The 72,089-nt window shown below is 33.9% G+C and overlaps 5 protein-coding genes across 8 annotated transcripts in view; 1 reads left to right on the top strand and 4 right to left on the bottom strand.

Moving 5' to 3' along the window:
• The window catches only part of LOC113783818 (trihelix transcription factor ASR3), a 2,774-nt gene extending 484 nt beyond the window's left edge, over positions 1 to 2,290 (bottom strand). Inside the window, exons 1-3 of one of the 3 annotated variants that reach the window (XM_027330046.1) lie at positions 2,237 to 2,290; positions 782 to 1,510; positions 1 to 80 (exon numbers count right to left, since the gene is read on the bottom strand). The exon at positions 1 to 80 is cut by the window's left edge and continues 484 nt beyond it. In XM_027330046.1, coding sequence (XP_027185847.1) covers positions 1 to 80; positions 782 to 1,508 — 807 coding nt within the window. In that variant the 5' untranslated portion in view covers positions 1,509 to 1,510; positions 2,237 to 2,290. Of the gene's footprint in view, positions 81 to 781; positions 1,751 to 2,236 lie in introns of those variants that run through there. The other 2 variants (XM_027330045.1, XM_027330047.1) reach the window with 2 other exon arrangements.
• A 17,283-nt stretch (positions 2,291 to 19,573) lies between these two features.
• On the bottom strand, positions 19,574 to 21,109 carry LOC113782113 (ATP-dependent DNA helicase PIF1-like). The gene has a single exon (XM_027328024.1). It carries the CDS (start codon positions 21,107 to 21,109, stop codon positions 19,574 to 19,576), a length of 1,536 nt encoding a protein of 511 aa, XP_027183825.1.
• Positions 21,110 to 21,217: 108 nt separating this feature from the next.
• Positions 21,218 to 23,461, bottom strand: LOC113782112. The gene is made up of 4 exons (XM_027328023.1): positions 22,984 to 23,461; positions 22,335 to 22,832; positions 21,804 to 22,247; positions 21,218 to 21,705 (listed from the first exon to the last, which is right to left on the bottom strand). The coding sequence occupies exons 1-4, from the start codon at positions 23,459 to 23,461 to the stop codon at positions 21,218 to 21,220; spliced, it is 1,908 nt and encodes a 635-aa protein (XP_027183824.1).
• Positions 23,462 to 29,977: 6,516 nt separating this feature from the next.
• Positions 29,978 to 40,404, top strand: LOC113783534 (protein ROOT HAIR DEFECTIVE 3 homolog 2-like). Of its 2 annotated transcripts, none has more exons than XM_027329693.1 (22): positions 29,978 to 30,362; positions 30,520 to 30,586; positions 30,735 to 30,837; positions 31,498 to 31,568; positions 32,063 to 32,126; positions 32,199 to 32,264; positions 32,356 to 32,403; positions 32,501 to 32,563; positions 32,683 to 32,739; positions 32,850 to 33,008; positions 33,103 to 33,171; positions 33,250 to 33,341; positions 34,166 to 34,244; positions 35,097 to 35,262; positions 36,550 to 36,674; positions 36,819 to 37,081; positions 37,156 to 37,252; positions 37,342 to 37,509; positions 37,583 to 37,687; positions 38,038 to 38,132; positions 38,273 to 38,369; positions 39,865 to 40,404. In XM_027329693.1, the coding sequence occupies exons 1-22, from the start codon at positions 30,200 to 30,202 to the stop codon at positions 40,153 to 40,155; spliced, it is 2,508 nt and encodes an 835-aa protein (XP_027185494.1). In that variant the 5' UTR covers positions 29,978 to 30,199; the 3' UTR covers positions 40,156 to 40,404. The 2 variants fall into 2 exon arrangements, with proteins under 2 accessions (XP_027185494.1, XP_027185493.1); XM_027329692.1 differs by having other exon boundaries at positions 30,735 to 30,840.
• A 7,879-nt stretch (positions 40,405 to 48,283) lies between these two features.
• Positions 48,284 to 57,753, bottom strand: LOC113783834. Its single transcript, XM_027330067.1, has 11 exons — positions 57,364 to 57,753; positions 56,167 to 56,216; positions 55,986 to 56,049; positions 54,977 to 55,025; positions 54,763 to 54,831; positions 53,758 to 53,819; positions 52,111 to 52,191; positions 51,095 to 51,249; positions 50,826 to 50,910; positions 50,465 to 50,608; positions 48,284 to 48,841 (listed from the first exon to the last, which is right to left on the bottom strand). The coding sequence occupies exons 1-11, from the start codon at positions 57,642 to 57,644 to the stop codon at positions 48,739 to 48,741; spliced, it is 1,143 nt and encodes a 380-aa protein (XP_027185868.1). The 5' UTR covers positions 57,645 to 57,753; the 3' UTR covers positions 48,284 to 48,738.
• Between the last annotated feature and the right edge of the window lie 14,336 nt (positions 57,754 to 72,089).

Raw genomic sequence — 72,089 nt, 5'->3', positions numbered from 1 at the left:
ACCACTTGCTCCCCCACTGGTCCCTTCCCCTCTTCTTCTCCTCTTTGCTGGTGAGTCTGAATGCTCACTCGTATCAGAATCTGACTATCACATGTCAAAAACATAAGCATTTCCAAACCACTGGATTGATACTAGTATTTCTAACTTCAGGTAGTTAATTGCATTCACTACATTAACCTCCAAGAATTACTAAGTTTAGGATGGTGAAAACAACATTTGATAATATAATGTTAATTTATCACTTCCCCTTGTTACACATAGAAAACCAAGGAAAGAAGCATAAATGAAAATCGAATAATGCTATTCAACAAGGGCTGTTTCATTCAATATTTGTTCATTAATTAGATCATAGGAAAAAAGTGAACTTCTAATTAATCAACCTCTCTACATAGCAGCACATGATAACTATCCTAAAGTGATCAGGAAAAATGGTAAAAATCTGTAAGATGGAATTCCATTAAACGGGGATTGAGCTATTCATAGGCAACGGTATAATTCTAATAACCCCCCCCCCCCTTCCCTCCATTGCAACACTACAAAATAAACAGGATAATGCACACATGTGATCAGAAAGAAATGGTAAAGTTACTAACATGGAATGCCATTAAAACATGCTAATTACCAATGGCAAGAGAGAAAAAAACTGATTTAACTATCATTATTGGCAAATGCAGTTCGGAACTTAAAAGTGGTCCCTTGACAAAAGGACTATGAAAAATGTGTGTACTTTGGTGTGTGTGAAAGAAAGGGGCAAAGAGTGGGAGGAAGGAAGGAAGAATACCTACTGTGGGCAACTGCTGAGAAAATGGATGAGTGTGGGGATGTTGTTGTTGTTGTTGTTGTTGAACTGGTGTTTGAGCCACTACAGGAGGGGGAAGTGGCAATGCTGAAACTGGAGGTGAAATGGGAAGATGTTGCATTGAAGGAGGCAATGAAGAAGGCTGACCTACAAGAGCAGCAGCTGAAGAAGGCGGCACATTGGGAATAGAAGCAGTAGTCCCACCGGCACCAACAAGACCAACCACTGATCCCCTTTGAACTTTTTTCTCCACTACCTCAACCAATGCATCATATATCTGAGGCAACAAATTTGAAGGCAAGTTGTTAGCTTTCCTCTCATTTTTCTCCAGCTTCCAATACGATTTTTCATCTGATCTTTCTCTTTCCGAAGACGATTCTCCAATAGTAATAAGCTGCTGCTGATGATCAGCCAATCTCCTCTCATATTCTCTTACTTTCTTGAAATCCCTCATGAGATTATCCCACTTGTCATTGCACTGGTTTTGGCTTCTCAAGCAACCATTCCTCCAGCAATAGTCCTCTACCCATTTCCATCTCAGCTCAGCTGGTTTTCCTCCTGGTTTTTCACCACCAACACTGTCACCTTGCCTCTTCATTCTTCTCTCATCATCCATCCTCTTTGCCTCTATAAGAACCATTGTCTCTTGGACTGTCCAGTTCCCTTTCCTGTAGTCTCTCAGCACATTATTACCACCTTGATTAGCCATCACTATATGCATGAAAAAGACCAACAACAAAGCATTGAGAGAAAGAGAGAGAGAGATAAAAGAAAAAGATAGACAGTAATATGAAATATCTCAGTACTACTCTATGGAGAGGTGAAACTGAAAAGATAGAGGCCCTTTATATCTCACTTTTTTCTTTCTCCCCTCTTTCTTTGTGGTACTGTACAGGATGTTTGATCTTGATGGAATGGAAACTTTAAAGTTCCGACAATAAAAGAGTTGATCAGAATGCTAATATGGGCAAAAGGGTCAAATGGGGTGAACCAAAACCAGCCAAACATGGACATAGGATTTTGGTTAAGTTTTCTTGGTTGCAAAAAATTTGCATGTTTGAACAAACCTTCATGCTATAGTTATGATATGGCTTATTGGCTCTTGCATAACTGCATAAGCTAATGATGATGAGTATACCATAAACTATAAAGCTAAGCTAAGATAGTAAGATGTTGCCTGTAATCCCACTATCTTGTTCCAACTTTCTTTAAATTTGGCCGGACATCTTTTATTGAGCTGAGGCTGGACTCTAGGAAACTTTGGTATCTGTTGCAAGGCTCTGCAAGAGTCCACTCCACCCCCTTAAAATCTTCAAATATCTTGAAAGCTTAAAGTTGAAATCTAAAACTACTGATTCAATCCACTACTCCCCTACTTGGAGAGCTGGGACAGAAAGGGAGAGAGAAAGAGAAGTTTTGTAGGGGTAGAATGCATACCATTATAAGAAAAGGCCAAAAGAATCCATTCAACCTGACATATCCACAACCCCCAAAAACTTTCAGAGAGAGAGAGAGAGAGAGAAGGTGAGAGATGGAGAGAGAGGGGGAAGAAGGGCAACTGCTGCCTGCATGGGAGAGACTCAGAATTCTTTTGAGAACCATCATCAAACACGTGGCCAAGCCAGCAGCAATCATAGCCACCAGTCCAGTATGATGACTATCTTTCAGAAAAGATGGGTGAATAATAAAGCCTCTTGGAAAATATTGTAGTACATTTTGGTATATTATATAGTACAAATTAAGGTTCATTCAGGTCTTCCACAAACCATGCAGCAATTATCATTGATATCACATTATAGTAGCAATGGTGTAGTATTAATGAAAGAATTTTGGGAATTGGAATAATCATCACTGTGTGACCTTTTTTGGAGTCTCTACCCCATGAACACAAATTTTCTTCAACCTTTTGATTCAAGTTGTGCTAAATTATCCGTTTTGATTGTTATTTTTTTTGCAGTTTTTATTAAAAAAAATGTACTATAATGATCTAATATATATGAAATAAAACGGTGATTAAAAAATATAGTCACAAAAAATATACAAATTTTTCTGATAGAAAATTGCAATCTATAATTATCTACATTTGGATTGTTATTTTTAAGAGTTTTTATATAAAAAAAATGTACTGTAATGATTTGATGTATGTGAGGTAAAAAGGTAATTTAAAAATATATTAAAAAACGTAAAAAATTTTCTGCAAAAATCACAATAAAAACAAATATTTCTATGTACAATATTCTTTCTCCAATCAGAGAAAACTTGAAGTTTGTCTAGCAAAAGCAAAAAATAGGCAATTTGGCTAAATTAGTAAGACTTGGGTTCCAGTTTCATGACAATCAGTAGTTACCAATATAAACAGTTGAAAAATGCTTAGTTATGACTTGTCTGGCCAAAACATTTTTTCTTGCCAATTATTTTTTTCAAAATAAAAATAATGTTCTCAAAGGTACGATGGAAACTAGGACAACTTGCCCATTGTTATTTCATATGGAGCAGTACATTTCCGGTTGAGATATTAATTTCGATTAAGACTCTCTCTTTCTAACTTGTATTTATTGCTCGCATCTCGGCTTTATGAAGGCTGCCGCAACTCGCAAGATGCTATAATGCCCTTCTCGTTGGTACGGAGCTAAACACAACTGCAAAATTGTTTACCAAAAAGTTTTTTGGTTATAATTTCTAATTGTTTTCTGTATCCCAACCCTGCAATGAAGTGAGCAAGGACAATGTGGTGAATGTAGAATAAGCACTTCATAAAAGCCCCTTTTTTTGGGTCAAAAGAAAAGAACCACTGAATGAAAAGTTAAAGGACAATTGTTTGAATTGCTATTTTTTTGGAGTTTTTGTTAAAAAAAAAAAGTATTATAGCAATTTGAGATATATAAGGTGAAAAAATGATTAAAAATATATTCATGAAAAATGTAAAAATTTATCGTTAGACAATGTTGAGTTTTCTTCATTTCCAAGTTCAATCAACTATGCCAAACCAAAACAAGCAAAAGAAGGGGTACTTTTCTCCATTAGTAGAGCAAATTTTGTCCATGGAACCCTTGTGCTAAGAGACACATATTACATAAAGAGCATATTTGAAATCTAAAAAGCAACTACTTTTGCGAATGATTTTGCAAACACATGCATGTTTGGATTGCTGTTTTTAGGAGTTTTTGTAAAAAAAAAAAAATGTATTGTGGTGATTTGAGATATGTGAAATAAAAAAAGTAATTAAAAAATGTGTTCACGGAAAGTGTAAAATTTTTTTGTGCGGAAAATCACTATCCAAACAAGAAAGAGAAGAAAAGATAACCTAGTGAAGCCAAGGTAAATAATTCAAAGATGAAACTCTAGAAATCTAAGGAAAAGGAAAACAAAAAAAGCTTAGGAAATCTTTATTGGTTTAAATACTGTTAGGATTATTTTTTTCTACATATACACTCTCAACGTTGAATAAATGGCAACTATGCAAAAATTAAATTTGTAATTTTTGCACATATACCATGGATCCGACGATAATATTGTATATATTGTCAGTGTATATAAGATTTACTTATATTGTTATCCTTCCTTTTGAAGGAAAATTGATTTTATCCTTCTTATTCACGGGAAAAAATTTATTTTTTTAATCTTACATACATCATAAATGTGCTACATTAAATAATAAAAAATTCAAATTATTTCCAATCCAAACGAAGTCAAAATAATTATAAGAAAAATAATCCTAATGTGTTTGGATTGGAGATTATTTAGAAAAAGTATTTGAAATATCACTATAACACTTTTTGTGATATGGTGTACTTGAGATAAAAAAATAATTAAAAAAACATATTTATGACGCAAGTCAAACAATATTTCGAATAAAAATCCATATCCAAATATTAATGTTTCCTCGTACTATATGTATGGATGCATTTCGACTTGATCTTGTTAGTCAATACTCCCCCAAAATTTGTCCTCCACAAGCTACTTTTTCCCAAATCTCATTTTCATTGTAGAGCCATTTCATAAAGACAATGCATGATTGAAAGAAGAAACAAACTATCATCGACCCATGTGGTATCGTACTGACCATTCAATTTAAAGCTGCTTAATAACTTCGTACGTGGTAAAGTAAAAGTATCATTAAAAAGACCTAGCTAGGGGAAATCTTCATTAAAAGAATGTGTGAGAGTACTAAATATCATCCTAATCATTAGATTAGCATCAAGAACGCTCATATCTCCCGTGCAAAAAGTTATTACCCTTTTAAAGCTGTATAAGAAAAGTTTTTACGTTTTTCATGAACATATTTTCTAATTATTTTCTTATTCCTCATATATCAAATAATTATATATTTTTATATAAAAAATTAAAAAATGGCAATTCAAACTAGATCAAGGTCTCGACAAAGACTAAAATCACCCCGGATTTGCATTGAAATTATAATAATGCCATCCTTTCTTTTTTTGGGATCTCAAAATATATACACACCAACCCGAAACTAGGGAGTTGCAGGAGAAGGGGACAGTTTTGTCCTTTTGGGAAAAATACAGATGCTAGTTTTGTCCCTCAAGGCACTAAAAGACTGGTGTGCCACGTCAGCGACCTTTTCCTACTTTTTATCTGCCAGCTAGGACATCACTAGGGCCCACAGATGCAGAGCTTCTTTGACTGGCTTCTCTTGGTTTGACCAAGGGAGGACGGTTCACTGGGCCCCATCACTACCGCCTCTGACACGTCATTGTCGTTCTTAGTATTTGGACGCTAGCCTGCTGCATTTTGGGGTACAAGACCAGGGCTGTTTTAGTAATTTCACAACCTGTCTTTGTATGTGGCCTTCAATGTACTTGCTGGGCGCACCAGGCTCATTAATATGCAGAGTTAGTTGGAATTGATAAGATCCGAGAAGATTATCGTACGAAATGGTCTGAAATTCTAAAGGCATCGGCCTTGGCCCAACCCCTTATGAGGGAGCAAGCAACAGACTTTAAAATTGTAACAACAACAATAATAATAAGAATTAATCTTGAATATAATATATATATATATATATATATATATATACTATCATCATTGTATAGCAATTAATTTAAATTTAAATTTGAAATCTAAATTATATATATACAATGACGGAGCCAAGGGGGGCTGAGGGGCCATGACCCCCCTAAGTTTTGAAAATTTTAATTCATAATATGTAAATATATGTATAAGATAAAGTTGCCCCCCTAATTTTTTACAATTTTAGTTTATATTATGAGAGTTCATATATATATATGTGTATGTGTGTGTGTATGAATTAGCCACCTTTGATTTAATTTTTTTCTTCAAAAAAAGTTATTTATTTTTTATTGTACTAATTATTTAACATTCAAAAAATTAAACATATAATTTGATGATCCATAGTAAATTGACCCAATTTGATGTATTATAATAAAAGACTCAATTCATAATTATCAATGGACTAAAAGAAAAATAATTACTTTATTGGTCATATACAAATATACAACTTAGCCTAATTGATAAAAAAATTTAAAATTAGTGATCCATCCTCTTGTTGACCCATATACAAATATATAAATAATTACTTGAAGGCTACGTGAAGACAAGAAATTGAGTGATATATCCTGTTGTTGACAGATTTATTATATCTGTTCTCACTTTTCATATATCAACTGCAACTATAGAATTTGCATTTTCAATTATGAATATAATCAAAACAAAGCTCCAAAACAAAATAAAAGATAATTTCTTGAATGATTGTTTAACAATTTACATAAAAAAAAGAAAGTTGTTCAAAAATTTAGCACTAATTCAATTATAGATGAATTTAGTTCTATGAAAGAACGTAAAACTCAATTTACTTTTAAGAAAAGAAGTTGAAATTTCAAGGTAGGCTAACATAACTTTTATCTTTTATTAATTGAAAATATTATATTATATTGTATAGTTATATTTTTGTTTTTTGCACAAGTGACACATTGGAGCATCTTCTCATAATATAAAATTTGGGTAGTTTGTGATGCTATAAGATATATAACCAAAGGTTATTTCTTGTTCTAATTTTTGTTATGACTATGCTACATATTTATGAAATAGACATACCTTTATAATTAAAGTTAATATTTGATATGTTAAGATGTCATATATTTAAATAAATGAAAATTATTTTGAACATAACATATTAAGATAATTTTATTGGAAAAAATTTTGCCCCCCCCAAAGGAAAAAATCCTGGCTCCGTCACTGTATATATATGTCATACATGCAATCATAATAATGTATATAAAATTAACTTTGATAATAATAGTAACAAAATTAATTTTCTTCTTGGCTTATATGCAAAAGGACAAATTGATAATAATGGTCAATTGAGACATTTAGAATCTAGAGGCGAAACCATTCAAAATTTTTCAAATAAAAAAAAAACACATCTAGAATCAACTAAACTTCTACAACATCGAAGGAAAAACAACTCTAGAATTTCTTACACATCCATTCCAAATATGTATCGTTATCTATAATTAGTCTTAGATATGATACTTTTTTGGTATATTTTACATTTTTGGCCACTAAACATTTTATTATATTTGTAATTTGTGAATATACTCATATGTGTGAGAACTTTTTTTTTTTTGGGTAAAGTTGTGTCAAAAAACTTTGCCTTTTGTTTTAAAAAAATATGTGAGAAAACTTAGGTGTCCTTTTCTTTCAAAAAAATTTAACTTTTAAAAAAATAAATAATTTAGCCATAATTTCTCAAAAATTCATTGTACGTAAGACAAAATTAAATTTAAGGAACCACTTTTTTTTTTAAGTGGGTAGGGTTGAATTCAATATCTCATACTTACAATTCCTCTTCTCTTGCTATCCAACCCAACCCTCCCCTTAAAGAACCAGATAGTGCTTTATATATCTACATCTACTTCACTATAAAAAAAAAATGCAATTTAAAAGTGAAAAACAAATAAACTTGGACAAAGATTTCTTAGATGAAAATACTAAGATTTCGTATGGATTAGATATATACACTCCCATGAAAATGCCATTACATCATGCGACCAGAGCAGGGGAGAGGGAGGGGAAGGGAGGGGAGGAGAAGAGGAACGAGGAAGAGGAAGGAGAGATGAGGGGGAAATGTGGCGGTGATGGTGGCGGTAGAGGTGGAGGAGAAAAAGAAGGGGAGAAGTGGTGGTGTTGGTGGATAGTGGTAATGGGTGAAAATATGGTAAGATTTAATTAAAATATTTTTTGAATAAGTTGTATTAGAAATTGTGTGCTTTTATTGAGTGTTACTGTGGCTTAAAAAATAAAACTAGTTTTTGAAAAAAAAAAAAGTATGAATCCATACGGGCCTAAGTTTTTTACCTCTAGAGAGTAGGAGTTTTTGGCACTCAAAAGATTAATTTCAGCTTGTTTGATGTCAGTTATCAATAATTTAAATGTTAAATTTAGCAGTATTTCTCCAAAAATAAATCAGAAAATCAGAAAATTATACAAGGGATAGTTAAGATGATCAATATTAAAAACTTATTAAAAGGAAGATAATCAGTATTAAGTGGGATGGGGGCCCAAGTGGCAAGGGCCTCAATAACCGGAGACCCATCATCAGGACCCACCCCTAAGCCCAAAAATGCCCAAATTAATCATTTTGGCCTTCCTCAACTGACAGAAGTCCATCTCTTCTGCACTTCCTTAGTGCTTTCACAAGGATGATCTCCTTAGGCCATTGGAGATTGGAAGCCATGAACTACCATAATTAATAGTAAAATTTCTAGTGTCATTCATGCAGTTAGTTTCGGAGGTGATATCAAATTCATGGTTCATTCATGAAGAAACGAAAAAGAAAGCTTTCTCCTATTTGCATGCGGTACATGATTAAATAGAGAATAAAGTTTCGTTCACAACACGGTGAAATTTACTTTAGATGATTTGTTATCTGTTACATCATGCATTAAAAGTTGTGATTTTATAAAATTACAGGTTTTAATCTATTAGATTGTAACACTTTAGTTACTCGATAGGAACTATTGAGTAGTTGAAAACGCATCTTCAAGTAGCTTCAAATTCATTAGGAAGTATTTCACCATGAGTTATCAAAGCACGCTCAGTCAATCATCAATTTCTAATTCAAATATAATCATGTCTCATCTTGTGAGTTTCCTTGCCACCTTACCTGCCTATGTTGTAATAATTCAGGGTGAATTCTCAGTTTATGATGGAAAAAAAAAAGAATTCTACAACGAGGGCGGTTCTTGGGTTTGTTTCCACAAAAGAGGGTCTTCGCATTCTGAAAATGCGAGCTCACTGAGCTCGCATTCCCGAATGCGAGCTCACATTGAGCTCGCATTCTCGCACTACATACCGCCAAGACCCATTTCGAAAAAAAAAGAAGACAAAAGTGAGTGGGAGAAGCAGAACGCAATATCGAAACATAGCTGCCGAACATCAAAACAAAGATTTCGGAATTGTCGAACAGCAAAACAAAGAAAACAAATAACATGCACTTCATAAAAATAACTTATATAATTTTTTTAAATAACATTGCGTTATGAAATTTCTAAAATTACAGTTGAAATTGTAACAGATATTAATGACTATTAACTATTAGATTCTTATAACTAAAATTCGTCGGTGTCAACAAATAAATACGATTCATTAATAACAAAGGAAAATTAGAATTTGATAAAAAAAATTTATTTGATAAAAAAGGAAAAAAAGTTAGTATTTTATTCATAAAATATAGTCAATACCTTACATGTTAACAATTTCATTCTATTTTTTCATTGATATATGAAATAGAAAGAACTATGCATGTGTACTTTTTCCACCATTTAAATGTATTATAATAAAATAACGTATTTTCAACCGTACAATTACCAATTTTTTTTAATATAAAAGAAATATGATTTTTTTTAGAACACATATTTGATGACTTTAGGCACGTGCAAGTTTTAAAATAAAAAAATTTATTCCTCTGCTAATTACAGATTTTAAATAACATTTCTTTAACATTTCTCCGAAATATAAGATTTTGGTAGAGCTTTTAAAATAAGATTTTACTACCGACAGCATTTTAGTAAAGGCAAATTCTACAAAACAAACAACATTTTCTGAAAAAGATACATTTTGGTGGGAGCTCGTAAATTTCATTTTAAATTTTTTTTCTAGCAAGTTTGAATTTAATTTTCTGAAAGTCATACTTATAAATCCGAAATCTAACAAAAAAATTAAATACAATTTTTGGAGGTCAAATTTATCAAATGCGAGCTATTTGAAAAATTTTATTTAGCTCTTACTATTTTCTGGAAAAAATTTAATGAGAGCCCAAAAAAAAAAAATATCAGGGTGAGCTCTATTGAGCTCGCATTCGTGGAATGCGAGCTCAATAAGCAGAGCTCGCATTTTGCGAATGCGAGCTCAGCAGAGCTCGCATTCGCAAAATGCGAAGACCCCCCCTACGGAATACCCAATCAAAATCACCCCTTTTGTAGAATTTTTTTAAAATTCATCACAAAATTAGAAATTTCTCTAATAATTCACCGCATACAATATATATTTAGTTGATGTATATGCAGGGGCGGATTTACACAGGGTGCACTAGGGGCACGGGCCTCACTACCTCTCTTGAATTTCTATAATACTCATAAAAATTTGATATAATTTTAAGTGCGCCCCTTGGAGTTTTGTGTATCCATTGATTTATATACTCTTAGAGTTGTCTTTGATTTTTCCGGTTGTTACAGCTACCGTAAAAAGGGTTTTTTCAGTTATGAATATAGTGAAGAATCGGTTACGAAATAGAATGGAAAACACTTGGATGAATAATTGTTTAGTTACTTATATTGAGAAAAATATACTTCATGAAATTCAAAATGAAAAAGTTGTAAACCGTTATCAAAATATGAAAACTCGTCATAAGCAATTGTAAATGGTTTAGTTTGCTTTTTGAAATAAAATTATTATTACATTAATAATTTTGAGTTTGTCTTTTTATATTTTTCATTGAATATACGTATCATTTGTACTTGTTAGTGAATATTTTTTTCTTAAAAGACTAGAAAAAGAGTAGGTAAAAAATTTTAGAATTGCTTCTGCCTCCAATGAAAATTTTTTCTGGCTCCGCCACTGTGTATATGTAGCTTTTTATGTACTGAATATGTTAAACAAAAGAATTCCAAATTCAATAGCTAGTAAGCAAATTTACCAGGGATTTGACTTGTCCCTCACCCTAGCTAAACATATATTTACCAGCGATTTCACTTGTCATCGTTACAAAGTGCACACATGATGAACCATACAAGAAAAATATTGGGCGTTCCTAGTAAGATATCTTAGGCTTAATGCAGCTTGTATCTGATTTGTGTTAGCACTATACCTACCCACAACCCTTGTGGGTTAATAGAGACATTACATTTGATCTATATACTACTACTTCCGAGTGACATGGTTTGCATGCGTCCGTCCCAACAGGGCACTAGTCACGCAGTATCCTGTTGAATTACTTTGGCCGGAAAACTTAGAATCGGTGATGGTAGTGCAATCTGATGCAACGAATAAAAGTAAAAGGTCATAGAGGTTATAACCAATGTATAGACGTTTTGGTAGAGGAATAAAGGTAATGCTAGGGTTGTATAGAGGTCTAGCTTATTCCGGATTCTTCTGGACTTCTCTTGAACATTGTAGAAGAACCTAGAACTTGTAAACAAGAGAGTCAAGGGACTAGAATCGTGTAAAAGAGTCTAGAGGTTAGGCATTGTGTAGTTTAGCTTGTAGAATTTTCTAGAACAATTTAGGGTTTTAAGAGCTTGCCTATAAATAGGCTAAGACCCTTGTCATTTGAAGCATCTTGGACATTCTGAACTTTGAGGAGTTCATTTGCAATACAAAGCTTCCGCAAGTTCTCTTGAGCTGTCCTTTTCATAGTTTCCACTCCTTTGCTTTCCTCCACTCAGTTGCATTCTTTTTATCGCTTTCATTGCTTTGATAAACTAGGGGTAAGGCTCATCTTAAAAAGGTTGAGGTTACGAATTTGCGGTATCTTAGATATGTATTACCTTAATACCATAGTTCATGAATTGTGTATTATTGCTTCAAGCAGTCAATTACATGTCTAACATGCAATCATCCCCTTGACCACAGTAAAATTCTCCAGACTTTATGTCCTTTAGAATTCGATCAGCATCCATTTAGATATTACATTGCAAGAACTTGACCATAGTAAAATTTTTCAGACTTTATTTTCTTTAGAATTCGATCAGCATTCATTCAAATATTATATACAACGGAGAACATATTTCTTTTCTTGCACCATCAATGTGAAACCCAAAAAAAATGTATACTTATTGATTCAATAGAAAATAACAAAAGATTTTTATTTATCCAAGCATTATCGGTGTTGAAAAAAAATTGAAATTCGTTGTTTTTTTTTTTTTTGGTTCTTGGGGAGGTTAAACTAGCCTAGCATCTATTTACACAAACAAAATGTGAAGTAGTTATCCCCACTACATCATTATCCCCAATACATCATTTCCTATTAACTGTTTGAGTTCATCTAGTAAAAGCAGAATTTTCATCTGGTGGTGAGTAATAAGCAGACTTTTCATATGGTGGTTCTGAGTAACAAGCATAATTTGTATCCATGTTAATGCTTCTCTTTGCTAGCCAGTCTGCACAGTACTTCCCTTCTCTCCAATTGTGCTGGATATTACAGTTTCAATCTTGATTGAGTAGCACTCTGACCTGAGTAAGAAGATTGAAATGTATGCTTCTGTTGTTTTCTTCTTTAACTAGATTCATGCTTGTTTCAAACTCCAAAACTACTTTCCTGTATCCCTTTGCCTAATCAAGTCTCAAACCATGTATCATAGCCCAAAGTTTAGCTACTACGTTCGAAACTGTACCCTTTAAAAGAAGCCTCATTTCCAGATTCCACATCATCCCTAAGCAATTCTCTAGCCCCAGTCGGTCCTGGGTTACTGACTGCAGCTCTATCCACGTTTCCTCGTGACTTTTTCAACTGTAAAACCGAGTGAGAGCAATTGGGAATGGAAATGGAAATGCAAATGGGAAACAGAAGCGAAAACGGAAACAGAAATTGCAATCGCAATTAGTCTTGGGAAGAAAGGTATATATTCACATGCTGCTTCTTCTTCTTCTTTTCTTTCCTTTTTTTCCATCCAGGTTTGCTCGGTGTTTTGTTTTTGAGTTGAGTGGATTCTACCTTTTTAGACCCAACTGTTCTCAGCTTAGTTCTTGACTTGTTAGTTAGCTATTCTATTTTGTTCAGTTAGTTAGATGTACAGCTAAGTCAATTATACCGAGGAACTAGTAAGCAAAAATGAAATAGTACAATTGCAATCTTATGAGAAATTTGTCAACTCTTAAGATCCATCATAAGATTTCCAACCAAATAAATAACCAACTATACAAAATGGATAGTTATTTAGGTTGTTTTGAAACCAATTAGCACATTTACAAAGGTTAAATTTGTAAAAATTTTATCAAGTTGGAATTGACTAACAAAATTGGGCTTTTTTGTTCCTTCATATCGTTGAAAAAGACTTCTATGTACTCATGTGTTTTAAATAACTTCTGTGCAATAAATCCTAAAAGGAATAAAAAGGAGAGTTGGCTTATGAACAGTAGTCATGGTCCCCTATGGACACCTTGACTAGGTGGCTAAATATGGAATATCAGGTGAACATTTGATTTGTTGGAGTTAGGACTGAGTTGGGATGTGCGGCTGGTAAGTGATGTGGCAATGTGATTTTACTAGCTAACCCTTATCTCCCAATTTTACCCTTTAATTAGTTATTGATGTGAGCTTGTAGGCTTGGTTATTGGGTCTTTTCATAATGATATAGTTGGATGTAGATTGAGATCCATCAGTGCGATTAGTTTCTCCATCTTCTGTTCCAACCCCATCGTAAATTAGTCCAAGAACTTCTCCATCTTCTATGAAATCTAAAACCAACCGAATTATGCAGAAAATTTTAGAGGCAATTCAGTTAATAAAGTAATTGAGATTATAAATGTTTCAAATTGTGGGTATTTGATTCGTTTATGTTTATCCTTTTGTTATGGCATTTAAATTATACCAAGTTTCAAGCTTTGCCAATTGTTCTTCTGCTCTTAAATGTGCATTGGATTCATTCTTTGCATCCATATTTCTGATTTATAGCTGGGTCCAATTACTGCTCTAATATTGATAGAAGGGAAGATAGGGCCATTGGGGTGATTTTGGGGCAATTCCCCAATGCGTATTGTTTTCACAGCGCACACTATTTTCAAGTACCTATTGTTTTGGATTTTTTTGATTAGTTTTATTACAAATTTGCTGATCGTTTATATGCTCTAAATTTGATCCTGGAAGATAATTCTTATGTCAAGTTCTTAATTATTTTCGGTCAAATTTTTATCCACCCTTGGAAGCCGCTTGCTTCTTTACTTTGCCTGCCATATTTGGTTGGTTGGGTTCAAGTATTTTGCGTCCTTAGAGCCAAATATGTTTTTAATCTTTTGTTGGATTTCTACTTTTGAGGCCTTCAAACATGATGATGCGTCCAAGAAGTTCTTCCATTGCATTCTGGTAAACTTCAAATTTTGTCTTTGTTTTTAGCATTTCATTTGCATTCTGCAGTTTATTTCATTTGCTGTTTCTCTTTCTCCCACATTTAGTGCTTTCTTATTAGTCAAAATTTAGGATGGAACTTGGCAAACTATCAAAAGAAGCTGGATAGTAGTTTGAAATTTTGCAGGTATATACTATCATTCTTAACCAGTTTTCCTTAAGAAGGATTGCATCATTCCCCATCTTCCAAGGGACTGAACCTCTTAGGTGATAGTCATTTTGTATGACTTAGTTCAAGTCAAGGACGAATTTTCTTTATACTCTTATGTTCCTGTTGTTTGATGATATAGAGGAAGCTCTTTGATTTGTATCCACTTATTACATGCTAATTGTTTTAAAAGGCTTGATTGGAAAGCTATTAGTTGGGTGGTCTCACCCCTTACCCCAGGGTCTCTTGTCACCGTTGAAGCTCAAACGAATATAGTTTCAAGAATGCTTAATACGATATGTGAAGATAATGATCATGATCAATATGATATTTATGGATTAAATAATGAAGTGACTGGAAATACATTTGCTCCACATATGTGAAGTATGTTCAAAATGTCATTTATCAATTACTCCAAGTTTGTAATTATAATTCTCTGAAGTGACTTTTTGTGAATAAAATTTGTTGAAGTCCCCAATTTGCTTCCATCTATGCTACAAGCACGTACATGTGCCAGCATGTATTGATACTGATTTTACCTGTGCACCATCTGCAATTGTTTTTAGCATGTTATCTTCAAGATCAGTCGGTATGGCAATACATGAAGTGATAATGGTGCATTTATGCTTTTAATGCACTAAATGCAATTCTGGAGTTTGAAATCTGACGTTTATATGTTGACGGCATGAACAAATGCTGGAGTTTTTGGTAGTTTCTTGAGACAAGATACCATATCTGTATGGTCAAAGAATTTGATGAGAATGCCTGGAGAATTATTACAGTTTTTGACCATGTATACTTGCATCGATTATACTCTTTCCGGGCACCGTCACACAATGTTACTTTTGTTGCCTTATTACGTGGAGGCAATTGGAGGCTCACCCATTTATTTTAACTTTTTGTAAACTCATTTAAATTTATTTTTGTAAACTAAGTTATTAATTTATAACACCTTTGCACTCATTATTAGTTTTAAATATTTATTTATAATGTTCAATAAGCCTAACTACCAATTTTTTTTCTCATCCATACTCTATGTCGCAAAATTACATACTATTTAACAATTGAACAATAAGAATACAAAAATTTGAACTAAGTACTATAAAAGTTAATATAAAAACTTAATTCAAAAATTTTGAACTTCTAGCATTTTTTTCGTGTGTAAATTTAAAATTTCATTTTGAAGAGGTAGAAAAATAGGTTAAAACTTGTCATAAATTGGTAATGCTAAAAAATGAACAAGTTAATAAACTAAGATAAAATAAAATGATAAGATAAAACCAACAAATAATAATAATAATAATGAACCAAAAGTAGTTAACATCCTGACAAAATGAAGAATCTGAAGAAAAAAAAATGGGTGGGGGAAGAGAGGAGGCTTGAGAGAAGACAATTTTAAATGATTTAATTGGATTTGATGGGTTACCCAATAAAATTAAATGGATATTATTGGATAATCCATTTATACCCATATACAAAAACTTAAGATACTCATATCCATCTATTCGTGGGTAGGTGTGGATAAATTTAGCTAAATAGGTTTGTTTTCTATAGTTTTGCACTAGCTATTGACATTAGTTTTCTACCATGCAACCATCTACTTTTGTTAATGTAAATAGTGCTTTTGTCTACGGCTCTTTATATGAGTTTTCTATCCTTTAATGACCAGTTTTTGATAATGTACAGACTGCTACAAAACAATATACTACGTATCTTGAATTACCACTCTTCCATCATTAAATTCACACATACCCACTCTTAACTCCACACACACAACTAACAACTTTACCAAAACTGGGCACCCTCATGCATCGCATGAAGCACAAATAAACTAGTCTATATTAAAAACAAAAGTCTATTGCTCATGACATCATCAACCTAACCTCTGGGTGACTCAATCTAGAACTTAGAACCTCTCCTCGATGAATTAATTGATCCGATAAAACAACAGGTTACATGTAGACTAGGCATTCGACCCCGCGGCTGTCGCGGGGTGCCCATATTATGGTGTTATTGAGTGATGAAGAATGTAAAATAAAGTGGAAGAAATTATAAATAGAGGGTTATTGTTTTGTTGAATATTATAGTAGTGATTGTAGAACAAGCAAATATGAGATAGTATACATAAATGTAGAGCGATGTGAATTTGGTATTTATTGTATCTAGTGTAACAGTGTTAATTGATGATTTATTGATGAAGAAGATGTTTGTGTACGAAATAGATCATGGATATAAAAGCAAAAAGCATACGCTTTTTTTTATATACATCCTAACTGGAGAGTGGAGCTTGCTACAAAAGTTAGTTGCAATTTTTACAGTACAAAATTCTAACGAGCTGCCTTGATTGTTGAACAAAAAGTGCAGTTTTTAGTCTTATATCTAACTGTAATGTAAAGTGGTTAGTCTAGTTTTTGATGCTTTGTGACCTGAGAGAAATCTGGCTCAAGATTGTGCTTGACGGATGATGACATTTTTGCTAACAGTGAGGTTGAAGAGGCAGGTATTTCAGTGACATTCGTGTCTGAAACAGTTTCTTGAGCTGTATTGCTGAGCGCAAATGTTGGTCCTGTTAGCAGCGTTGGTGGCGTGGTCTGAGCGAGTTGATCAGAGAGAGTTTCACCTGTTGATTCTTCTGGGATGAATGCTGTTAAAAAGTAGAGTGGCATGTATTGTCTCTGAGGTGGCCAGTCTGATCTGATTTCGCAAAGGAATGTCTGCCTCTGTAATTCTTCATTGATGCGCTCAATGGGAATTGGATCTTGCTGTAATATATATTTATAGTGAATGTTAAAAGGCTACGAATATGCATGTATTATATATTACCTTTTTATGAAGGTAAGTTCAATTCAGTACCTTGAGGTATCTTTCATAGATTTCTGAATCAGTGAATCCAAGCAATGTTTCTGCATGCTTGTCCTCTGCTATGATTGATAGGAAACCGGTGTCATCGGTGATGTTGAACTGGACTTTTGTTCTGTTAAAGTATGAGGAAAAGAGAGTTTAAAATTTTTACTTGGCAAAAGAATTGTAATTACTGTGCAGATATATCAAATTGAATACTTACTTTGGTCTTGAAATTTTGTTTTTGGAATCACAAAAGTTACAATCAAATTCAACATCCATCAAAGCGCCAGTAGACTTGTTGCATGCAGGACAAGTAGGAGAGAAAAACGTTGGTTGAGATTCACTATTAATGGCGTTCCTTTGATCCAAAAATGTTTCATCTGTTGTCGTAGGAGTTCAAAATAATAATGCATAAGTTTCCAAAAGACAAAGGAAATATTTGAGAATGTAAAAAAGGAATACAAATATGTGTTATATGAAATCTTGATACACTGGAGGTGTAATGAGCATGAGAGAAATAAATATAATGATGGATGAGGGATATTGTGAAGTTATAGGAACAATGTGGATCAGGTATTAAAGTGGAACTTGACTAGGGAATGAGATGTACTAGCGGTGTGGAAGAAATGATCTGTGAGATTGTTTGTATCTGGGTTTGAAGTGGTGCAACTGGCTGCTGCTTGTCCTTTTCATATAATTTTTCGTTGATGACTTGTGAATGTATGATCTGTTCTCATCGATCCTGTAATATAGGCTAAGAGTTAGAATATTGACTCATATAGATATTTTTTTATGGGTAGATCAATCTTAGTCATAGAGGGTGATGTAATTATTCATACCAGATTTTCATTGTAGCTGCCTATTGAAGTGGGGGATCAAGAACTATGGTAGTATTCGGCCTTGTAGAGATATCGATTGCTTCAATAATCCAGGTAAATGAGCATGTGAAAAGTAAAAAGTAATAATGTATTGAGTCAATGTATATAGATGAGCATTTGGTAAGAAAAATATATGTTTGTTTGTGCTATAGAGGATTTACCATGATATGCTGTGATCTTTGGCCTGATAATCAGTATGACTGGGTATGTATGAATCATGTTCATCAGTTGAATTTCTTCAATATAAACGAATGGCTCCCACATAGTGAAAATCATTGGTCTGTATCTGCACCAATAATATATATGATAATCTCAATGAAGGTAAATATATATACAGGAATATATGCATTTTTAATATATGATATCTGTTTAGATGAGATAAAATTCTAAAAAAAATTAAATAGAAATCATACTCTGGGTTTACAGCAACAAATCTTCGAATTGTTCGAGGTCCTCTAGCAGTTGGTATGACTGCTTCTGGGAATCCTTGTATAATAGTGCAGAGGATATCTGCAGTGAAATATTGAGTAAGTAAAGTCTAATTTCTGCAACATAGCTAATGTGAAAATATGTAGTCTATTTATATGTAATTGTAAGTTGAGGAAGGGAAGCAGTACTAAATCGGTCAACATCACTATTTTTGTATTTGTCAAGCTGCTAGAATGAAGTAATGGGGAAATGATCTTCAAATCGTATTTCTTTTGCATTGGTTGCTGCTTTAATGAAGGTGGCCTTTGTTACTGTGGGCTGATATGGCAGGGATCCAGCTTGATTTCTTGCATCTGTTATGGGGGATATACTGGCATTGCCAATATAATATGCATGATACAGTTGAAGCTTGTTGTCTGCATAGCTCACATCTCTATTGAATGCAATTGCTTGAATTGTTTCATTCTTACATATACGAAGTAGCTAATTAGAAGAAGCAAAGATAATAGGTATGAGAAATGGTGTATAACAGTCAGATGGCAAAAGACATAAGCAAGTCTTTGGTAAAAGATACAAGCAGTTTGTAAGGGAGAGGAAATAGTATAAGTGTTTTATTTTTTCATTTGCAAACATGAAGCGCTGGAACAAAGAGCCTTAGTCTTTTGCAGTAAATATATTTGATTTTTCAATCACAATGATCTTGATCATCCAATCCTGAGATTTTCCTGTTAGATCACTAATTGGTGTGCATCTGTCGTCCATATCTGTAGTATAACATAAAAAGGTTTACAACTGTTGAATAGATTAACTTATAGAAGCAGACAAGAGGTATACACATAATTATATAATGTAACCATGCAGATAATTATTACTTAGGTATCAGCAGCAGCAGCTAGGATTTCATCATAAACAATATTTCGAGTATAACTGGTTTCTGTAGAATGAACAGTAACAGGTCTTAACAAGATCTTCACATTTGCTGAGGTTTTTGCTCTAGACAATGCAACATATAATTGTCTATGTAAAAACACAGGTTCCTTTAAGTATATTCTAACAAAATCAAGTGTTTGTCCCTGTGACTTGTTGATTGTCATAGCAAAGCATAATGAAATTGGAAACTGAGTTTGTTTGAAAGGTATTGGATAAGATTCATCATTTGAACTATGCAATGGAATACGAGAAATGAAAACATGCTTGCTAGTATGAATACCAACTGAAATTTCAGCATGTATTACATTCTTATCAAAATTTAAACAAATGAGACGTGTTCCATTGCATAAACCTTGTGCAGGGTTAAGATTTCTAAGAAGGATAACTTGACACATTGGTTTCAAAATTAGTTCATGTGGGGGCAATCCAGGAGGCTGAATGGAATTTAAGAAATCTCCATGATCAGCTTGTTTTGTTGGATCAAACGTTTGATCAAAACTGATGTATTTGATTTCTTGTCCTGGAAATCTTTGAATCAAAATTTGATTGACTTCTTGAACAGTCTCATTTGTTGTACTTAAAATGGCTCTGTTAGTAACTGTAGAGCTGCTGGTTAAAAAGTCAAACAAGGATGGATACATAATATTTATTAGAAGGTCTAATGAGGTTGTATCTTCAATAAAAGGTATAAGCATTGAAGATGGAAGCCTGATTTTGTTATTTAGAATAGTTGGCTCTATTCCATTTCCTATTTTCAACAAGAAATCAGAAAATGAGGGATTTGACCGTGCTCTCATATTTTCAATGAGTTGGATCTTTTCCAGATGAGGCCACAGGTAAGAATTGACAAGGGATGCAGAGATGTAATCTTCTCGTTGACCTTTTTTGACCATTGGCAAAGTTTGTCGAAAGTCTCCACAAAAAACAATTACTTTTTCACCAAAGATGGAGTCAGAATTGAGCAAATCTTTCAATAATCTGTCAAAGGATTCAATGGCATATTTTTTGGCCATTGCTGCTTCATCCCAGATTATTAGCCGTGCAAGTTGAACTAATTTACTGATGGCACTTTGTTTGGAGATATTGCAGGTGCTGTTAATTTCTTGTTGAAGAGGTATCTTAAAACGAGAATGGGCAGTTCGACCTCCAGGAAGTATTGATGCTGCAGCTCCAGATGTTGCTGTTGTCAAGGCAATATCTCCCTTTGATCTAACAGTTGCAAGCAAAGCCTTATATAAAAAGGACTTCGCAGTGCCTCCAGGTCCGTCAATGAAGAATGCAGTTGGAACATTGGCATTGACTTTTTGCATTATTTTGTTAAATGCATCTCTTTGAGCATGATTGAGCATCGATGAATCTGCTAAATCTTCTTCAGAAATGGGAATTGCATATTCTGCTTCAATTTCTTTTGTGATAGCAGCGAAAGGCATTGTTGAAATTAACTGTGAGAAGCCAAAATCTGCTATATTCTTTCCCATTATTTGTAAATATTCATCAATAAGATGAAGAACCTTTGCTTTTGTTTGTTCCTCTGATAGGAATGACTGATTTGCTATGTCTTCTGATAGTGAGTGATAAAATTTGTCTCAAAGGTCCGTTGGATTGCTCGGTGGACAATATATCAAAATAACAGCAAATAGTTTCCTGAGAGATGATGGCATCTTGTATGGCGCAACTTTTGATAGACATTGCTCTGCTCCATTGTCAATCTGTAATAATTCTTGAATTTCTGCAGCTCTTTTGAATGAACAAGCAATGAATCCATTTACTGTTTTGAGATCAGTAAAGGATTTTAGTCTTTGAACATGCATCAGCAGCATTCTAAGATAATATCTTTCGCTTTCTATTGGATGTGCTGTGGTCACACGGCCAATGACTTGTCCATGTTTTCGAGGATACCAGATTCTATTATCTTCATCCCAGACAAAATATTGGGAAAATTCCTTATATAATAAATTGAGATCTTCAGCTTGCTTATTTGTTTGATTCATAACAAAGAGTTCTGTAAGCATTATTCGCTGAAGTCTTTCATCTTCAATCACATCTTGCAATGGTCTATCTTCATGGAAGGACACTGGTAGATAATCTTGTAGATGTAAATGGAGAACAATAACAGCTGGTTAATAACACTGAGATCGAAAGCGAAGATTCTCCACATAGCTTCTAGGGCACAGATCCATCGAGCAGACTGAAAATTTTTGATTTCATCAATAATTTTGTCTGCTTGTTCCGTATTCAACTGATATATAACTCGGTCATGACCCTTGTATATATACTTATATATATATTTTACAGCTTCGATAGCAGAACAAACTTCAACGTTGATGTGGCAATCATATTTTGCTAAAAGATATGCATTATAAAGGATAACCCAATGATTGTCTAACTGATGATCTCTGATCATGACACTGTTTCCATCATCACACCTTCTAGACAATGGATATGAGCTTTTTCCATGCTTGGTGAAGTCACAAAAATCTTTCGGATAGTTGTTTTTGTATTTGTGATTTTGTCGCATACAAAGGCTCTTTGGGTTCAGAGATCCGCACGGACCATGAAGCATATGCTTTACAACAAGAGAGAATAGATATGGTGATCTAATTCTGTCTGGCAACTCTGCAGAGACAATTCAATGATATTCTTCTGGAGAGTACATTTTCTACTTGTCTTTAAGGATGATCAAAAAGTGAGCGTGCGGTAGACCTCGTTTTTGAAACTCAACCACATATGTATATGCTGCTACTTGTCCAAAAACGTGCTTTTTCAATAGGTCTTCCTTCAACTGTTCTATTTCTGCACGGAAGACGCGAGCAATCAAGTCAGGTCTATTATGAGTTTCATCATTTTCCCCCAAATGCTGTTTGATTTTGGGCCATGATTGATTGCAGGTGATAATAAGAAAAATATCAGGTTTTCCGTGGCGTTGCACCAATGCCATTGCATCCATGTACCTGCGACGCATATCTCTTAGGCCACCTATAAAGCTTGCTGGCAAAATGATGCGTCTGCCAACATTTGTGCCATTTGTTTCACCATTTGCAGTGGTGTCTAACAATCCTTGATACGCTTCTGTTCTTAATTTGTTTTGTTTGCTTCTGTAGAATTCCAATCTTGAAGTCTCCAGTTTTACATAAGTGTCAACAGAGTATTGTTGCAGAAGACGACTGATATGCAGAAGATTCGACCGATCCCCATTCCTAACTTGAAACTTGTATGCATAGTATTCTCGACATGAAACAGTTGGCCTGCATTTTTTTTTTGCTTGACAGCTGCAGTAATAATAAAAATATAAAGACTTTAAGAAGAAGATTTTCAAAAGATAAAATGATTGAACAAAGATATATGGTCGTACCTTTCTCTTCTGCATTGATAATTTGATCGATGTTAGTACATTGATGAAGAGGCAGCAAATTTTCTTCATTGCAAGTCTGATCAGGTCGCTTCAATATATCAGCTTTGATTTTTCGAAGAATTCCTGGATGCCAACCTGTTTCGCCTTGAGCATATATAAGAGGGTACTGCAATGCATCATAACATCCATAGCATTGTTTAACTATTTTCTTATTGTCTGTTTTTGTAGAAATTTTGATGTTTCTCGAAGTCTGAGTGTCATTCAGATCACTTTCAGACCAAATGGCTGCAACTTGAGATACTATAGGTGTGTTGTAGACACGTTGGTCGAAACCTGGGTCAGATTTTAGAAATATCCGATATCTGTCTATATCCTGAAATTTTGCTAAGATTCGAATAAAAGCAGAATACGGATTTTCATGAAGTATTGACCTAAGCTGTTCTACAATAGACTCCCTGAATTTGCTTGAGATAGCCATTCTATTTGCTAATTCATGTTTTGTATCATAAAAATAAAGCTGCAAGATTGATGCCTTTTCATCTTCAGAAGGGACTAATGAGTTAATAAAATGGTATATCTGTCATTGTACTCTAAAAGTATAAATGCCATCATTCCTCTTGCTGAGTTCTTTATTGTAATGGACCCCCAAAGATGTAAAAGCAAACATGTTGTTATAACTCCTAATGCATTGTCTAAACTCTTTTGATTCGGGAGTGTTTGTTTTATAAAGCTGTACTAATTTATCAGGCATTTTGGTTGGTGCTAATCTGATTTCTCCAGAAGCACATCAAAATCGAGGTGGCTCCATGTAAAATCGTTTAGCATGGCAGTGAATACAATCTGAAACAGATGGCAATATACTTGGCTCTGATTGTATCTGTTGTATGAGCGGTATATTTATTTGACGTCGATGATTACCTAAAAGTACACAGCATGATCGATATTTGGTTATATTAAAAATGCAAGTGTATATTCTAGTATAAGTACGATATAGAATATAGGAGGGAAATCGAAAATTTGATAAGATACCCGCTTGAACGCTTGAGGATGTTGCTATAGCAAATCCTTCTATGATGGTAGATGATGAGGCTGAAAATTCAAAGTTTGGAATGCAAACTGAATATTTTATGGAGAAATAAACTGATTGAGAGAGCTAGCATGTTTCTTTGATTTCATAGTGATAGTCAATGGTTGAAAGAGTGATATTACTGCTACCTAAATGAGAAGGAAGAGGAAATTGATGTACATGAACATGCGATGAAGCTGGATGAAAGAGGCTCTGTGAAACTGAATCATCATTTAAAGGCGAACAAACTATATGAATAAAAGATTAGGACAATGATTACATTTGCTATAGCTCAGGAGAAAAAGAAGACAGAGCTAAGAGCATATATGAATAAGGGAAGAATAATACATGAATCAATGGCAGAGACAGCTGATGTAGATGGAATATCTGTTTTATCTGAAAGCGAAAACACAAGCAAATTCAAACAAAACAGTCGGCTGTATGTTTAGGCGGCAAATCATCATGAACAGGAACATCAAAAAGGTTGTGCTCAGTTGTTTGAGGAATAGCAACCTGTGTTTCTGCACTTTGGCTTCTTTTACGCTGAACTACTTTCTTGATATATCTTTCATGATCACGACGACTTTTTTCTAAACGATATTCATCCTCTGATGAAAATTTACGCTTGCGACCCATATGCAATTGCAGCTAAAACCAATAGAATTCTGTTATCCATAATGTGCAACAACAATAATGACAAACCATCTGGAGTTTGTTCAAGCAAGCAGAACAAGTGTGCATGAGAGAAATGATCGCTATTCAATAGGCAAAGAGATAACAAACATGGTTTGTAAGATAAAATACAACAAAGTAGAATATACTAAGCAGTAAGCAAATGAGAAGCAAATAAGTGAAGAAAGGATTGCTTTACCTGAACAATAAACGTCGAATAGGATGGTGGAAAATTAGGGTGTATTGAATGAACTGCTATGATCATGGAAAAAGTACACACAGTGAGCATGAGCAAAATACACCAAAATGAAAAAAGTAAGGAGATTTTTTAAATTTGCTAATAGTTTATGGAGTCACCTAACGTAAGAAAATTCAGAGTTAATGCAAACTAAAAAGCTGCAACAAAGAAAAATGATTCTGTGCGAAGTAGTAAGTTTTTTGGCAAAAATCATGGGAACAAAACAGATATTCTTAGGTAATTAATAGGGAGGAGAAAATGATAGAAACATAACTTCAATCACAAGGAAAGAAAATAAGTAACTGCAGATTGATTAAGAGTAAACGAGGAAAAGGTCAACCAAGAAATGCAGCAAAGAAAAACAAGCACATACCTGATTGAAGCCGAGGCGAAGCTGAGAATTTGAAACAGGGATCAGGAAAAGCCAATAGAAAATAAAGAGATAATAGAAAGGCGCAAGAGAAAAGAGAAACATCTTTAAAGCATTATAATAGTTGGTAGTCCGTAGATAAAGAAAACCAAACCAAAGAAACTGACGGTGAAAAGGTTAATGTAGATAGAACGCATAGTCTTCAACTATACAAAGAGTTTGTGGTTTGGTAGAAGGAAGCACGTGCATGCATTAAATATGACTAATGATTGCAAGTCCACTATGACAGTGTAATCTGTGAAAGAACCGAACGAAACAATCATATCTCTATCTTTAAGTGCATGACATGAACTGTAACTACAGGTGTAACTTCTAATCTGTAACCACGTAAGATAAATTTTGCGCCACGTAACCTTTAATCACCAGGGAACAACCACGTAAAATTTGATAGCATGCGGTGGCATCGTAGAAGAATTGCTATGTATTTTGCTAAACAAACGCAAAAACTTTAAATTAATAATTGAGCAGTTAACAAATATTTATTAGATACACACAAAATTTAAATTTGTGTCGATATGTATACATATATATAATTTTCTAGAAATAAATATTCTTGTCGATATATATATTTTGTTAAAAATGAATTATATATAAAAAAGCATAGAATTAATCATCACTTTGTATTGACCGCATTTATGTTATGCTACTCAATCTTAAAACGCAAAAGCTTTAAATTAATAATTGAGTAGTTAATATTAAAACGCAAAAGCTTTAAATTAATAATATTAGATACACAGAAAATTTGTCTTGATATGTATTTTTTTTCAAAAAATCAATATTTTTGTTCACATATATATTTTGCCAAACATGCACATATATAAAAAGGCACACAACTAATTATCACTTTGTCCTAAAGACATTTATGTTATGCTATTCAATTTTAAAATGCAAAAGCTTTAATTTAATAATTGAGTAGTTAACAAATATTATCGAAGTAACTTTTTTCAAATAGAGGGAAATTATCTGATATTTTTAAAAACAACTGGTCGTATTAATGGAACCTAATACAAAGCGGGACAATTGATTTATATTTATTAGATATGCACATATTGGAATAAGATGAGAAAAAAGAATATGAGCATAACAGCAAAAGGAAACAATTAACTTGTAACTGGAGCTTGAGAGCAAGCTTTAAATTAATAATATTAGATACACACAGAATTTGTGTCCACATATATATTTTGCCGAACATGCACATAAATAAAAAGGCACACAACTAATTATCACTTTGTATTGAGAACATTTATGTTACTCAATCTTAAAACGCAAAAGCTTTAATAGCTAACAAATATTATCAATCTTAAACGCAATAGCTCAAATTAGCTTTAATTTAATAAGGCACACAACTAATTATCACTTTGTATTGAGCACATTTATGTTATGCTAATCAATCTTAAAACGCAAAAGCTTTAATTTAATAATTGAGTAGCTAACAAATATTATCAATCTTAAACGCAAAAGCTCTAATTAGCTTTAATTTAATAATTGAGAGGGCTTGATTTAATGGAACAAAGCGGGACAATTGATTTTATAACTTGTAACGGGAGCTTCACGCCTTCACGGGCACACATTGGGAGCAGAGGACATTGACGGCTACATATTGGACCACAGGACAAAGAAGGACAGATCGAACAGCCAAATTACAAAATAACCAGCGGAATACTGTAGCGAGACCTTCAACGCCTTATGTAGTTATTAGAGAACTGTAGCGAGACCTTCAACGCCTTATGTAGTTAGAGATAGAGGCTCCGTTTGGATTAGCTGTTTTTGGGTTTGTTTTTCAAAAACACCACTGTAGCATTTTGAATCTGAAAAACAAGTCCGTTTGGATTAGTTGTTTTTGGGGTTGTTTTTCAAAAACTATATGAAAAACTTTTACTGTAGATTTTTTTGAATTATTTTTAGAGGTATTTTTGAAACATATTTTTGAGTATTTTTAGAATATTATAATTTTTATATTTTTATATAAATATACATTTATGCATTTATAATCCATTTATATTTACAAATGTATAGATGTATATTATTATAAATGAATAAATTATAAATGAATATTATATAAATGTATAAATTAATAAATTATAAATATATATTAATATTATGTAGAAATGTATTAATATAATTAATATAAATATATACATGTATTAATATTATGTATAAATGTAAAATTAATATTATGTATATTAATATAAATGTATAAATGTATTATATTATATATTATACATAATATAAATGTATATTATAAATATACATAAATATTTATATATTATGTATAAATGTACATTTATATAAATGTATAATATATTATACATTATATTATATATAATTTATATAACATATAATATTTATGTAAATATATTATAAATATATAAAAATATATTATAAATAAAATAAAATATTTATAATATGTATGTATAAATATATAATATTAGAAATGTATAATATATATAATATACATTATTATTAATATAATTTATGTATAATATACATAATTGAAATATACATATTAATATATATTAATATATATTATAAAACAAAATTGAATAAATATATTTATAAATTTATATATAAATAAATGTATTTATATAAATATATAATATTTATTTCAATTGATATAATATATATAATATTATACATAATTGAAATAAATATATTTATATTAATATAATATATATAATATACATAATTGAAATATAATATTAAAATACATAATTGAAATATACATATTAAAATATATTAAAATATAATTGAAATATACATATTAAAATACATAATTAAAATATACAAATTGAAATATACTTATTAAAATATACAAATTAAATATACATAATTGAAATATATTTGGAGTTGTTTTTGATATTTTGTTTGGATATGGTGTTTTTGAAGTTGTTTTTGAAATACACATTACTGTAGCATTTGGAATGTGAAAAACAGTTTTTCAAAAACAGGTGCAAAAACACTCAATCCAAACGCAGAGAGAGTCATAGAGATAGAGATATGTAGTTGACAATAACAGACATTTCAAATTTCATTTTATGGTAAGTAAAGAATATGTCAAAATAAATAACAAAATGAAAAACCATTATGGATAAGGGTGACAGCGAAGGAAACAAGGGCCAGGCATGCCGATTAAGATAGCATGCCAGCTCTTAGCAACTCGATCTGTGTAACAAACAATATAAAAAATTACAATATGGTACCTAATTTGTTGCAAAATAAGAGACATACCAATAGCTGCAATTTGAGATACAAATTGACATCTGAATCAAATTTTCATAAAATTTTTTTGAAAAGAAAATTTCATGACTTCTCTTCTTCCCATCACTAAATCAAAATGCCTGTAGAAAATACTATAAAAATAGCTCAAACAAAAATTTTTATTTTTTATTTTATTACGAACTTTCTCAAAACTATAATAATATATATTTAACTCGTTTCATGATTAGATATAGAACGATAGAATTAATGACTTTATGAAAATCAATTAATCATAAGCATGAAACATGCCTTAGCATAGCACAATTTGCAACTCGAATGATCATATATTTAAATTTTTATCACTGAAATTTATTTACCTACTTTATGCTGATTAAACTCAATTTAGCTCATTCCCTGATATTTTTTCTATTCTCAACATTCGTTCATCCCAAAAAATAAAGAAAAATAAAGAAAATGAAATCATTTAAACATTTCAATTTAAGAAGAAAAGATCAGGGCCTTCATTCAAGCAATTTTGAAGAGTTTAAAGCTCTTTCTACAAAATTTACCATGATTCGGTAATTATTAAAGGTAGCAATCGCTCATTCTAACATCATCATAGGAATGACAACGGAGTGGGTTTGGAGAGGAAGTGGATTGCCTACTACTCCCCCCGCCCCGCCTTGTCCCCTGCCCTTGCCCCGCTTGCAGGATTAATACAAATTTATCATATAATTTTATTGTGGTCAAATTTTACTAAATAATTAAGTACTAAAATATCAACATATCACCAAGTCATTATCCATTGTAATTTCACAATTGAAATTCATAAAAACAATCAAACAAAAACTATTTAAATGCAATCCAATATGATGAAACAAATACAATTAAAGTAGTCAAATTTTCACTTTTGTAATAAATACAATCACTAAGTCATTATTGTATTTTTTTGAGAAAAAAAATGTTATTGTGTTAAGTGTAATTAGAAATTTAATAAAAATACATTAGTAAATTTAGTATAATTAATTAATAATTTCTATTAGTAGATATTTATAATTTTTAATATAAGTGATACTATCAATTATATTACACATACTAATATACATTACATAATATTTATAACTAATAATATCATTATTATAAGTTTGTAACTAATTAAAATAAATATTATATATATGCATATAAATGTATAAATATATATATATATATTAGCGGGTGGCTTGGCGGGGATGAGACGGGATATATTGCCCCGTCCCATTAGTCTCCGGGCACCGTCTCAATTGCCGTCCCTACGTCATCATTTATCATAATAATACATTAATTAACAAAATAAAATAAACATAAAAAAGATTGAGAAAAAAAAAAAGTCATTACACAGTTCAAGAATAATCCTTCCTTCACCTTTCTTCCCTCTTTCCTAACTTCGTAAAGGACTAAACAAAAATCTTCATCAATTCCCAAATTCTTTCCTTTAACCTCACTCCTACAACCCTTTTCAAATCCTCAAAGATTCCGAAAACTCCATTTGAACTTCACAGAAGTTGGATTGAAGAGACGGAGGAAGATAGAGAAGCTGGAGCTGGTGGTGGTACTATAGTAGGAGTTGTTAGTGATGGAGGAGGAGGAGGAGGAGAAGAACTGTTGCTCGACGCAGCTAATCGACGGCAACGGCGAATTTAACTTTGTTGGATTGGAGAAGTTCATGAAAGCTATGAAGTTTTCTCAGTGCGGCCTCTCCTACGCTGTTGTCGCAATTATGGGACCTCAGAGCAGTGGTAAATATCATATTTCTTGATTTTTGCTCTGTTTCATTTGGTTACTAATGGTTTAATTTAGCCATTTATGAGCTTATTTGTTTGCGATATAGATTGAATTTGGCATTTTCTTTGGGTTGTTTGATGATTAAACTAGTTTAGTTGGATATGTGAACAGGGAAGAGTACTCTGTTAAACCATCTATTCTTTACAAACTTCAGGGAGATGGATGCTTTTAAGGGAAGGTACATTCATAAATTTTCCCCTCTTTTTGTGCTTTGGTTGGATTTTCTTTTTAATTAGTGTAGACGCAAGAGAATGTTGCGCTATTTCTTGCACAAGATATCATTTTGTGTTAGAATTCTGATTTTTTGTGTTTAATTTTTTTTATAGGAGTCAAACTACAAAGGGCATTTGGATAGGCAAGGCAGTGGGTATCGAGCCCTTTACAGTAGTGATGGATTTGGAGGGCACTGATGGCCGCGAGAGGGGCGAGGTAGTAAATTTTTCGTTTTGTATCTTGTATTCTAAGCACTCATTTTTTTTGAAATCTGTATTTTTTAGTACAATGTGAATATGGCGAGTTACAATAGCTTTTAGCAGTTATTCAGAATGCTAATCTTGAGCGAGGATGGTGCGGTGTAGTAGTGTAAAAGTATCAGCACTAACTTAAATTGGCTGGATATCAGAAGTTGTCTACAGGCGTCCTTGACTCTTACCACGACTATTGATGGTCTACCACTTAGTATTATTATTATGTTTTTTTTTTCCAAGTGCTACCCATTTTATTAATTGACATGCCTTTTTAAGGTTTCTTAGTGCAGTTATTTGTTTGATAAATATCCAAATCACTCTGGCAAAATGGGTGGACCATGGTCTGGAAGCTTATTCCCTTTTTAGTTAATCAGGAAAACGGATCTGCTAAGCATGTTCTTCATATATTTGAAGAGATGATATAGGTTACTGCATGGACTGATATTATTAGCTAGAGCTAAGAACAAAGCCAAACATGTATAGCTTGAATAGGGGTGAAATATGCAAGATGTTGACAGCATTAAGGTCACATGGCATAGTAGAGATTTCTCTTAGTGTTCTTAACCATTAGATATTAATGCATCACACATTTTCATTGAAGGTGTTGATTTTTTGATTCCAGGATGACACAACATTTGAGAAGCAGAGTGCACTATTTGCTTTGGCTGTTGCAGATGTTGTTATAATAAACATGTGAGTTTCTTGAGTTTATTAAATGGATGCCGTGGATTATCTTGATACCCTATTCTTGACCTTAGAACTGACCATTAGATAAATATTTTATTTGAAAATTTAGAATGTAATATTCAAGGAAGCAAAAACCTATTCTGCCACTCAATATTCTAACCCTGCCCAGCTGCATTTTTTTCCCCGGCCTGTTATTGCTGTAAGCATGCTTTATGATATCCTGAGCATCTAACTATTACACACACACACACATGCACACATGCACACATACACATATACAGACATATATATACATATACATCTTTCATGACTTCGTAAATTCTTGATCATCTCTTGTCCTCTTCAAAACGGTGTTGTCTTGGAATTTTACATTTTGGTTTCTTTGCTTCACTTGGCTAATCATTTTTCATTATCGTTGTTCATGGTTCTTATACAATTTGTTAATACAAATTCTAGAATCCCAGGTAGCTACTAAGACTTAGCTTTCTGTCCACATGCAGGTGGTGCCATGACATTGGTCGAGAGCAGGCTTCCAATAAACCACTTCTAAAAATTGTATTTCAGGTATATAGTATGGTTTATGGTTTTTTGTGAATGCATCAGTGCCTTATGTTGTTGTATCTTCCTTTTTGACAGGTTATGATGCGCCTGTTTAGTCCACGAAAAACGACACTTCTATTCGTTATACGTGATAAAACAAAGGTCTGATAGCTGTTTATGTGATCAATGCCTTCGCCATCCTAGTGTATTTTTCAAGAGAAAATTTAATGTGCCTGTATTGGGATTCTTGTAGACGCCTTTCGAATATTTGGAACCTATCCTGAGGGAGGACATTCAAAAGGTAATATTTTGTCTCACTTCTAGTAGAATCTAAAAGCAACTTACTTCTTGGATGGACATTTTCACTCTGGTCTTATTGAAGGTTACTGATTATACAGATATGGGATACAGTTTCAAAGCCGCCGGCCCACATGGACACCCCTCTCAGTGAATTTTTCAATGTAAGAAAATTGTTTGCTTCATGTCCCATTTCTGAATTCGTCTAAATTACAATGCATTTTATCAATCTGATTCTCTTTTTTTATTTCTTTTTTCTTTTTGTATTTGTTTGAATGTGAAGGTTGAAGTCACTGCCTTATCCAGCTTTGAAGAGAGGGAAGAACAATTTAAAGAGCAGGTTGTTTGTCCTGGCTGCATACTCTCTCCTCTCTTTTGATTTTTCAATTTCTGTGGTATTATATGAGGTAAACTTTATCATGTCATTACTGTTTGTTCTGCTTCATACAGGTTGCACAACTAAGGCAGCTGTTTTTCAATTCCATATATCCAGGAGGGATTGCTGGTGACAGAAGAGCTGTTGTTCCTGCCTCTGGATTTTCTTTTAGTACACGGCAGATATGGAAAGTTATTAAAGAAAATAAGGATCTTGATCTCCCAGCCCACAAGGTTCACTCTCTCTCTCTCTCTCTATCTATCTTCAATAGAGTAGATAAAGATAGAGGTTCTGATAATATAAGTGATCTAATATATTTTCTCTTAGGTCATGGTTGCTACAGTACGATGTGAAGAGATTGCAAATGAGAAGTTCAGTCTATTGGCATCTGATGAGGTTTATGCATATTTCCATTGTCTCAGTAAAACAAGATTTGTTTCATTTGGTTGTGGTTAAGATCTTTATTGGAAATAGGATTGGTTGGCTTTGGAGCAAGCAGTCCATGCTGGTCCAGTTCAGGGTTTTGGGAGGAAGCTGAGCTCAATCTTGGATGCATATCTATCTGAGTAAGTTTATAACGATCTCAAGAAGAAATATTGATCATCATCTTAGAGGCATTTATGAAATAACTGGTGCTTCTGAAGCTTGAAAGCTTTTACCATTAATGCAAGTATAACTTGCTCTTTGAACATCTGATTCCCCTCTGCCAATTTTCCTTGGGGCAACAAAAGAACAAAATACAGAATAAGACTGCTCTTTCTTTGAGCAGATATCAATGTTGATTCAGTTGCTTGTTGGCAGGTCTTGTATCCAAGCATGATGTGTAAACTATTTGAAATTCTTAACTATCCATCCGGATAATTTCATACTTTGCTCTTCAAGAATCAAATCTAACAATAAATTGTTGCTGATGCTGCAATCCAATGTCATTCCATCTAGATGGTTGTTAAAGCTCTCTTTGATAACTTATGTGAAGATTTTCCTTATCACCAAGAAACCTGGACAGTTAAATTCTTGCCCTTGAGAATTCTGCAAGAACCATTCACTGATCCTGCTGTGGAGATCACTGGATTTCTTATACATGTGATCATTTGTAAACAAGTTAATTTTTTAAAAAAATATCTTGATTCAGTTGGTTTGTTAGATTCAAACATGTAGACAGTTCATATAGCTCGAAGAAAATGAAGTACATTGGCAACATTTTATCATCTTCATGTAGTATTGACAAAAGCTTTATTTGGTGTGTGGCCCTAAAAATATGAATGGAGACTTCAGGTTATATATACTGGAATTGTACTGTAGTTGTGCTTTAGGTTGTTCTTGAGCTCAGGTACATTGGGAAAAGTAACATAGGACTTGAGCTTGTTTAATTGGTTATAACATGTAATAGATATGATATGGAGGCTGTCTACTTTGAAGAAGGTGTCAGAAATGCCAAGCGTCTGCTGTTGAAGTCAAAAGCATTACAGGTTGGTAGTGTTCTTTTAGTATTCTTCTGCTATATTTAGTATTCCTCTGTTCATGACATCTACAAGCTCTGTGATCTTCTTCAGATTCTCAAGGAGTTCACTTTTATGAGTCATTTTGCATAGTTTCCTCAGTAATGCAATTACATAGCACAAATTTTGTGAAACCACTAGATGGATAATTCATTTTGAGGAGCTTTAAAAGGTCAATGGTAGTATTAATTCCCTTTTTCTTGTTTTACTTAGTGTAGTTTGCAAGCTAATCATGAAGAGACTATGGGTATTAGAAAATGACGGCTACAACAAAACTGTGAAAGAGATTTGGAGAATTTTATCCTGTAGAGGGTTAATGTATTTCATTTTTCCCCATTTTTCTTTTCTCTAGTAAGTAGATCATAAATTAATCAATTAATTACAGATTTGCAGCTTTGCTAGAAAGCAATGAAGAGAAGATAGTATAGTTTTTAAAGTCACTGTAAACTCAGTCAATTCCTAGAAACTCAAAGCCATTGATCGTGAAACTTGTACTAATGCTTTTGACATTAGATTTTGTTGGAGCGAATTATCATTGGGATTTATCTGTTCTTATGGATATTACTTTATTTATATCCAGCAAATGGTCCTTTTCATTTGAACTTGTAATCTTTAAGATTCCTTCTGTTTCTGGTTTCCCCTTCTCTACTTTCTTTTTCTATTCTTGGTATGATTTCGATATCCCTAACATATTATTCTCTCCTTTGTATCATTACATGATTCGTCATCTCTTTCTGCTGTTGAAAATCAAACTGGGATAGTTTTTGAGCTTTTCCATTCTGCTATTATCTGTCATATGCTGACAATTCCTGTGTTGTGCAGTTGGTCCATCCTGCTTACATTACTTTGTTGGGGCATCTGCGTTCTAGTGCACTTACGAATTTCAAAATTCAACTTGAGCAAAAATTATCTAGAGGAGAAGGGTTTGTGGCTTCTGTTAATAGTTGTATGCAATCCTCAATGCTCGAGTTTGACAAGCATTGTTCAGGTTATTCTTTTACCTTTGGATATGTTTCATGGTCAAACTTGTGGATTCTTTATAGGCCGCAATACACCTCTTAAAACTTAGGTTATGTGTTAGTCTTTGTGTTGCATTTTGCCATGGCGGGATATGTTGCTAAAGTGTCACCTACTCTGGAAGGGTGGAGTATAAAAGGATAGTGAAATTGAAATTGAATTAAATAACTTGAAATTGGACAAATACCTGTAGACGTGGGTGTTTTGGGTATTTTTTTTCCCCTATGATGCATGTAAGGTGTGGACTAACAGAGACATCAGCTACGATAGCTGGTACTGAAATGCACCAGTCATGGAGACAAGATGTGAGAGATTTTGAAGGCTATTTGGCAGATTTACCCTTTAAAGCTTCCTTGTGCATATGAAATGCTTTATTTTCTGTCAAGCTCACTGCTGAATTGGACAGTATTGTCACAATTTTATGCCTTAAAAAGTTGAGGCTGCAACCATTCTAGATACTTGTATAGCTCTCCCCAGTCAATCTCTGCCTCCTTAGCCCTCCTAGCTTGCCACCTCTTTCTCCTCTATCTCATCCTAGTATGTCATTCACCCCTTACTTCTTCCCATCTTCCTTCTGTCTGGCCTTTTATGTACTATTTATAGCAACCCATTCTCCCCTTTTTAAGAGTTTGTATTGTCTCCTCTGACAAATGTGGTTTCTGGTGCCCCTGTTCCTTCAGTTGGCTAGCTTATGATACTTTCTGTCACAGTTAACCACTAAAATCAATGGAAGGGCCTGAATTACATGCTTCTAAGAACTTCCTTTACTATTTGTGACAAAAAGATAGTTTAAGGGATAAAGCAGAAAAAACTTGGGAACTGTTAATGTACATAAATCAGTCAGACTGCTATGGATGAAGCACAAAGTATTGGGAAGCGACAATTGACGCATCTCCTCAGTCAAATGTTATAATACATTCTAAAAGGAGTTGCATTTTCTGAGTCTCATTTGTTTTGTTCTTTTTACTTTTCTTTGGCCAAAACCATTGGAGGTCCTAATTAGATACATTGTAATAATATTGACTGGTAAGGGTGATTAACCAGCTTTCAGGTTCGGCTTTTAGGCCTCCATTAGTTCCAAAATGGTTCTTGAGCAACAATGTGGGCTTGTTGCTGCTTTTTCTGCATGATATCTTTCAGACCTTCAAGTGTTGAGAATATCTTTCTGCCCTATCTCTCCATCTCTAGTTGGTGGTGTGGGAATGGTTTATCATACAGTTGTAATTTGCTTCATTTGAGTGCTTTGTCCTTGTTTTAGATGCTGTGATAAAGCATGCTGATTGGGATGCATCTAAAATTCGTGAGAAGCTTCAACGTGATATGCAGGCTCATGCATCTTCTGTTCGTGCTGAAAAGTTGTCACAACTGATTGCTAAATTTGAGGTAATAACTCATAATTGATCCACCAAGGTTACACTGTTTGTTACTTAGCTATTCTTTCCTTTCCTGTGGAAGACAGGTTTATCTTCATGTTGTCATACTTATTAACAGAAAAATAATAAAGCATTCATATATTTCCTTTGATAGAAACAACTTAGTGCAAGACTTGGTGAACCAGTGGAATCCCTTTTTGACACTGGTGGCAAAGACACGTGGGCTTCAATAAGAAGGCTTCTGAGACGTGAGACAGACGCAGCTGTATCAGGCTTTTCCACAGCCGCTGCTGGTTTCGAACTGGATCAGGAAGGATTTGGCAAAATGGTCCAGAATTTGAGGGACTATGCTAGAAGTGTTGTCGTTAAGGAAGCTAGAGAGCAAGCTGGGAAAGCTGTTATTCATATGAAGGACAAGTAGGCTGCAGCTGTTTATTTACTTCAGCTGTTTATAATTTGTTCATGTTACTTATCCAATTCTAATCTTTTAGGTTTACAATGGTTTTCAACCATGATAATGATTCATTGCCAAGGGTATGGACTGGGAAGGAGGACATTAAAGCAATTACACATGAGGCACGCTCTGCGGTAATTTGCAAAGATATTCTGCTGGAGGAAATAATACTTAATATTTGGTGGGTTAATCAATGTTTCTAAAATGCACTTCTTTTTGGTAGGCTGTCAGCATTTTGTCAGTGTTGGCTGCTGTACGCTTGGATGAGAAACCAGATAAGATAGAGAATGTCCTGTCCTCTATGCTTATTGATGGCTCGGTTGCCATATCTTCCCGGAGTAGAGGTGCTGGAATTATTGGAGATCCTCTTGCCTCAAGCACATGGGAAGGGGTACTATGTTCTACATTATAGTTGGCTTTCTTCTAATTGCGTGGTGTAATCTTTCGGTATGTGTTTGTTACAGGTGCCCCCCCAGAACACACTAATTAGTCCAGTGCAGTGCAAGTCTATATGGAGAACATTTACTGCAGAAACAGAATATGTGGTTACACAAGCTATATCTGCACGGGTACAGCACTATTTATGTGTTTCTGTCTTGTTCATTAAGGGATTAATTGTTTTCATGGAATCTAGTTTTAAAAACGGGTTTTCAATCAATGAAAAAATAACAAGAATGATCTCATCTGAAATTAATATGTGGGGGTCTGTATTTTTGAACTTAATATAGCAGCAAATTAAACAAATAAAGGGAAAAAATGGGGTATCCTACTTTATGCAGTTTAAGTTGCATAACTGGAGACAAGTGAAGCTTCTCTATCTGTTCATTGGTAAATCTTGGTATGAATGATGCCTCAAATCAGTTCTTGCATCATGAGAGCTATTTTTAACCGTTGTGAGTCAAAACATATCTCATTTCAGGAGGCATACAAGCGCAGCAATAATTGGCTACCTCCTGCTTGGGCTATCATGGCAATGGTTGTGCTTGGATTTAATGAGTTCATGTTTCTTTTGAGGTATTGATCTGATGGGTTCGAGTTAAAAACTTGTTCTTCGGTACTCCATATGCCTTCAATTGATGGAATACTCTTTTGCAAGTTCAGCATTTTCTTCAAAGAGTGAAGTATGTTATCTTGTTTTATTTTGCATGTGACAGGAATCCTCTTTACATGCTGGCCCTGTTTGTTATATATTTATTTGGGAGAGCCATATGGGAACAGATGGACATTCCTGGGGAGTTTCGAAATGGCACTGTGAGTAGCTTCGATTGTATTTCCTTCCTTTTTCTTGTTGGTACTCAGTCTCTATTTGATTTGTCTTTTACTTTACCTGTTACCTCAGCAACTTCGTGGGAAAAATTGCTAATGATAGTGATTTAGATCCTAGTTAATGCCTTCCAGATTGAAAGACTCATAATAACGTTGTTGGGCATTAAGTTTAATGCTTTAGCTTGGATAAGGACCTTCTTTCCTGGGAAAAATGACTCTTTTCCATTCTCTGCAAGATACATAATGTAAATTGGATGTATTTCCAGATGGGAAAAATGTTTAAATTTCCAATATCAGTAAAGCCAGTGACTCATATTGCGTTTTGAGATTATGAGTGAAATCTGCTCACATTGGCTCTTGGGATGAAAGTGTAATATGGGTCAATTCATTTCTTAGTCCTGTCAGATCAAGTAACAGTATGCCTGGGTTAAAATGGAAGAATATATAATTTAGAGCTATGTGGTTTTTTTTATTTAACATCATAACTGGCTACTCCTGTTACCAGCCGTTGTGAACGATGGTGGCAGTCATCTATTGCATGGTTCATCTATTGCATGGTTTGAATACATGTAAAGCCCATTCCTGGTATTGAGTTTTTAAATTATCAGCATATTGGTCAATTAATTTTCACTCTCGTCATTCCAGTGATAGTATGTGGGGTTAAAATGGAGGAATGCATATCTAGAATTATATTTAAAGTTATATGCTCCCAGTTAATGACAACACATCTAGCTACTTCTTTTACCATCCGTTGTGAGTGATAGTGGGAATCATTTGGTGCATGTACCTGCACCTACTGGTAGCTGACTGTTGGGACCATCTGCTTTGAAATTGTTTTTCACTGTTGCACACAGTTCCAGTTTTCGTTATGGAAACTTTGATGTATGATTAAAGTTTATCAAAGTTCTGATACCCTTGTCTTGATCATATTGATGCGTTAAAAGAGTATATAATAAGAACAATGAAGGGTGAGGAATGTAGATGAGATATGCTAATTTCATTGAAAGAGATTGAAAAATTTCAAGTAGCTCTGAATGCAGAAGGTAGAATAAAGGAAGACACATAGAGCTGGCTAATTGGGGTCTGTGAGAAAGATACCTGCTTCCATTCTCCCTGTCATACTCTGATCCTATATGAGATAAATTTATGCTGATCGAATTCTTTCGGAAAATTCAGGTTGGTTCATCAATTTTCTGGTGTCATTGCAATTTCTTTCATGTAAAGATGAGAACTGGCATGTACTTTCTTGCCCCGCAGATTGCAAAATAAACGATTGATAGTCAAACTACTATATGATTTTTTTGGTTATACACCTTGTGATTGGATGCTATCTTCGAGGTTAGGCAAGTTATCATTGGTAATGTCACCTATAGTTGATCTTTGTCAGTTACTGATCCATGCTGTCCGACGCTTTATGAATGAGAAAAGGCCCTCTGTTGTAAAGAGTGACAAAGTTCTAACAATCTTTTGGTTTCTGCAGCTGGCTGGACTAATTTCCGTCGCTTCAAGGTTCTTTCCTACAGTTATGATTCTTCTGAGGCAACTTGCTGCCAAAGCTCAAGGGCACCCAGATCATGAACCAGCCACACACACTCAAACTCTAGCTTCTCAGAGTTTCAGAAGTCAGACACCAACACGCACCTCAACATCTAGTTCAACTATGGATTCATCTGTTTCTTCCAACGATTCAAGTGAAACTGGTGGTGAGTACTCAAGTCCTCAGCTAACTCGCAGAAGAGTAACAAATGTGGAACACGAGGAGTTTTCTTGATCCAAAAGTTCGTTCTCTGACACTACTATGTCTAATTTGTTATGTTTATAGAATACATGCTTCCAGTTTCCTGTGTTTTTCCATTTTTGTTTTGGGGCTCAGTTCTTTTACGTTTTCACCATTTGAAATCGGGAGAAATTGTATGGTGGGTTAGAGCGATGCATGCAAATGGTGGAATACATGTACTTAGACGTTCCAACTATAAGCATCTGCGAACAACAATGAGGTAAAAAGGAAATTTGGTTCTCATTTTTGTTTGGATAAGGAAAGAGGCCCTGTTTAATAACTTAATTTATCACTTAAATTTAATGAAATTAGATCTTAACATATTCAAATCGTTTGATAGTTAAAAATTGAACATTTGAGTTAATTAAGTGATATTGAATTTTCTAGACAAAATTTGTTTTCAAAAATAAGTGATAAGTAATAACTTATCACTGAATATGGTGCTATTAGGTTTAATATGTAACAATTTAATAACTTAATGAATTCAGATTTTAAATTTTAGACTTCAATTTTTGGATTTCAATTTTATCAAATGAATATCAATTAATGTTTATCAGGTAAACAACATTATTATTGGGTGCAAAACTCTGAAACCCGAAACAAATAAAATGCATCCTCTCTCTTTTTCGAACTTTGTAAGTTGTCCTTGGAGAAGATTCCAAGAGTGTTTCTCTAGTCACTGCACCAACTCTACTGGTTAAAATGTATTTTCTCTTGTAGTCACTTGAATACTTGGTAAGAGTAATTTTTCTTTTCTACATTGAGATAGCAAGAATTTCCAACAAGAAGAGACCACTTGCCGCTCTGCTTGTAAATTCCCTGCACTGGAAAACTGGGTTGGCATGGGCTCTAAATTTGATTTGCTTGTAAATTCCCTGCAATGGAAGACTTGGTCTGCATGGGCTCTAAAACCGATTTTGTTCTTTTGGATAATTTATGAGAGAGAGGAGGCCTGGCAGTCTGTTTTTTAAAAGTTAAATGCCTCCCTCCTCCAGGCGTTCGATTTTAGACCAGGGGCCCCTCACAGCTAAAAGAAAAGGTTGAGGATTCACTTGTAGAATATTTTCCCTTGTGGATTAGCCTTTTTGCCTCAGCAGTTGGGGGCTTAAAGCAGTGGATGATTTGTTATTACAGCAGGGAACAGCCTGAAGATGAATGAATTTGACAGTGACGAGCTAGCCAAAAAGTGGCGAAAACTCAGGAAGAGGGCTGATAGGGAGGCTGCAGATTGATGGCTGAGATATGCATGGTTTGACCTTATCCACTGTGTTTCATCATAAGGTTATTCTTCTTTCTTCCTTCCGTTCTAATAGTTGCTTATCTAGGTTTTTTTTACATGGTCATTGTCTGCATTTGCACTTGACATCCCTGGATTTTTTGGGCTTAGAAGATTCTGAGATGTGCATTGAGCTGCATATATATAGCTAGAGAAGTTTAGGGTTCTAAGTTCAATAGCTAATGTTGTATGTCGATGGAGGTCGATCTCCTAGGTATCTCTAGTTGCATTTAAGATGGATTATTAGTTAATGCTGATCATCTGTAATATTGCTAGTTGTGACGACCCCACTTCCCCCTAAGGCGAATCAAAGGGTTTGGCGGGCCGTCTGCCCAGCTCTCGCCGGGACTCACTACAAAACTCAAGCATGAATATAATCGATGGTTCTTAAAAGCTCAAACGGAGTATAATATATCCACCAGTCCAACATACCAAAGTACGAGTCCAATACTTCATCTAAATTTTCACAATAATAACTTAAGTACAATCTTATGTTTGCAATTCAAATCATTCTTACAAAAGTAAAATCCCCAAAATGTCATGAGATTTACATTCACTTCAACCACAAGTACATCATACCATAAAGTTCACAAATCTTTCAAAATAACCATTACATTCCACAAAGAAGATCAATCACAACCTAGATAAAGGATAATCCACGGTACTCCAAATCCTTGTGCTTGAGTAACTATCCTTCTCGAGCCCTGCATAGAACTAAAATGTTTTTGGGGGTGAGCTAAAGCTCAATGAGGTTTCAAAAGGAAAAATCAAGTATTTATAAACCATTGCGTAAGTGTTACTTTGGAAACACATGTAGAAGTAATACTTTTGTTGGCAACTTTATTATGAGTACAACTCATAAATCATTTAAAAACCACTGACGTACATTTGGAATGAACGACCATATAAATATATTTTCACGAATTTTAGTCAAACAAATAGTGGCTCGTCCGACTAGAAGAACATTACAAGGATTGCTTCGTCTCAGAGATTAATGCTCATGAGGAGTCTTACTCGAGAAATGTCAACTAGGAGAGCAATAACAGTATTAATAGTAAAGCAAACACAAAAGAATACAGTACTCGGTCCACTTCCCGTCCTTATAACTTCCATCGGTTGACTGGCCATCACCTTATCCCTCCAGTGGTAATACTCGAGTATACCAAAATACAGTGCCCAGGGTTATCAACCTATCCGACCGAGTCCGCTTCTGGCTCGAATAGGTGATAACGAAGGGAAGAAGGCCTTGTTCAGCCAATGTGATAAAGTACACATGGCCTACAGCATACGCAAATAACATATAAACAATGAAATATTGAACAGTTAAGCAGTACAACAACAGTTAGGTCGAGTGCGATAAAGTACACACTCGCCTAGAAATAAGTACTTTTCATTCAAATGAACAAGATTCATCAAGTATTAGACCACTTAGGCATGAAAGAAGCACTCATCAAATCACATCACGTATATATATAAGCAAGTATACAAGTAGTGGTTATAAAAGTTCGAGAAGCAATTTTGTGCAAAACAGTTTGGAATCCCTCACCGTAATCCGGAGCAAAGCAAGAGCAAAAGCAGGAAATTAAAAGAGCTTCTCGGTGTCCTCTGAATCACCTGAGATTAATCACAATTACAAATTACCTAGATGCTCGATTAAGGCGAATAAAAGAAAACCTCTTAGATACACACACTCAAGCCTCAAGCTCAAACAAATTGAAATAGGAAGTTTTAACTTAATCATTGTTATAAAACCAAAAGGAATTTAAAAGTCCCATTTCCGAGATAAATCGTGGCAAGGACTATCAATTTCAAAAGAAGAGTAAAATGCTTAATTTGGCACGGAAATCGAGAAGGTGAAAAATGTGTTCGTACTAGAAAATTTTCAATAAAAGCTCAAGTACTAGAATATAAGTGAAAAAGAATCATGTTTTCTTGCCGAGCAAGTTTTCTACACTTTTCATTTAAATTTATTAAAATCTAGTGTTTTTAACAATTTTCCTCTAAAACAACTGGCCCGGAATAATTTTATGAAAAATTTAGAGTTTGGAAGTTAGTGCAATTATTTCTTAAAATAATAAAGCTAGTGTAAGCAAAGAAAAAGAATCAACAAGTCAGCAAGGGTTTAAAAGTCCCGACACTCGAATTTAGCATTATCGTACTATACTCAATTTCTATAGCTTAATATTGGAACAAAACATTTCAACAAAGCTTGGTCAAGGGTACTCGAATTCAAGGGCCAAAACGGACTTTACGATTTCAAATCATTTGCACATTGTATTCTCGGTTGCCAAAATAGCCAAATCACAGTTTAAACATCAATTTCACTAGGGCTTCATCAATCATTAGCCCTAAGTCTCAACAGATTCAATTTCATATAAAATTCAACAAAGGAAGTCTAAGGTATCAAAACAATTCCAAATCACAAACCATGGACCTTCCAAATACATTTCAGCCAACCACTTGAACAAATTCACCAAAATTAAACTCTTGCAAAAATTTACTCAAATGGCCAAATATTCAAGTATTTCGGTTTAGCGAAACCAACATTCAAAATAAAGTTCCAAATTATAAGTGAGCATGTTTTCACCATAAAAATAAGTTTGGAATATCCCAAGAGTCTCAAAAGAGTGACCTAAGTTCTTAAAAGAGCAAGTAGGTTCAAATCGGAAAATTTCACTTTTACGCGTGAATCTTTGAAAAATCGGTCCGGAAGTTCAGAAAGTCCAAAAATGAAAAATTTTACACCGTCGGAAACTTCATGCGAAGCATAACAACTCTGTAGAAGACCATTATCCAAAAATCAAATCAGAAGCAAGTCAAAGTTTGCAAGTGAAATTTCTGTTCATAGAAGATAGGGCAAAACAGTCCCCACTTTTCCAATAACTTTGGATTTTTGTCACCAATCATAGAATCAAAACCAGCCTTTGAAATTTGATATGCGTTCCATTCCAGTATTTATACTCGATTCCGACGTTCCTAGCTCAAGAAATAAAAGTTTGAGGTTCGCACAAGCTTAAGGACTGATGAGCTTTGTTTTCCAGAATTTCAATTCTGACACACTTCAGCAAAAAGGCCATATCTGGCTCTATATTTACTCAAATCAGGTATAGTTGGTGGCATTGAAAATTAGATTCGCAAGGCTACATTGTTACAGAAGAAATCGTTTTCAACATCCAAACACAAGTGGTTCAAAAATCAGCAAAAGTTGCAATTTCTGGACTGTCCTCGGGTGAACAGTGACTGTCAATCAGCAAACTTTCAAGACTCACCACGGATCACTCGGGATGAACAAGAAAATGAGCTTGGTACCATTTTAAAGCTATAAGAGTCTAGTTTCAAATGCCGCAAGTGGCAGTTGATTTTGATCAATGAGCAAAACGTTATAGCTACACGAATGTTGCTGGTCAGAAAATTCTGGAGCTTGTTCCAGTTTTGCTTCTTTACTTGTAACTCAAAATTTAACCAACCATTTGGGTTGATTTTTGGTAGACAACCACAATACACATAGCACAAAATATCTACACTAATTTGGAAGCTCAATTAGCACTAGAAAATTTTCGAAATTACAGGGCAGCAGCAAACAAGAAAGTCGGGCAGTAAGTCAGAAATTTTCCAGGGTTGTGACCAAACTTTGCGTGAAATTTTGGTGTACCAAATCAAAGGGTTTTTGGCTGAAATTTTGTACACTTAAAGCTCAACATATTACATGTGTTACCAACATAAATTTCCATTTTACTGGAATCACAAGCTGCAAGACAAACATGCAAGCTCTCGGTTCCTCATCTTTGATCCAGCTCCCATTTTTTTATTCTTATCAAAATTTCCCTTCAGCCAAATATTATTATTCATGGCTAAACCATCATGCAGCCCGTAATACAGCTACATGCATGACCAAATAAACAGCTATCCATTAAATTTGTTTCATAACCAAGTTCGGACAACATCAAACTCACTAACCAACCAGAAATTCATCCCAACTCTCTCGATTGACATGCATGCAACCAGATTTTTGGTATTCCTTCAATTTTCTTGCTTAATCCAAGTTAATTAGCTTCATGCAGAGCTAGATCATCCAGACTTTGGTTAGTTAAACATACATATAGCTCAGATCATCAAAACTTGGTCAACCGAAGCAGCAAATTTCCAGCTTAAACTCTCGGCAACCATAGTTCCTGCTCAAACAGATTTTTCTGTGACTTAACTATCATCTGACCACACAACCCCACATGCATGCTTATAGACAGCCTCATCAACCCATAGACACTCAGCTAAGACCAGAAATTACCTTAGCTTGAAGCCTAAAACACACGACTGGCAGCTGCAAATTCTTCCTTCTCGGTCAGTCCAGAAATTTCAGTCCGCCACTCTCCCTCTTGCTTGCTCAAACTCGCGGCTGGATTGAAGATAATATAGCTCTCGGTTTTTCCTCCTGCTCACGGCTAGAATAAAGAGTGAGCAGCAGGTCTCCCTCTCTCTTCTTTTAGCTTACGGCCGAAAGGAAACAATGAGATGCTCAGCTCTCCCTCTCGGTCGTTAATTCCTATGCAATTGCTCCCTCACAGCTCACGGCAGAATAAGGCAATGGAAATGTGGAACAAATGATATGGAAGAGTTGTGGTGATTAATAGTTGATATAGTGGCGTGTGGTAGTGGAGGAAGAAACCGGCACTAAGGATAGAAACTACTGGAATGTGAAGTGGAAACGGATTCGGCAGAAATTGGGAAGTGTTTGGAGTTGCATTTGTTCAAGAATCATTTCTTGGCTGCATGGTGAATTTGAATTGGAGAAGGGCTATTTTGGTCTTTTCACATTTCATCCGAGGTTCCACTTACGTCCTCAATCCTAATCAAATTCCAAAATTTATCCCAAATGTAAATCGAATGCCTACTGGTATACTACCCTTTGCAGAATTCAATTATTGAAATACATCATCCTAAGGGCAATTATACAAAGTCTTGACTTAAAACGATTCGTCTTAATTCTAGGTTCCCGTTAACACCTAACATTAATAATACTTAAAATTAGCTATTGAAATTCAAGGAATTAATATTAAAGCAATAACACACTCTACGTCAAGAAATATTAACTTAACTTGGCAAAAATTCAAATAACCCAATATTTTGCACAATTAACTTATTTGCAACTTTAAACTTATTTTTACATACTTATCTAAGAACCAACAATAATAAAATTTATTAAAAGTCAAAGATGCAAATGCGACAAGTATATATAACAATCAAAAGCACCATAAATAATTCAACTCGAATAAATTTGGTCATTAAAATAATAATTGTTTAGACTCATTTTCGAGAAATTCATGCAATTTGGGAAAACTTGAGTAATTCACATACAAAAATACTTTTAAATGACCAATTTAAGAATATTTTGAAATAATTAAAATATGGGTCCTCACACTAGTTCCATGCTCAATATGAGCATCAAGACGAATAAAATCTGAAAGGAGTTCTGGAATATACGTACCTCGTGCTATTTAGAACTTACACGTTCTTGCACATAATGGTTATCCTTTGCACAAGTATATACTGTGAGATTACGCCATGCAATTAGAAGAGAGCCAACTATAATGTAGAACCTAGCACCCCTTCTCATGTGCTCGAAGCAAGAGGATCTCCAATGACACCAGAACCTCTATTCCAGGAAGATATGGCAACTGTGCCATCAATAAGAATCATGTTTCAAAGCCGCGGTCACGATAGTGGCCCGGATCGTTCCACATCGGTCTCAATATATCGGTTGTGATTTTGGTGAGACACAAATTTTTGAAACATTTAATATTCTAAAAATTATAAAAAATATAATTAACAAAAATAATAAAAATTTAACAAAAATAATAAAAATTCAAATTGATTCGGGATGACTCGGGGTGACTCGACCGTTTCTATCTGTCTCGGAGACGTCTTGACTGAGTTCTCGGCAATCTATTATCATGGAATCATCTCGTCCCGGTATCGGAACAGAAGGCACCGTTCCAGTGACAACTCCGCCGAGTCATCTTGGTCTCGGCCGAGTCTTTGAACCATGAATTAAGAATAGAGGACAGGACACTCTTTATCTTATCTGGTTTCTCATCCATGCGTATGGCAGCCAACACTGACAAAATATTTGAGATCCTGCCAAAAAGAAGTGCATTTTAGAAACATTCACTAATCCACCAAATATTAAGCATCATTCTCCTGCAGCACAGAATATCTCTGCAAATTACTGCAGAGCGCCCTTCGTGTAATAGCTTTAACGTCCTCCTTCCCAGTCCAAACCCTTGGCATGGAGTCATTATCGTGGTGGAAGACCATTACGAACCTAAAAGATTAGAATTGGATAAGAAACACGAATAAATTGTTGATAGTTGGAAGTAAGTAAACACCTGCAGCTTACTTGTCCTTCATATGAATAAACAGCTTTCCCAGCTTGCTCTCTAGCTTTCTTAACAACGACTCTTCTAGCATAGTCCTTCAAATTCTGGACCATTTTGCCAAATCCTTTTTGTTCTTTTCTTTGGTTTTATATACTCATCGGCCCCCTGTAGTTTTAGGATTCTTTCTTGATTTTTCAATAAAATTCGTGATGATAAACAAAAAGAGATTTTGGGTTTTCCTTTGCTCTGTAAATAATCTTTCACACATCCAAAGGTGATCCTTATGTTGCTAGAGATAACTAAGTGGCATAACGCAATACGTTTCTGCTTCTAAAAGAGCGTCTTTGTGCAAATTTGCAAAGCTTCCAACTTCCATTTGTGGGATAAGTTAAACAAAATTTACTTTCCAGTGTCCACGATTCCAATGTCCACCAGAAGTCAAATTGTCAGAAATAGAAGAAACACCGAAATGGGAAGCAGAAACATATGAAGAAACGATTGCAACATGATCATAATGTGATCAACTAGTCTCAAAATCCTGATCTAAACACAGCAATTCATGAAGTCAAAACCCCTAGAGCAAAATCAGCAAAACATATGCAGCTAGGCTCAAGTTATTGGGCGGCAGAAGAAGGAAAATGCCTGATCAGCTGAAAAATGAATTCTTACACGACTAGTAGTGCATAGGTTCAAAATTAGCTTCAGCTGTCCTAAGCAGTACAACAGGACTAATTTCTATTCAACTGTAGCAATATGCTTTGTTTCAAGAATGACACCATGGAAAAGTGCCATCTGGAATGTGCATAATGGTAGTACACGTCAGGACATCTTGTTCTTGCAGCAAGGCCTTGAACCCAAATTGAGTCTGGTAAGTTCATCGACAAGTGTCACGCTGAACATTCTTGGCATCGAGCATCTTAGTGGAGATCAGGACCACCGTCTCTTTAGCAGTCTAGCAATTGTAAGATCAGCTCCACCAAACCCGTCCATTACAGCATTCGCAGAAGGGAACTCAGCTCTGGCTGTAAAACTATTGATCCGCACAGGAGGTAGGGCATATGAGACCAAAAAAAAAAAGTTAACAGTAAAAATGTTTATTTATTTGCTAGAAAAAAGAATTATATAACCCAATAAAATGTCTTTGCTGAAAGAAGAAAAAGGAAGAAAAAAAGAAGATAAGAGGGGGGGGGGGAGGAAGACAGTTAAGTAGGTAGAAAACTGACTCAGTAGTTCTAGTGCAGGATACCATGATTGGTTTCTTTTTTTTTTTTTTTTTTGGGGGGGGGGGGGGGGAGGAGGCAGATAAGTAGGTGTCACATGTTAAAAAACCATGTGAACTGGTCACGCAAGAAAAACAATGAAAAGAGAAAACTGACTCAGTAAAATGGTTCAAAGTCTCGGCCGAGACCGAGACGACTCGGCTAAGTCGTCACCGGAACGGACCTCTCCGATACGATACCAAGACGAGATGACTCCGAGATACTTGACTCGCGAGAATTCGGCCGAGAAGTCCGCGATATAGATAGTCGACTTGAGTCGGCCCGAGTCAACTCTCAAATTTACATTTTACAAATTTTCTTTTGCTTTTTTTTTATTATTTTTGTTTAGCATTTTTTGAATATTATTCACAATTTTTAGAATATTAAATGCTTCCAAATTTGCGTATCGCCGAGACCATGACCGATATGCCGAGACTGACGTCGAATGGTCCGGGCCGCGACCGCGACCACGACTTTGAACCATGCTCGGTAATTCTAGTGCATGAGACCATGATGTTGTGTGAATCGTACCTTCCTGAGATGAGAAAGCCTGATACCTATCAATAGAATTTCATGCCTCTACAGTTTGGACACACTAACTAACAGTAATTTTATTTATTTGTTTTTTCAGTGGGAATAGCTGGAGAAGATTTGGGGGGGGCCACCCATCAATTATCTGTTTCACGAAATGTACAGAGCAGTCGTGTAGTCCAAGGTAATCGTTATGACAAGAAACTATAGTGATTATGATCACTTGAGAGCTCCTCTATAAAATTGTGCAGTGATCTAACAGATCATTTGAGAACCATTTGAATGTCTACATGCACATGTGCACCATTTGGGAAACATAAAATCAATTTCATTTATTTATATAAAAAATCACTAGTTGAATCTTCTAATTTCTTTGACATCATCCTTTAAGCTGGTAATTGTGGCTTCTCCAGTTGCATGTATTACTCAAGCACAACCTTTCTCCAGTTCCTTGCACAAACTAAAGTACAAAGCTAAGGACTATTTCGGAATCAAAATTGCTTTGCACTATGGTCTCAAGCGAATAAGTACCAACAAACAGCTGATAAGGCATCACAAAGTCACGCAAGCTGCGTATCTGTCTCATGGGCAAGTCCAGTAATGAAACAAAATGTTACCAATTTATTCGTCAGATAGCTAGATAGTCAAAGATTAAGAATCACCACTTTAATTGTAGTAAAAAACCATGAACAAGACAGCTAACCATAAAACCACACACAGCAAACAGACGCGCACCACAAACATAATCAATGGAAGGTGAGAAAGAACACAAGTAGTTCTGTATAAGGTGAGTGAAGATAAACAACTTAAACATTATGGTCCTTTCTTGCATCTGATAACTACTTTGTGGTAAAGCGCTTTACCTGCTCCGAAGAACAATGCAAGGCATACTTATGCGCTCTGCACCAGTAGCTCCAAATTGGCCTCCTGCAATAAGCACACAATTGTAGAGAGGAACCTCTGCATATTCAGCACCTGCCCGTAGTGTGGCCACAACATGTTGCAAGCTACAAAAGAGTAGATTTTGTCTTAATTTTAGTTCAGAGGCGAATTAAACTGATTATTTAGCTAAATAATTCCTATTTTGGGACTAATTTTGCTTTTGCTCAGGAAAAACTATTGCTGATACAGGTACATGTTTGACCACTAACAAGAACCTTTATATCAAAATAAGCAACTGAAAATCAACAAAATTTTCAAGTCTTGATCATTTACTGTACTAACCTTTCACTGGAGCTAGTATCAATATCAACACTCAACTTTAACATAGAAGCAACCTCTTTTGCAATTCTTTGTTTCTCAGCAGAAGCTGGAAAAGCAATGTACAACACATCATTTCCTAGCTCTAACTAAGATAAACATATACATACATACATACTTACATACATACATACATACATACATATATATATATCCTATTTCGAACAAAGATATAGGTGTTTGTGGGTGTTTATGCACACTGGAAATGCAAACAAATCCTAATTGTTAATTACCTGCTTTAGCCACTTCCCTGGCTAACTGTTCATCAAGGCTAGAAGATACACCTTTGCCGAATACAAGTTGCCCGTACAAACTCTTCTCTACATCTGTATTTCCTATGATTTTTACCGTTGACATTCGATCATTTCCAAGTTTCTCAATAATGGATCTGAAAATCACTCAAACAAGATGAGCTCAGCTAGTGTGGTGGTACCCATAATGTAAGCAACACTTTTCCTTGAAAAAGAAAAAACATGTGACCAATAATGTACGCTGGAATCACTATAATTCACATTAAAACAACAAAAGGGGGTGACAGGCGGAGATTTAAAAGAACTAGATTGCAGCAAAACTTTAACAAAGGCAAATTACACAAATCGTCTGCTGATAAATCCTGAAGGTCAGATTGTTAAGCAACTTTGTAGCCATAGGAGTAATTTTCAGGACAACTCATTCTTCACATGCATAAGGAGCTATATCAGCAGACAGGTGGAATGAAGCAACAGCAATATTCTTCAAGCCGTTAAGATGTGTCAGAAAGTGCCCAAAAAAAAGATGTGTCAGAAAGCACCTAGACCATAAATGTTTGACAAACATCAGTGAACAAATGGAACTGGGCCAAGATTGTCTTTGGAATTGAAAAGTTAAAATTTTAGGATGTCCACAACATTTTCACAGACAATTGGTAGCACCAAGCTCCATATACACTTATTATATGCAATACATAAAAAATTAGGTGCAAGAGCACAATTAGCTCAATAATTGAGTATAATCATATCACAGAAGATTCTCATTTCATCAAGTTTAAAGAAGTATTTTATAGGTTGATTTAGTAAACCAGCACCTCAGAGTTGGCATCTCTGCTTGTATCCTATTGGCATAATATATTCTATCACATATCTTGAGTTACAAATGTCCTCTCAAATTTTTGCCTTAACATCTGTAAGATATCATGGCACTGCCATAATAATAAAATTCCATATCTTTTCAAGGTCTCTGCAATAAGCATAACGAAAAATTAGCCACAAACCTTGTTACTTTTTCTCCCATTTTACTGTAAGCTGTCAATATGACAACAGGTACCCCTTCTTTACATGCATCATCAATAAAACTGCAAAAACCATGCCAGACAATTTTATTGGAAAATGCATAGCAAAGAAATTGATTGTTGAAAAATTAAAGTTCATGCTATGACAACAAATAAATTTACTGGTTTTGCAAAAAACCACTGAAGGCAACAAAGGGAACTGAGCCCATTTCTATAAACCAAATTCGAAGCATTCAATTGTGGTTGGAGATTTATATATCAACAAAGGAATAAAGATAAAACAACAGAAGTTTACAATCGAAGTTACTTTTTGCAAGATAACTGATCTATATAATGAAATAAATATAAGTACTGCCCAGCTAAAACATCATTCAAGTTCTACATTTATCCTGAATGTCCAAGACCATTTGCAACAGTCAGGATTCACTTTTATGAGAAACAATGTAAGACAAACAAAAGAAAGAGAAGAAAACAGCTCAATGATTCTTAGCAGATTCATTTGTTTGCCTCTTTTGTATTTTTTTTTCTTTTTCATGAAATAACATGCTAGGGCTACAAAAAGAGGACAACTACATTTTGTTGAAACTTAAATTTTACCCTTCATTTAGTCAGAAGACTAAAAGTTCGAAGGTCAATAAATGTTATACAACTGGATTTGCTAATGTTCATTTATGATTTAAGGAAAAAAAGCTAACAAACTATGGCCTAGAAAGGTACATCAAATAACAAGATGGCATTCCCAATTCTGGTTTTAGAGGAAAAGATGAACAATGGTAAGACTTCCAATTAGCAAAGAATGTACCAGATTTTCCAGACCCACATTAAGGACAATGTCCCAGATTTTCAAAAGCATTAAATGTGAGATAACAGGATTTTATTCCCGGAAGAGTCCTTGAAAAATAGCACTAAAAAGCGATGCTGGAGCAACCAGTATGCAAATGCAAAAACAATTTTAATCTTATCATAAGTTCAACTTATATTGATAAGCCAACAAATCTATATCCTCTTGAGGAAGTCTTCTATCACAAGCTACATAGGGTGAAAGGCATACATCAATTGAGCAGGCCAAGGTGCATCATCCTTGCAATTTGTTCACGATATTCACCTCCTATTGTCAATCTGTTAAAGCAAAAGAATTATGACATGAAATGAATGTAATCACTAGTTTTCTCTCCATTTGACATCATCAATTCTTGAACACCTTAGACTTTACGTCCAAATGACTGACCAAAAAACTCAATCAGGGGAATGAACTAATGTAATCATGGAAAGACTGTCACTAAATGATTCTCTCTCCTTTTTTTTTTTTTCCAATTGCAGGGTTAGGAAACATCACAGACACACATGGGGAATACATCCGTAGTATGCTTGATTTAAGGTAATAAAACATAGAAAGTGGGCAAAACGGGACTTGATTCATATACAGTTAACAGAATCCAGAGAATAATTCAATATCTAGTAGAAAGGTAAAAGGATCAACAATGTTCTAAAAAATCACCTAATATTTTAAGAAAGGTATGCATACTTCAGTGTCATGACCAGTCTTGAACTCTTCATAAAGACATCAGTCTAATGGAAATACATATCACATGTTTGATTTAAAAACTAGGGCTAAGGTAAGTCACTCACTCTTCCACCCCAGGTCTGAGTGGGAAAGACTTTGACATCACAAGCTCATCCAGTGCATTTTTCTGCAAAGAGTAAATTGAATACTTAGCAATTTACATCTGAAAATGTTACACATTTAACTATCCCAAGATAAGATAGGGTGAAGAAATAAGTAGAACAGTATTCAAAAAAGAAAAAAAAAATCTAAGCAACAAGTTTAAGATATGTCTAGAATTCTATACATGACAGAACAATGTTGCAGCATATCTAACTGATTATGCAACAAAAGGAAAGGAAATCAGATGTGAACTTTGACTAAGGATGCATGGAAAACAAACATATCATCATTAGTACCAACATGCAATTTCAAGGTGCATCAAATTGCAAATTAAAGTCCAAGGCTTAAATTATCCAAAAAAAGGAGAACCTTACCCCTTGTACCCACCTCATCTAAGAGAAAGGGAAAAGGAAGAAAGTAAAAAAAGAGAAAAGGAGGTGAAGAAAGTGCTGGTAACTTGGGTCCCATAAGACATTCATTTACAACTAGCCAAGGATTCTGGGGATTATGTATGCCTGGCTAACATGATAAAGGTGGGAATTTAAGATTAAAAAAAAAAACCTTACTTTTCAGATTTTCGTAAAACCATAATCTTGATTTTAATATTACCCTCAGACAAAATTACTCCTTTCTTTCCTTTAGTTCAGGATTTTCTTTTTCTCTTTATCTTTTTTTTTTTGGGGGGGGGGGGGGGGGGTGTTGGTGGTGAGGGTTCCATGAGAGTTTAAGCAATCAATATTGTAGACAGGACCTTTCTGGGTGTAAGAAAGGGTAAACCAATCGTCCGTAATCACTGAAAGAGATGCTTATGTTCATTTACAGTTTGTTGAGCCAACAGTGACATAGTGATTACACAAAGTTTATCAACATCCTGTTACACTTGAAAAAATAAATAAATAACAACAACAACAGTCTCATCTACGCCTTCAGATAAAGCAGGAAATCATTCAGTATGCTTTCATCAGTACCTTCTCCCGGAGAACACTTTTCACAAATGCTGCATTCTCATTGGTGGGAACTGAAGTAGGCCAACCAATCTGTATAAGAGATCAGTTAGAGAAAACTGTAAATTGAAATTAAGAATTGCAAAAGGACCTCGACACTAGAAACTTTACAGCTTGCACGATGTCCAGAAAAAATTAGTTTCATTCAACTTTCACAAAGTCAAATCATGAGGCTCACCCTGTTAAAATATATGACCAACATCTTTTCCTCATCACCACGACTCCTCCTGAGATAAAATAATGTTATATTCTACTCATCAGAAATTCATAACAGAGACAAAATTTACAAACATATGATCACTATTGAGGAGGTAAAACATCAGCAGAGCTTAAAGCATTGATAAAAGAGGAACCTACTAACGCAAATATGTTCTTAAAGACTTTTAATCAATGTAGAACACATTCACACGGATGGATGCAGAAGATGAAATTACAGTAGTCTTTCCTTGACTTCTTTTATAATCTTAGAAGATGTAAGAGACAAATGAAGAAGAAATCTAAGAAAGAGATCGGTCAAGCATTAAACTTCTACGTCACTTTGATCAGTTGAACAAAGTTCAAAATCAAAGATCCAACAGACATTTGAACCTGGTCATTGAGCACGAACAACAAATGCTGAACTATCTTCTCATCAGGATCTACTACAGGGAACTCATGTATCGTCTTTTTACAAAATTCTAAAGGTTCAATCACCCTTTACACTAGTGGTACTGTAAGTTAAATATACTACACAGTGTTTCTTTAGGCTCTTAATATCCATTCATCTTTACCATCCCCAGAATACTTACATTAGGATGATCTAGAGGTTTCCCTTAAATAACTAACCATCTAATTATTCTCATAACTTTATCTCATCCCTACAGCCAACAACCACTGCTAGAAAGAAACTCTTTGAAAAATAAGTACTGCACTAGATGATTCAGATGAACCATCAAAGTCCCAATTTTCTTGAATTCAAAGCCTGACTTTTGGCTGGTCCCCATAGGCTATATGTATTGATAGCACCATTAATTACTACACTGTCCAAAAGAAGCAAAATGAAAAAACAAAAAAATGCTTAGGCAGTGTCCACAAGAAGCAGTTTCTACAAAATTGAATTTTATCTTCAACCTTTTGCCATCATGACTAATATGGACACATCACGCATAGTTGTTAAATTGTCGAGCCAAGTTTGATTCATCTCCCACCTGATGAGGTCTGAATAAATTGGTTCAGTCCAATTGGCACAGTCCAGTCCAAGCTTTCGAAATGCTGACAAAATCAATCAAAGAATATCTAACTTGCAATCAGATGTATTGACCATATAGAAAACAATAAACATAAAATACAACTTTCTCAGCACCATTCATTTGTTATCAAATTTCAAACCTAAGTTGAAGGCTTTCCGATTGCCGAAGCGGTAGACATCCATCAATACCCTGGACAAACATAAATTGTCAGAGAAATAACTCCATTCAGTGCTACGAGTTTGAATGCTACCTCAAGCACAAAAAGTCAACCTGTATCAAACACCTATATCGTGTGAAATAATAAGAGAAAAAACAGTTTACATGGTCTCATATCTTGCGTTCTCATCCCTTCACAAACTGTGAACAAAATTAGTCCTGGAAATCTTTTAATACTTGCATCTTCTTCCATAGCATAGTTCGCAGAAAGTGATTAAGCAATTACAATTGTAACCACAAAATGACGTACAGCAACGGCATTGTCAAAGCATTCTTTGATTTATCTGGTGGATAGGGATAGAAGGAAAGAGTTCCACCAAGAAAAACCTAGAACATGGGTGTCCACAGGGTGACTGGATATTCCTATCAAATGGATACAAGTTTTAGCTTTAAAGCTACAAGAAATATGCCCTGAGCCAGTCTTATACTTTCCTGATCACTGATCAGAATACTAATGCCCTCCAGAACAATTTTAATTCTGTAAGATATCCCACATAACTCTGTTAAGTTTCGAAACAATATACAAGCAATTCTGTGATAAAGAAAATGGTGGCTCAGGTAATGCTCGTATTCTTTGCTAGCTATTCAAATTTTGCCTGCGCCTAGTAGTCCAAGTTGTCTATGACATGGGCACATGCTTTTTCCTTTACCGTCCACATGAGGAAACATAAAACTCACACATTAAAGTTTTATGTCAATTTAGTGAAAAAGTTAGCTAATTTAGGCCTCATTTCCCGATGATGTCAATTTAATAGAATCTTTATCCAACAACTTTTATTAGATTTTTTTTTTCTTAGAGGCAACTACTTTTATTAGATTATGAACAAAGCTGCACGAAATGAAACCATGCAAAAGCCAAGCTGGAGAAAACAGAAGTTGACATTGAAAGAAATCTTGAACTAAATAACAACACAACCCCGAAAGCAAAACAACCACAGAATCACAATTAATTGGGGAAAAAACTCAACAGAATTACAAGCATGATAAATTTCATATCTACAATCAATTTCATTTAATCCAGTCAATCTGACACACATTTCATTTAAAAACAATAAAAATTTTGACCAATTTATTCATGTTTTGTAATAATCAAGAACTTAAAATGAAAAAAGTAAGATACCCTTCAACTTCAAGAAGAACAGCAAGTTTCTGAGGTGGGTTCTGATCAACACTGCTAGTAGATGAGCTTGAGGCATTATTACACATAAATTGCAACCTTTTGGCGTGAAACAGCCTTGAATTTGAGGAAGTATGAGAAAATAGAGAAAGATTGTGGAGATGGGTCTCGGGAAATCTACGGTTATAGTATAATCTAGGACTAGCAGTACTAGTACTTCTGCTGTTGCAGCAGTTGCTGAAGCCGAGGATGGGCTGCAGAATTGAACATGAAGAGGATTCCATAGAAGGAGGACTTGGAGCAAATTCAGCAAATGGTGGATTTTCTTGTGAAAATGATGGTAACAGGAGTTTCTTGATATTCCACAGAACAAACAAGTACGTAAATCCCCTAATTTTTACATTTTCCTCAATTGGCTTTTATTTTTTTCCCCTTGTTATTTATTTAAATTTTTGAATGTTGTAATTCTCTAGTAATTTACTTGGAATTATGGAAAAAGCTATTTCTGATAAGTTAGTAAATTGTGGAGTTGCAGTATAAGATTATTATTGTTTTGGTTAAAATTAACAATTTAGAATTTTTGTACTGCATTTCTCATACACACGATAATCAAGATAAATTGATTTATTCACTCTTCAATTGGAAGGATACTTCAACGAATGATACCTTCTTTAATTATTTTTTTTAACCGCCTCATTCGAAAAAATTGTAATGATATTTATCTATGTAAACTATCAAATTGTAATTTTGTGAATAGTAAAGACAGTCTAAAATTGCCCATTTGAATTATTATTTTTTGGAGTTTTTGTAAAATAATATACTGTAACGATTGAAAAAGGAGATGGAAAAATATGTTCAAAATATACAAATTTTTCGGTAGAAAATAGCAATCCATATATGTTACTTTTGTTGAATTTAAATTTTAAATCTAAATTTTACATATATGGCATTCATCTAATCACGATAGTGTATACATTGACCATACATATAAGATTTACTCAATATTTATTAATCACTAATGGTACATTAAAATCTATTCTATATTTAGTATTGGGAAAAATCGTTCAAAATGTCCCTCATATTTTGCAAAATAACTTTTTTCGTCCTTCACTTTTAAAAATGTACTTGTAGTCACCAAAAATTTTGCTATTTTTCTTCATTTTATTCCTTTTTTTAGCTCATTTTAGTTAAATTTTATTTATTTTGTTTCATTTTCAGATTTTCTTGAGAAAATCATTTTTACTTATTTTTAGAAATTTAGAAGGAAAAGAAAGGAAAAGAAAAAAAAAAGAAGAAAGTTTTTTGATTAAAAAAAAGAAAGTTTTTTGATTTAAGTATTTGTAAAATAAAAAAAACTGTAGTTGCACGCGTGCTATTTACCCCCGACCTTCGTACGAAGAGGAAGAACCGACCCAGTACAAGATGTAGCTGGCAACGTTTGGCGCAATTTTAGTTCGTTTTTGCTTCTGTTTTCTTGACCTTCTACATTTAAACAAGGACTAGACATCTAATCTTGTGTTTTGACAACTGAAAGATTGATCCAGTGACTCAAAAATGCTACAAAAAATGCAGCTCCAATCTCCTCCCTTAGTTCTAGGTTTTGGGGGGATTTTGTAGCTATAAAAGGTACAAAACGCAGCCCTAGGAAGGGATGGAACAAGGGGAGAGCGGCGGAGGAAAGAAAAAACAGCAAAAGAGAGAGAAACCAGAGAGAAAAAAAAATTAAAAAAAGTGCAGAAATTTTTCTAGAAAACTTGAGCCAGGGTTGAGCAGGAAGCCCTATTCATAGGCCATTTTCTTCTTCATCCTGACTTCTTTTGGATATATTATTGATTTCTGGATACTCTATGGATGTAGGGGAATAACTTTTGTGTTAAAGAGTTTCAGAGAAAACATCTACAAGATCGCCAAACCGAAGATCAAAATAACTGGTTCATCAACGCTGCAGCCTCTGCGACAAAATTTTCTGGGTTTCATTTCAGAAATCAGCAAGCAGTTTTTGGGAGTATCTCACGTTTATTCGACTGTGTAAGAACTCTCAAGTAATCATGACTCCTCTCCTTGCTGATTTAACACGTTTTTCACGAAGATCTAAATCATTGGACATGAACTCTTGCACTCTTGTTGTTGGTTCCATTTTCTGGCTTCATGACCTTACCATGTTTGTTTCTCAATGATTTCTGGTTCGATAATGGCCATTTAGAGGTCTGATGAAATCTCATTAAAACCAAGAAGAGGCCAAGATTAAAATGTTCATTTTTTTAAAGCCATGAACTGGGATGTTTCTTACTTTCTTGCAACCCAACAGTTAAACACATTGCATGAGCTTGTTCTAAATCTTTGTGTGTGGATGACGACGTTTGGCTTTGATAATGGGCTGCGTGATTTGGTTGTTTTGATATGAAACTTGGATGACTGATTGGAGCATTGGTTATGTTTGAAGAAATGCGAAAGAAAAGTTGAAGATGATGGGTTCGATGGCTTGCATAAGTCTTTAGCAAAATTGCAGTTTGGCCTCCTGATTTTTAATTAATTGTACTATGGCCCAAAAATCTGAAAAATTGAGCCAATTTTACCATTTTCAAGTTTTAATCCCTTTTTTTTTTTATGTTTTAAGAAGTTTTTGGTCAGAATATTTCTCGGTTTTAAGGCGTAAATAAAGCTTAATGATTTTTGTTGATTTAATATTTGGGTTGGGTTTTGTAAGGAGAGCTTTTAGGTTTAATGTTATTTTGGTTCGGTTTTGGGAATGGATTTTTGATTTTTTTTTTTGGGTTTCGGCTTGGGTTAGGAGGCCAAAGCTCATACATTTTTTTGTTAGGCTTGAGTGATTAAAAGATGGGCTGGACTGCTTGCTTCTCTTCGACTTTCGACTGGGTTTAGGAATTTCTTGCCCAAAGAAATAAAAATGATGGTCCAGTGGCCTGTTTTCTTAAGAAAATCTAAGACGTAAATTGCATTGCAGCCCCTGTACTTTTACGTTATTTTATTATGATCCTAAGAACTTTAGATTTATTTTAATTAGGTCCCTAATTTAATTGCAGTTTGGTCTCTAAACTTTATTTTTCTTTTATTTTGGCCCTAATCTTTATAATAATTACAATTTAACCCTAAAAACTTTTTAATTTTTGTAATTAGGTCACTGACAGTTTTGATTTCTTAAATACAAATTGTCTATCTTCTTTAATTGTTAATTATACTTCATTTAAGTGCTTTATTGGTAGATTTCATGATTATTTCCATTTCTTTATAATTAAATTAATGCCTTGATCATTTTGTTGATTTTGTAGCATAAACAGAGCAAATTTTACCCCACTCAACCACAACTTCAAGATGGGGAGGGACACAAGATGGGGATTGGCATTGTGGCCAAGCTGAATGGAATAAGAATTACAGCTGACTGGGCGCTAGTGGACAGAACCTCGCTACTGGACATCCAAGATGAAGCTACAACAGTGAGACTGGCACTCATCAAAGTAAGGCAGCTTGGTTGGCACAGGATTAAAGTCATAAACGTCAATAAACATCTTATTGCCATGCTGAAAAGTGGGAAAGGAGACAATCCGAACATAGTCACGTTAGTGGAAGATATACTTGCTCTAGCTAATCTGTTTCAAATGTACTTTTTTGAAGTAGGAAAAAATAGTAATATGTCTCTATGTAAAAGCATTAGTCATTATGCTCTAAGCATAGTTATGGATGAAGAGAGAATTTTTTGTCTCTTCTTAGTGTCATCGTACACTTTGTATAGGTGGTTGAGCCGTTGCTCAAATATTGTAAAGTTTGGTTTGCTATAAAATTCATCTATCGTTTCCGAAAAAAAAAAAAAACCACAACTTCAAGGGAGGTAACCTCTTTTATCATTTTAAATTCTTTTATATGCTCCAATGTGTTTTTATGTGTAATTGCATGTTTGGAATGTTTTTTCCTTTAATTACCCATTTTATTTATTTTAAGTTTCATTTATTCTATTTAATTTTGATGATTATTTGAGAGGCATTTAAGTGCCAAGTTGTAATAGATAGATGCTCAAGACAATGCATTTAGTTAGGCTATGTAATAGATAGGTTTTAATTTTTGCTAAAAATGTATTTAGTTAGATAAATGTAATAGTTAGATTATTACTTTTTAAATTCCCCCTTTAGATTGTAATTAGGGCCCCAAATGTAATAGTTAGGCTTTTATTTGCATTTATTTGCTTGTGTGTTTATGTGTTTATTCGCTTTTATCAAGGTTTTGCATCTAGAAATTATGCATATGTGTTATGTGTTCTATGTGCATTATATGTTTACTCGCTTTAATTATGTTTTATATGATTTATTTAGTTATAATAAATGCATGATGTCATCACACTAGTCCAACACTAGTTGTGGCCTTTCTCCCTGATTTCTCACTAGTCCAATGTTAGTGAAGACTTGTAGAAATGGGTTAGTTCAATGTTAGACCCCTCTAGGCCATTTTTATGCTAGAATTCATACTTTGCTTGATATTTATTGCATTTTACGCATACTTTTCACTTTTAGGATCCTTTTCCTCATTTGGCATGATATTTCCTTTATATTATCTCCCTTCTCTCTATGTGCGCGAAACATGACATTTAGATTTTCATACCATTTAGGAAAATTAGAAATAGGTTAGTTCATTTGCTTGATTAGGTTAGGAGAGTCACCCTTCAAATATGGGAAATGAACAAGTGTGGCTTTTTAGTTTTAGCACGCTCTCATCCTCTCTATAAAAAGGAAAATTAAAGTCACGAATCTGAATCCCCTATACCCGTTATGTTGTATTACTCTCTTTTAGGTCACGTATATTTATATATTATAATTTTTCTTTTCTTTGAATCTCATTCTTGCATATTCGTGACTTCTTCTAAGAATCATTTTTGGATATTACAATTAATGTGATTTGCACCAATTAAATTTTGAAGAGATATTTCGACCCTCTCGATATCCATTAGGTCTAGATTTGTATCCATATAGAAACATCCAAATGTGATAAATTTTATAGATTAGATTAAGAAAATTTTTGACTAAATCACGCAACTGACCTTGACTAGAATGAAAGATTGTCTTAGATCAAATCTTTGTCTTCCTTTTCTTCAACCGTGACTCCCGAACTTTTTTCTCTTATTTTTCGAAGAACTGGAGTCGTCTAAAAAGGGTTTTGTTTATTTTTTATTAAAAAACATATTTTTGGGTGACTTGATACACCTTAACTCAATATCAAGTGGCGACTCCTATTTTTCATAAAAATCCTTTTTAGACTATTATTTTGGGCCAAAACCGTCGCATTTCTTAAGTCCCATTTTAGACCTTTTTTCTTTTGTTTATTCTCTAAAATAAAGAACTCATTTTTCAAATCAAAAAATTCATTTTTCTAACACCTAAATACTCATAATTTATTTTATTTCAAAAATGGGGTGCGACAGTACTTTTATGTCCCTTACAAATTCACATTGATCAAATTCGGTCCCAATCTAAGTTTCCGACTAGTTTTTTTGTCAAAATCCACTATGTGCCTTACACGTGATCATTTTTGAAGGGTAAAATTGTCAAATCAAAATTTACATAATTCAATCCATAGTTCCTCATATTTCATAAAATGAATTTTTTTTATCCCTCACATTTCACAAAATGAGTTGTTTCGTCCTTCATATTTCACCAAATGAATTTTTTATCCCTCACATTTTACAAAATAAATTTTTTTCATCCCTCATTGATCATGTGTATGAATAATTTTTTTAAACTCATGTATATATCTATTTGATTTCACCTGAACAATACGAATAGCATGTAATATATCTCTATTTAATTTCAGATGAAATTAAAATAGATATATATATAGGGGTTTAAAAAATTGTTAGTTTTTCACTCATGTGCATTTCTTTTTACTCGAAAATTGAAACAAAGAAGAGATTTAATTCTAAACATTATCAAGTGTTTATATCGAATTAAATTTGGACAGAAAAAATAAACAAAGGAAAAGTATGACAAAAAGAAGTAAGTGATTGACACTTTCAAATTTTAAAATAATCACAATTCAATAAATTCAACTATTGGTCTTAAAAGTGGTGAGTGAAAATTTTAAATTTAAACTATAATTTGTTAGCATGACTATAGAATTCGAATTAGGACCGATTAATTAGATGGTTTTATCTAATTACTCATTAAATGAATTATTACCAAAATAGAAAAGGCTACAAATATTGAATAGATTCACATGGTGAAATCAAATATATATACATGGGTTTAAAATAGAATTGTTAGATTTAAACTCATGTATATATCTATTGAATAGCATGTGTACAACTACAACTAGTCTGTTTAAGTGAAATCAAATAGAGATATAGTACATGATATTCGTACTGTTTAGGTAAAATCAACTAAATATATACATGGATTTAAAAAAAAATTATTCGTACACATCGTCAATGAGGGATAAAAAAATTCATTTTGTAAAATGTGAGAGATGAAAAAATTTATTATATGAAATGCGAGAGACAAAACAATTCATTTTGTAAAACGTAGAGGACTATAGATGGATTATGTAAATTTTGATTTGAAAATTTTACCCTTAAAAATGATCACATACAAGGCACGTGATGAATTTCAACCAAAAACTAGTCAAAAATCTAAGCAGGGACCAAATTTGACCAATGTGAATTTGTAAGAAACGTAAAATTACACTTTCAAAAGTGAAGGACAAAAAAAACATTTTACAAAATATGAAAGACATTCTGAATGATTTTCCCTTCAGTATTGTGTATCTTAAAAAGCCAAAACTTCGTTGTTACAATCCGTGTAAAATGTATTTTAGAAAAGTAATTTTTTTTTTTGTAGAAATTCTTTCATCAGATTTTACTTGGTATGTTGGATAAAGATGGAGCTCCTTGTTGAATATATTGGTACACTGGTTATTTGCATTAAGTTTCTATTGGGAAAACCTCCTGAAGAGTTGAAATAATCGAGAATAAGATACACCTTTTTGCCATGGGAGGAACACTATTTACTTTCGATAAGTTTAATTGTAAGAAAGGAGTTTTGCAATTATGTGCACTGTTCAAATGTGTCAACTGAACTGCATACCATCTGTGCTTAAATATCTTTAATTCTTACCAAAAGTAAAAGCTAGTAGTATAAATTCGTCCTTTAATTTGAAACGTTAATTTTGTTATTTTATCATAAATGAGACTAATCTTTCTTTTCTTAACTGAAGAGTAAATGAAACCTCCAGTCCTTTATCTGCCAATTTCCAATTTGTAACGTGAAAAGCAGTGATGCATGACATTTTCAATGTCATTAAAACATTTCCTCCAACCTTTCAAACCTTGTATAAATAGTCCTAATTAAGCATTTGCTTCACAATCCCAGAAAATAAATCTCATCTCAGTGGCAAAAGAGAGAAGTTAAGCCCCTCAAAAAATGGCCTCTTTGTTCAACACTTCCTCCATGCTGATTTTCTTCTTCCTGTTCTTGGTCTCTGTTGTTCCCTCTTCAATAGCCAATAAGCCTAAGGGACTTGATATCCAGCATACAATTTGCTCCAAAACGTCAAACCCTCATGAATGTTTGAACCTCAAACATGTCAAAACTTCCAAAACTTTAAAGGCCATAACTAAAGCCTCAATTGATGTGGCACTACAGGAGTCTAAAGATATCCATACTAAGATCAATGCAGTTTCCAAGAAAGAAAAAGATAAACTTTTGAACAATTTATATTGGCATTGCTCCAAGAACTATAACGATGCCATTCGTGATCTTACAATTGCCAAGAGGAGTTTCAATTCTCACAAATTCGACAACATTCCAATTGAGACACTTGATGCTGAGCAAGAAGTTCAAGCTTGTAAGACAGTCTTCCTTGCAGCAAAGCGTGATCCTGCAAATTTAAAGAAAGGGAATGAGGAATTTTATCTGCTTGCTCAGATTGCTAGGCAAAGTTCTGAAGAGCTTGTCAAGAAAATAAGTGGGCCTTGAAGTTTGATCAATTGAATAGGTTTTTACTTTAAAAAGATAATGAGGCTCAAGGGTCTTTGACTCTTTGTTTGTTCGGACAAAATTGATTTTCAACAATTATATTCTCCCTTCCTCCTTGCTCCTTGCTCCTTTTTTTTTTTTTGGGGAAAATTGGGTTTTCACTTCGAGATTGTTAATTTTGTCACTAATGAAAATGACTCTCTTTTTTCATCTATTTTGGTTAAAAAAATTTTGGACAAAATGATTTTTAGGTTGCCCTTGGAAAGATAAGCTAATTTAATAAAAATTCGTCACAATAAAAACAATCTTGTCCAATGAAATCAATTTGGTTGATGCCAAAATTTTCAGCATCATCAATTACTATTACCATAGAATGCCATAAAACTATTCCTAGATCATTTTTTACCATGCCTCTTCACAGCAAGATGGCCCAATGAAGATAGTTGTAAATATGAACTACGCGTTATAGAATTTACCCATGTTTCTCGAGTTATTCCTTGCCTGGCAAAAGAAATCTATATCTATATAAATTTGAGAAGGGGTTTTTAGCAACAAGCCTTCATACACCGTTCCATTCTCAATTCCATTTTTCTAGCATTTTACATTTAATTTATGTTATAAAATGTATTATGTCCACATTTGAGTCACACCACTACATTTCTGTCAAATAAGAATTCCACTCCGACTAACGTTTCTCCCTTCACACACCTTTCCACTCCAATTAATACTCCTCCAATTAACAATTTCACTCCAATTAAAACTCCTCCAGCCCAATAATAAGAGATACCAACATAATTTCACCAAAAAATCGCAATTTACCATCTCTTTCAACTTCTTTCTGGTATCGATTTCTTTCAACTTCCTTCTGGTATCGATCATAGCTCTCAACTTAATTTCACCATGGCATGCCCGCCTACAAGCATTCCACCAATGCCTAAATTTCAAATTTGCCAGATTGCAAAAGGAGGAAACATTTGCTTACAATACGAAACATCTGGTATCGATCATAGCTCTCAACTTAGTTTCACCATAGAACATGCCCGCCTACAGGCATTCCGCCAATGCCTAAATTTCAAATTCGCTAGATTGCAAACGGAGGAAACATTTGGTTACAATATGAAACATACACTACAACGATCCCACACAACAATTCGAAAAGTTCCAACAACTTTGCCTTGACGAACGAGAAATCTCACGTCAACTACGATGGATAAAATCCCAACTACATCGATTCAAATGTCACACACATCAAATTAGAAATTCCGGTACTATTTATTCTTTAAATATTGGCATTCTGATTGTAATAAATTCAATATTTTCAAAACATTTTTTTCTACAAATTTTGATTTATACTTACCAAAATTCTCAAAATGAAGCTTGACAATAGCTCGGTTGACTTTATGTAATAAATTTGCTACTGATGATGGTGAACATCTGCATCAAACTGTTGCAAAAAAAATAATGTTTTACTAGCCTATGGTATTTGTATAAGAAATTATAAAGGTAAATCAATTTCTTTTCACTTTATTTTATTTAATTTTTGTAGTTTATTAATAAATATAGCACATTATGCAGGACCATCAATTTGTACAATTTGAGCACGCAAATTTTATGTCAATCACTACTTGGATTTTGCTCAATATCTACACAGTTGGTAAGTTTTAAAAATAACAAATTATTAAATTATTAATAATATTTCATACACTCATGAATATGTATTTGAAAAATATGTAGGTTTGAAAATGATAAATGTGCTAAAAAAATTAGTGAGTGATGTTGTTGCGGTCATGCAATTTTATAATGTCACAGACATTGTAGATATCAAATACTAAGAGAATACGGATATCCGAATATGCAGTCACACCTATGGTAAAAATTCTCTCAATTAATTAATTAATGAACAATTATCTACATATTATTTTGAATTAATAATTGTAATCTATATGTTTTTTGAATGGTTTTAGGTTAAATATTTTTGTATACTTGCTTACATTCAAAGCATTAATATAGACAATATGTTCCATGACTTATGCAAAAATTGTGGACAACCATGTCAATCTCATTTTTCAAAAATAGTGTGTATCCATTGTAATGACGTAGTCGACACTATTGTCAGGTAATTATTTTAATATCTCTTTAATTTTATTTACATTATATATCACAATTTCTTCTTAACAGATACAATATTAAAATACAAGTTAGAGATTCCAGTGGTAATCTATACCTCACTCTTCAAGACAGGTATGCACGATTCATATTTCATTGTAATGCTTCCTATTTTAGAGATTTAAAAGGGAAGGCATAAATTATTTTTACGTATATGCTTTTATACAACATTATTTACAAACTTTCTAAAACAAATGATAATTTTGAATTCTTTATGCTCTTAATTGTTAGGAAAATTGAGGTACACTGTTCGACCAACACATTAATTCATGCAAAAATTATGCATTCTTATTTATAGTACTAACTCCACAAATTTCAATAGAATTAATTAAACCCCCAATACTAGCATTCATACTCAGAGTTGATTGGTACAATGTGGTAGTTTATAAATAATGGGGATGTTTTTATCATATATTGAACTATTAGTACAAAATCTCATTTTTTTTTTAACTATACTTTCATGTGCCCTAAATTATACGAACAATTACATACATTCCTTACTCTTTTTAAATTCCTTCATCGATTATAAGGAGAGAGATATTACACTTTTTTAGTGGTTTTTTTTTGGGGGATATGATTACATATAACCTACAATTGTGGGATCAATACAAGAGATTATAAGAGATCATAACTAATTTCAAACTATAACAAACCCCCCATCTTTGGTGGTATAAATACTAATATGAAATTAGAAGCGACTCATACTTTGGTGAGACTTGAACCCAAATTCTCTCTATCCTAAGTTCTCAACCTGGACTAGTAAATCAAGGCCTCATAGGTTTTTTCAAGGGTAATTTTATCTACTCTGGAATTTTCAATTCAAGTAATCACTTTTCAATGAGTAAATTAAGTCAGCAAAACATAATTACTTCACCAAATTGATTTTCAACTAAGATTCACCTTTTGGTTCACGGAGCTACTGTGACAAACAAGTTTTAACACACAACTGCAGGTTGATACATAAAGAAATAAAACGTATGGCATTTTGAGCCCACCTGTGAGATTAGGTCCCGGAAACTTTGTGTATGATTTTAATTGTACTAAAACTGTCTTCATTTGGATCTCTACTAACAATTTTCCTAAGTTACCAGTTGTAGGAATAAGCTTATCCTTTCATCCCTTTGGTTTTTTTCTTTTTCTTTTTCTTTTTAAATCATAGAATTTTTCTTTAATTTCATTTAGTCGATCAGGACTACAAATGAATTGAACATGCTCACGAGCACAGTCAATACTAGATTTGAAGTTGGGCAACTCAAGTCGAGTTCAATCGGTTGAATGAATTTACACGTCTAGTCCAAAGATATTTAACTTTAAAACTCATCGAATCTAGTGATATTCATTAATTTATTTTATCCTTGCTAATCAATAGTCATTGGAATGAAATATCTGTGTATTTATTTTAAATAATATCATGAATACTTTTATTTTAATTTGAATCCCATCGAAACGTAGAGAATACGCTGAAATTTGAGTTCATGCTCAATCGAGTAACAATGAAATTAAGTCGAGCTTGACTCTACTCAACCATTTGCTTTCCCTAACCCTTAACACCTTAATACTAGTTCCTACTAATATACCCGACAACTCTTGATCCTAAACCCTTGGGGCCTGGAATTTCTTCAATTTATAATATTCTTACTTTACCATCAAATCCAACCTTCCTCGAAATGTGTATCTATTTATTTCAAAGAAAGAATATTATAATTATTTTTGTTTTAATTCACTCTTGATTCGGTAGTGAAATGTGTATCTATTCATTTCAAAAAAGAATATCCAACTAATAATCAAGTATTGACCATATAGAAAACAATAAACATAAAATATAGCTTTCTCAGTGACAGGTGCCGAACCTGTGCAATAATAATTACTTACTCAAGAAAATTACAATTTTTGTATACAGCGGTGAGTAGGGTCGAATCCACAGGGACTGGGGATAATTTGTTTCTTTCAGAGTCCGAAGTATGGGGGATTTTTGGAGAATATAAAATAATTAATTAACTAACTAATGAAACTATTAATAGAATTAAACAAGAATTAATCAATAGCCAATACGACTCTAGCCAAAGGTGCAACTTTTCAGACACGGTCCATTCAACTGATCATCGATGCAAATATAATTCAATTACTCATTACTAGATTGGTTATAGCCATCAACAAGCTCTGATAACTAACTTTTCCTTACTTTATCGATAGTCAAGGTACGACCGTTGACTATTTCTCTAACCAAGAAACAACCCTAGGTACGACCGTAGGATTTAATTCCTCGATTGCATTAATAATTAGAAAAATCCAATCCTAACCAACAAACACGCTACGAGGGTTTGTTTAAATTAGATCATACGTTTCCCTAACATGAAACCAATCATGCTAGTCGCCACTGGTATTAATCAATTGAACAATTACGGATTCAATCAATTAATTTGGCATTGGATCATTAGGTTAATTCGAATATCGGACCCTTGACATTCAAATAACATAACAAGCTTAAGCAATTAAATCAAGAAACGTACAAATATCAATGAATAAAAGAAATAAATAAAATTAATTCGATCTCACAGATGTTTGAAATCGAGTTCTCAAATTGACCTTCGACTAGGAAAGCTTAGTTCATCCCCATGGAAGAAGCCATGCGCAAAATATTGGAGTTTATTGCCGTGGCCACTTTCCCCAAAGAGTGTGATGAAGTATCGGAATTAAGAAGAAAAAAAAAAGAACGTCTGTTTGTTCCTTGCAACCCAGGAGAAAAAGAAGTCCTCCTCCTATTGTTTCGGACTTCCCGTTTTTTTATTCCTATCGAAAAACTACTTTCCTAAGCCAAAGAAAACTCCTCCTAATCAGATAGACTAATCTCCTAATCCCACGTGAATCTGGCTTTTTTGCCAATTCACCGAAGATAGCTATCCCCACAAAAACATAAGAAAGCTCAAAAACTAATCTCCTTATCCCACGTGAATCTGGTTTTTTGCCAATTCCCCCAAGGTAGCCGCCGAAAAGAAAGAAAGCGTTAGAGACTCTACTTTTCTCTAGGAATAGACCCCCGCAGCCCATGAGAAGATAGCCGCACTCTTTGATTTCCTAATTCCCCACTTTCTCTACCAATCCCGCGGGATCCGTCTTTTAGGCATCTTTCTACAGTTTCTGGCATGAACACGCTCTGAAATGAAAAGCCTTCTGAAAATTTACCCTGAGATACCACTTTTAACACCAACCGTCTGCAATATACACAAATATCAAATATGAGCAAAATCTCAATATTTAGCACAGTAAGTAGCCAAAATTATGACCAAATAATAGCGTAAAAGGTGCCTAATAATTGCTCCATCACTCAGCACCATTCATTTGTTATCAAATTTCAAACCTAAGTTGAAGGCTTTCCGATTGCCGAAGCGGTAGACATCCATCAATACCCTGGACAAACATAAATTGTCAGAGAAATAACTCCATTCAGTGCTACGAGTTTGAATGCTACCTCAAGCACAAAAAGTCAACCTGTATCAAACACCTATATCGTGTGAAATAATAAGAGAAAAAACAGTTTACATGGTCTCATATCTTGCGTTCTCATCCCTTCACAAACTGTGAACAAAATTAGTCCTGGAAATCTTTTAATACTTGCATCTTCTTCCATAGCATAGTTCGCAGAAAGTGATTAAGCAATTACAATTGTAACCACAAAATGACGTACAGCAACGGCATTGTCAAAGCATTCTTTGATTTATCTGGTGGATAGGGATAGAAGGAAAGAGTTCCACCAAGAAAAACCTAGAACATGGGTGTCCACAGGGTGACTGGATATTCCTATCAAATGGATACAAGTTTTAGCTTTAAAGCTACAAGAAATATGCCCTGAGCCAGTCTTATACTTTCCTGATCACTGATCAGAATACTAATGCCCTCCAGAACAATTTTAATTCTGTAAGATATCCCACATAACTCTGTTAAGTTTCGAAACAATATACAAGCAATTCTGTGATAAAGAAAATGGTGGCTCAGGTAATGCTCGTATTCTTTGCTAGCTATTCAAATTTTGCCTGCGCCTAGTAGTCCAAGTTGTCTATGACATGGGCACATGCTTTTTCCTTTACCGTCCACATGAGGAAACATAAAACTCACACATTAAAGTTTTATGTCAATTTAGTGAAAAAGTTAGCTAATTTAGGCCTCATTTCCCGATGATGTCAATTTAATAGAATCTTTATCCAACAACTTTTATTAGATTTTTTTTTTCTTAGAGGCAACTACTTTTATTAGATTATGAACAAAGCTGCACGAAATGAAAACCATGCAAAAGCCAAGCTGGAGAAAACAGAAGTTGACATTGACAGAAATCTTGAACTAAATAACAACACAACCCCGAATGCAAAACAACCACAGAATCAAAATTAATTGGGAAAAAACTCCACAGAATCACAAGCATGACAAATTTCATATCGACAACCAATTTCATTTAAGCCAGTCAATCTGACCCACATTTCGTTTAAAAACAATAAAAATTTTGACCAATTTATTCATGTTTTGTAATAATCAAGAACTTAAAATGAAAAAAGTAAGATACCCTTCAACTTCAAGAAGAACAGCAAGTTTCTG

This window comes from Coffea eugenioides, chromosome 9, assembly GCF_003713205.1.
Source record: "Coffea eugenioides isolate CCC68of chromosome 9, Ceug_1.0, whole genome shotgun sequence".
Taxonomy (NCBI): domain Eukaryota; kingdom Viridiplantae; phylum Streptophyta; class Magnoliopsida; order Gentianales; family Rubiaceae; genus Coffea; species Coffea eugenioides.
The sequence above is the reverse complement of the archived record's forward strand: the minus strand, read 5'-3'. Positions and strand labels throughout refer to the sequence as shown.

Excerpts from the sequence above, each read along its gene's own strand:
- LOC113783834 (XM_027330067.1), bottom strand. The coding sequence starts at position 57,644 with ATGGAATCCTCTTCATGTTCAATTCTGCAGCCCATCCTCGGCTTCAGC. Across the intron at positions 56,050-56,166 it reads TCGGAAAGCCTTCAACTTAG|CATTTCGAAAGCTTGGACTG; the intron begins GTTTGAAATTTG and ends TGATTTTGTCAG. Across the intron at positions 52,192-53,757 it reads CTCAGACCTGGGGTGGAAGA|TTTTATTGATGATGCATGTA; the intron begins GTGAGTGACTTA and ends TGGTTTTTGCAG.
- LOC113782113 (XM_027328024.1), bottom strand. The coding sequence starts at position 21,109 with ATGGGAAAGAATATAGCAGATTTTGGCTTCTCACAGTTAATTTCAACA.
- LOC113783534 (XM_027329692.1), top strand. The coding sequence starts at position 30,200 with ATGGAGGAGGAGGAGGAGGAGAAGAACTGTTGCTCGACGCAGCTAATC. Across the intron at positions 30,363-30,519 it reads TATGGGACCTCAGAGCAGTG|GGAAGAGTACTCTGTTAAAC; the intron begins GTAAATATCATA and ends ATATGTGAACAG. Across the intron at positions 38,370-39,864 it reads GGGAGTTTCGAAATGGCACT|CTGGCTGGACTAATTTCCGT; the intron begins GTGAGTAGCTTC and ends TGGTTTCTGCAG.
- LOC113782112 (XM_027328023.1), bottom strand. The coding sequence starts at position 23,461 with ATGGCTATCTCAAGCAAATTCAGGGAGTCTATTGTAGAACAGCTTAGG. Across the intron at positions 22,833-22,983 it reads TATCAATGCAGAAGAGAAAG|TTAGGAATGGGGATCGGTCG; the intron begins GTACGACCATAT and ends ACAAGTTTCAAG. Across the intron at positions 21,706-21,803 it reads TCAGTCTGCTCGATGGATCT|TGTCCTTCCATGAAGATAGA; the intron begins GTGCCCTAGAAG and ends ATTATCTACCAG.